Source organism: Colias eurytheme, chromosome 6 (assembly GCF_061535395.1).
Source record: "Colias eurytheme isolate Ceu_HAF_F1 chromosome 6, ilColEury1 Martin Lab GWU primary, whole genome shotgun sequence".
Lineage (NCBI taxonomy): Eukaryota > Metazoa > Arthropoda > Insecta > Lepidoptera > Pieridae > Colias > Colias eurytheme.
Genome location: NC_142985.1, coordinates 3,216,050 through 3,288,138, shown reverse-complemented (window position 1 = coordinate 3,288,138; position 72,089 = coordinate 3,216,050). Strand labels below are relative to the sequence as shown.

General features: G+C 36.6%; 4 protein-coding genes across 4 annotated transcripts in view; 3 read left to right on the top strand and 1 right to left on the bottom strand.

The window, feature by feature from the left end:
• Window positions 1-37,199: 37,199 nt before the first annotated feature.
• LOC149907532 (uncharacterized) lies at window positions 37,200-40,295 on the top strand. The gene has a single exon (XM_090102496.1). It carries the CDS (start codon window positions 37,200-37,202, stop codon window positions 40,293-40,295), a length of 3,096 nt encoding a protein of 1,031 aa, XP_089958622.1.
• A 96-nt stretch (window positions 40,296-40,391) lies between these two features.
• On the bottom strand, window positions 40,392-42,716 carry LOC149907531 (uncharacterized). The gene has a single exon (XM_090102495.1). It carries the CDS (start codon window positions 42,714-42,716, stop codon window positions 40,392-40,394), a length of 2,325 nt encoding a protein of 774 aa, XP_089958621.1.
• Window positions 42,717-64,516: 21,800 nt separating this feature from the next.
• Window positions 64,517-65,736, top strand: LOC149907530 (uncharacterized). The gene has a single exon (XM_090102494.1). The coding sequence runs from the start codon at window positions 64,756-64,758 to the stop codon at window positions 65,734-65,736; it is 981 nt and encodes a 326-aa protein (XP_089958620.1). The 5' UTR covers window positions 64,517-64,755.
• A 4,065-nt stretch (window positions 65,737-69,801) lies between these two features.
• The window catches only part of LOC149907529 (uncharacterized), a 3,979-nt gene continuing 1,691 nt past the window's right edge, over window positions 69,802-72,089 (top strand). The window contains exons 1-3 of the mRNA XM_090102493.1: window positions 69,802-69,855; window positions 70,178-70,541; window positions 70,752-72,089. The exon at window positions 70,752-72,089 is cut by the window's right edge and continues 1,691 nt beyond it. Coding sequence (XP_089958619.1) covers window positions 69,802-69,855; window positions 70,178-70,541; window positions 70,752-72,089 — 1,756 coding nt within the window. The remainder of the gene's footprint in view (window positions 69,856-70,177; window positions 70,542-70,751) is intronic.

The window sequence follows — 72,089 nt, the reverse complement described above, 5'->3', positions numbered from 1 at the left end:
ACGAACAGCGAACAGCGAACAGCGAACAGCGAACAGCGAACAGCGAACAGCGAACAGCGAACAGCGAACAGCGAACAGCGAACAGCGAACAGCGAACAGCGAACAGCGAACAGCGAACAGCGAACAGCGAACAGCGAACACGAACAGCGAACAGCGAACAGCGAACAGCGAACAGCGAACAGCGAACAGCGAACAGCGAACAGCGAACAGCGAACAGCGTACAGCGAACAGCGAACAGCGAACAGCGAACAGCGAACAGCGAACACGAACAGCGAACAGCGAACAGCGAACAGCGAACAGCGAACAGCGAACAGCGAACAGCGAACACGAACAAATTCAAATTCAAGTTCAAATTCAAATTCAAATTCAAATTTGAACACGAACACGAACAAATTCAAATTCAAATTCAAATTTGAACACGAACACGAACAAATTCAAATTCAAATTGAAATCACAAACACGAACACGAACAGCGAACAGCGAACAGCGAACAGCGAACAGCGAACAGCGAACAGCGAACAGCGAACAGCGAACAGCGAACAGCGAACAGCGAACAGCGAACAGCGAACAGCGAACAGCGAACAGCGAACACGAACACAAACTCTCAAATTAAAATTAAAATTCAAATTCAAATTCAAATTCAAATTTGAACACGAACACGAACAAATTCAAATTCAAATTGATTTCACAAACACGAACACGAACAGCGAACAGCGAACAGCGAACAGCGAACAGCGAACAGCGAACAGCGAACAGCGAACAGCGAACAGCGAACACGAACAAATTCAAATTCAAATTCAAACTCAAATTCAAATTCAAATTCAAATTCAAATTCAAATTCAAATTTGAACACGAACACGAACAAATTCAAATTCAAATTCAAATTTGAACAAGAACACGAACAAATTCAAATTCAAATTACAAACACGAACACGAACAGCGAACAGCGAACAGCGAACAGTGAACAGCGAACAGCGAACAGCGAACAGCGAACAGCGAACACGAACACAAACTCTCAAATTAAAATTAAAATTCAAATTCAAATTCAAATTCAAATTTGAACACGAACAAGAACAAATTCAAATTCAAATTCAAATTCAAATTCAAATTTGAACACGAACACGAACAAATTCAAATTCAAATTGAAATCACAAACACGAACACGAACAGCGAACAGCGATCAGCGAACAGCGAACAGCGAACAGCGAACAGCGAACAGCGAACAGCGAACAGCGAACAGCGAACAGCGAACAGCGAACAGCGAACAGCGAACAGCGAACAGCGAACAGCGAACAGCGAACAGCGAACAGCGAACAGCGAACACGAACACAAACTCTCAAATTAAAATTCAAATTCAAATTCAAATTTGAACACGAACAAGAACAAATTCAAATTCAAATTCAAATTTGAACACGAACACGAACAAATTCAAATTCAAATTCAAATTGAAATCACAAACACGAACACGAACAGCGAACAGCGATCAGCGAACAGCGAACAGTGAACAGCGAACAAATTCAAATTCAAATTCAAATTCAAATTCAAATTCAAATTCAAATTCAAATTCAAATTCAAATTCAAATTCAAATTCAAATTCAAATTCAAATTCAAATTCAAATTCAAATTCAAATTCAAATTCAAATTCAAATTCAAATTCAAATTCAAATTCAAATTCAAATTCAAATTCAAATTCAAATTCAAATTCAAATTCAAATTCAAATTCAAATTCAAATTAAAATTAAAATTAAAATTAAAATTAAAATTAAAATTTAAATTTAAATTCAAATTCAAATTCAAATTCAAATTCAAATTCAAATTCAAATTCAAATTCAAATTCAAATTCAAATTCAAATTCAAATTCAAATTTGAACACGAACACGAACAAATTCAAATTCAAATTCAAATTTGAACACGAACACGAACAATTTCAAATTCAAATTAAAATCACAAACACGAACACGAACAGCAAACAGCGAACAGCGAACAGCGAACAGCGAACAGTGAACAGCGAACAGCGAACAGCGAACAGCGAACAGCGAACAGCGAACAGCGAACAGCGAACAGCGAACAGCGAACAGCGAACACGAACACAAACTCTCAAATTAAAATTAAAATTAAAATTCAAATTCAAATTCAAATTTGAACACGAACAAGAACAAATTCAAATTCAAATTCAAATTCAAATTTGAACACGAACACGAACAGCGAACAGCGAACAGCGAACACGAACACAAACTCTCAAATTAAAATTAAAATTTAAATTCAAATTCAAATTCAAATTTGAACACGAACAAGAACAAATTCAAATTCAATTTCAAATTCAAATTTGAACACGAACACGAACAAATTCAAATTCAAATTGAAATCACAAACACGAACACGAACAGCGAACAGCGATCAGCGAACAGCGAACAGCGAACAGCGAACAGCGAACAGCCAACAGCGAACAGCGAACAGCGAACAGCCAACAGCCAACAGCGAACAGCGAACAGCGAACAGCGAACAGCGAACAGCGAACAGCGAACAGCGAACAGCGAACAGCGAACAGCGAACAGCGAACAGCGAACAGCGAACAGCGAACAGCGAACAGCGAACAGCGAACAGCGAACAGCGAACAGCGAACAGCGAACAGCGAACAGCGAACAGCGAACAGCGAACAGCGAACAGCGAACAGCGAACAGCGAACAGCGAACAGCGAACAGCGAACAGCGAACAGCGAACAGCGAACAGCGAACAGCGAACAGCGAACACGAACAAATTCAAATTCAAATTCAAATTCAAATTCAAATTCAAATTCAAATTCAAATTTGAACACGAACACGAACAAATTCAAATTCAAATTCAAATTCAAATTTGAACACGAACACGAACAAATTCAAATTCAAATTGAAATCACAAACACGAACACGAACAGCGAACAGCGAACAGCGAACAGCGAACAGCGAACAGCGAACAGCGAACAGCGAACAGCGAACAGCGAACAGCGAACAGCGAACAGCGAACAGCGAACAGCGAACAGCGAACAGCGAACAGCGAACAGCGAACAGCGAACAGCGAACAGCGAACAGCGAACAGCGAACAGCGAACAGCGAACAGCGAACAGCGAACAGCGAACAGCGAACAGCGAACAGCGAACAGCGAACAGCGAACAGCGAACAGCGAACACGAACAGCGAACAGCGAACAGCGAACATTGAACAGCGAACAGCGAACAGCGAACAGCGAACAGCGAACAGCGAACAGCGAACAGCGAACAGCGAACAGCGAACAGCAAACATCGAACAGCGAACAGCGAACAGCGAACAAATTCAAATTCAAATTCAAATTCAAATTTGAACACGAACACGAACAAATTCAAATTCAAATTCAAATTTGAACACGAACACGAACAAATTCAAATTCAAATTGAAATCACAAACACGAACAGCGAACAGCGAACAGCGAACAGCGAACAGCGAACAGCGAACAGCGAACAGCGAACAGCGAACAGCGAACAGCGAACAGCGAACAGCGAACAGCGAACAGCGAACAGCGAACAGCGAACAGCGAACAGCGAACAGCGAACAGCGAACAGCGAACAGCGAACAGCGAACAGCGAACAGCGAACACGAACAGCGAACAGCGAACAGCGAACAGCGAACAGCGAACAGCGAACAGCGAACAGCGAACAGCGAACAGCGAACAGCGAACAGCGAACAGCGAACAGCGAACAGCGAACAGCGAACAGCGAATAGCGAACAGCGAACACGAACAGCGAACAGCGAACAGCGAACAGCGAACAACGAACAGCGAACACGAACAAATTCAAATTCAAGTTCAAATTCAAATTCAAATTCAAATTTGAACACGAACACGAACAAATTCAAATTCAAATTCAAATTTGAACACGAACACGAACAAATTCAAATTCAAATTGAAATCACAAACACGAACACGAACAGCGAAGCGTCTTTCCAAACTATACAAGGCCAGTACGCAACAAATTCAAATTCAAATTCAAATTCAAATTCAAATTCAAATTCAAATTTGAACACGAACACGAACAAATTCAAATTCAAATTTGAACACGAACACGAACAAATTCAAATTCAAATTGAAATCACAAACACGAACACGAACAGCGAACAGCGAACAGCGAACAGCGAACAAATTCAAATTCAAATTCAAATTCAAATTCAAATTCAAATTCAAATTCAAATTCAAATTCAAATTCAAATTCAAATTCAAATTCAAATTCAAATTCAAATTCAAATTCAAATTCAAATTCAAATTCAAATTCAAATTCAAATTCAAATTCAAATTCAAATTCAAATTCAAATTCAAATTCAAATTCAAATTCAAATTCAAATTCAAATTCAAATTCAAATTAAAATTAAAATTAAAATTAAAATTAAAATTAAAATTAAAATTAAAATTAAAATTAAAATTAAAATTCAAATTCAAATTCAAAATCAAATTCAAATTCAAATTCAAATTCAAATTCAAATTCAAATTCAAATTCAAATTTGAACACGAACACGAACAAATTCAAATTCAAATTCAAATTTGAACACGAACACGAACAATTTCAAATTCAAATTAAAATCACAAACACGAACACGAACAGCAAACAGCGAACAGCGAACAGCGAACAGCGAACAGTGAACAGCGAACAGCGAACAGCGAACAGCGAACAGCGAACAGCGAACAGCGAACAGCGAACAGCGAACAGCGAACAGCGAACACGAACACAAACTCTCAAATTAAAATTAAAATTAAAATTCAAATTCAAATTCAAATTTGAACACGAACAAGAACAAATTCAAATTCAAATTCAAATTCAAATTTGAACACGAACACGAACAGCGAACAGCGAACAGCGAACACGAACACAAACTCTCAAATTAAAATTAAAATTTAAATTCAAATTCAAATTCAAATTTGAACACGAACAAGAACAAATTCAAATTCAATTTCAAATTCAAATTTGAACACGAACACGAACAAATTCAAATTCAAATTGAAATCACAAACACGAACACGAACAGCGAACAGCGATCAGCGAACAGCGAACAGCGAACAGCGAACAGCGAACAGCCAACAGCGAACAGCGAACACGAACAGCGAACAGCGAACAGCGAACAGCGAACAGCGAACAGCGAACAGCGAACAGCGAACAGCGAACAGCGAACAGCGAACAGCGAACAGCGAACAGCGAACAGCGAACAGCGAACAGCGAACAGCGAACAGCGAACAGCGAACAGCGAACAGCGAACAGCGAACAGCGAACAGCGAACAGCGAACAGCGAACAGCGAACAGCGAACAGCGAACAGCGAACAGCGAACAGCGAACAGCGAACAGCGAACAGCGAACAGCGAACAGCGAACACGAACAAATTCAAATTCAAATTCAAATTCAAATTCAAATTTGAACACGAACACGAACAAATTCAAATTCAAATTCAAATTCAAATTTGAACACGAACACGAACAAATTCAAATTCAAATTGAAATCACAAACACGAACACGAACAGCGAACAGCGAACAGCGAACAGCGAACAGCGAACAGCGAACAGCGAACAGCGAACAGCGAACAGCGAACAGCGAACAGCGAACAGCGAACAGCGAACAGCGAACAGCGAACAGCGAACAGCGAACAGCGAACAGCGAACAGCGAACAGCGAACAGCGAACAGCGAACAGCGAACAGCGAACAGCGAACAGCGAACAGCGAACAGCGAACAGCGAACAGCGAACACGAACAGCGAACAGCGAACAGCGAACATTGAACAGCGAACAGCGAACAGCGAACAGCGAACAGCGAACAGCGAACAGCGAACAGCGAACAGCGAACAGCGAACAGCAAACATCGAACAGCGAACAGCGAACAGCGAACACGAACAAATTCAAATTCAAATTCAAACTCAAATTCAAATTCAAATTCAAATTCAAATTCAAATTCAAATTTGAACACGAACACGAACAAATTCAAATTCAAATTCAAATTTGAACACGAACACGAACAAATTCAAATTCAAATTACAAACACGAACACGAACAGCGAACAGCGAACAGCGAACAGTGAACAGCGAACAGCGAACAGCGAACAGCGAACAGCGAACACGAACACAAACTCTCAAATTAAAATTAAAATTAAAATTCAAATTCAAATTCAAATTTGAACACGAACAAGAACAAATTCAAATTCAAATTCAAATTCAAATTTGAACACGAACACGAACAGCGAACAGCGAACAGCGAACACGAACACAAACTCTCAAATTAAAATTAAAATTTAAATTCAAATTCAAATTCAAATTTGAACACGAACAAGAACAAATTCAAATTCAATTTCAAATTCAAATTTGAACACGAACACGAACAAATTCAAATTCAAATTGAAATCACAAACACGAACACGAACAGCGAACAGCGATCAGCGAACAGCGAACAGCGAACAGCGAACAGCGAACAGCCAACAGCGAACAGCGAACAGCGAACAGCCAACAGCCAACAGCGAACAGCGAACAGCGAACAGCGAACAGCGAACAGCGAACAGCGAACAGCGAACAGCGAACAGCGAACAGCGAACAGCGAACAGCGAACAGCGAACAGCGAACAGCGAACAGCGAACAGCGAACAGCGAACAGCGAACAGCGAACAGCGAACAGCGAACAGCGAACAGCGAACAGCGAACAGCGAACAGCGAACAGCGAACAGCGAACAGCGAACAGCGAACAGCGAACAGCGAACACGAACAAATTCAAATTCAAATTCAAATTCAAATTCAAATTCAAATTCAAATTCAAATTTGAACACGAACACGAACAAATTCAAATTCAAATTCAAATTCAAATTTGAACACGAACACGAACAAATTCAAATTCAAATTGAAATCACAAACACGAACACGAACAGCGAACAGCGAACAGCGAACAGCGAACAGCGAACAGCGAACAGCGAACAGCGAACAGCGAACAGCGAACAGCGAACAGCGAACAGCGAACAGCGAACAGCGAACAGCGAACAGCGAACAGCGAACAGCGAACAGCGAACAGCGAACAGCGAACAGCGAACAGCGAACAGCGAACAGCGAACAGCGAACAGCGAACAGCGAACAGCGAACAGCGAACAGCGAACAGCGAACAGCGAACAGCGAACAGCGAACAGCGAACAGCGAACACGAACAGCGAACAGCGAACAGCGAACATTGAACAGCGAACAGCGAACAGCGAACAGCGAACAGCGAACAGCGAACAGCGAACAGCGAACAGCGAACAGCGAACAGCGAACAGCAAACATCGAACAGCGAACAGCGAACAGCGAACAAATTCAAATTCAAATTCAAATTCAAATTTGAACACGAACACGAACAAATTCAAATTCAAATTCAAATTTGAACACGAACACGAACAAATTCAAATTCAAATTGAAATCACAAACACGAACAGCGAACAGCGAACAGCGAACAGCGAACAGCGAACAGCGAACAGCGAACAGCGAACAGCGAACAGCGAACAGCGAACAGCGAACAGCGAACAGCGAACAGCGAACAGCGAACAGCGAACAGCGAACAGCGAACAGCGAACAGCGAACAGCGAACAGCGAACAGCGAACAGCGAACAGCGAACAGCGAACAGCGAACACGAACAGCGAACAGCGAACAGCGAACAGCGAACAGCGAACAGCGAACAGCGAACAGCGAACAGCGAACAGCGAACAGCGAACAGCGAACAGCGAACAGCGAACAGCGAACAGCGAACAGCGAACAGCGAACAGCGAATAGCGAACAGCGAACACGAACAGCGAACAGCGAACAGCGAACAGCGAACAACGAACAGCGAACACGAACAAATTCAAATTCAAGTTCAAATTCAAATTCAAATTCAAATTTGAACACGAACACGAACAAATTCAAATTCAAATTCAAATTTGAACACGAACACGAACAAATTCAAATTCAAATTGAAATCACAAACACGAACACGAACAGCGAAGCGTCTTTCCAAACTATACAAGGCCAGTACGCAACAAATTCAAATTCAAATTCAAATTCAAATTCAAATTCAAATTCAAATTTGAACACGAACACGAACAAATTCAAATTCAAATTTGAACACGAACACGAACAAATTCAAATTCAAATTGAAATCACAAACACGAACACGAACAGCGAACAGCGAACAGCGAACAGCGAACAAATTCAAATTCAAATTCAAATTCAAATTCAAATTCAAATTCAAATTCAAATTCAAATTCAAATTCAAATTCAAATTCAAATTCAAATTCAAATTCAAATTCAAATTCAAATTCAAATTCAAATTCAAATTCAAATTCAAATTCAAATTCAAATTCAAATTCAAATTCAAATTCAAATTCAAATTCAAATTCAAATTCAAATTCAAATTCAAATTCAAATTAAAATTAAAATTAAAATTAAAATTAAAATTAAAATTAAAATTAAAATTAAAATTAAAATTAAAATTCAAATTCAAATTCAAATTCAAATTCAAATTCAAATTCAAATTCAAATTCAAATTCAAATTCAAATTTGAACACGAACACGAACAAATTCAAATTCAAATTCAAATTTGAACACGAACACGAACAATTTCAAATTCAAATTAAAATCACAAACACGAACACGAACAGCAAACAGCGAACAGCGAACAGCGAACAGCGAACAGTGAACAGCGAACAGCGAACAGCGAACAGCGAACAGCGAACAGCGAACAGCGAACAGCGAACAGCGAACAGCGAACAGCGAACACGAACACAAACTCTCAAATTAAAATTAAAATTAAAATTCAAATTCAAATTCAAATTTGAACACGAACAAGAACAAATTCAAATTCAAATTCAAATTCAAATTTGAACACGAACACGAACAGCGAACAGCGAACACGAACACAAACTCTCAAATTAAAATTAAAATTTAAATTCAAATTCAAATTCAAATTTGAACACGAACAAGAACAAATTCAAATTCAATTTCAAATTCAAATTTGAACACGAACACGAACAAATTCAAATTCAAATTGAAATCACAAACACGAACACGAACAGCGAACAGCGATCAGCGAACAGCGAACAGCGAACAGCGAACAGCGAACAGCCAACAGCGAACAGCGAACACGAACAGCGAACAGCGAACAGCGAACAGCGAACAGCGAACAGCGAACAGCGAACAGCGAACAGCGAACAGCGAACAGCGAACAGCGAACAGCGAACAGCGAACAGCGAACAGCGAACAGCGAACAGCGAACAGCGAACAGCGAACAGCGAACAGCGAACAGCGAACAGCGAACAGCGAACAGCGAACAGCGAACAGCGAACAGCGAACAGCGAACAGCGAACAGCGAACAGCGAACAGCGAACAGCGAACAGCGAACAGCGAACAGCGAACAGCGAACACGAACAAATTCAAATTCAAATTCAAATTCAAATTCAAATTCAAATTCAAATTCAAATTTGAACACGAACACGAACAAATTCAAATTCAAATTCAAATTCAAATTTGAACACGAACACGAACAAATTCAAATTCAAATTGAAATCACAAACACGAACACGAACAGCGAACAGCGAACAGCGAACAGCGAACAGCGAACAGCGAACAGCGAACAGCGAACAGCGAACAGCGAACAGCGAACAGCGAACAGCGAACAGCGAACAGCGAACAGCGAACAGCGAACAGCGAACAGCGAACAGCGAACAGCGAACAGCGAACAGCGAACAGCGAACAGCGAACAGCGAACAGCGAACAGCGAACAGCGAACAGCGAACAGCGAACAGCGAACAGCGAACAGCGAACACGAACAGCGAACAGCGAACAGCGAACATTGAACAGCGAACAGCGAACAGCGAACAGCGAACAGCGAACAGCGAACAGCGAACAGCGAACAGCGAACAGCGAACAGCAAACATCGAACAGCGAACAGCGAACAGCGAACAAATTCAAATTCAAATTCAAATTCAAATTTGAACACGAACACGAACAAATTCAAATTCAAATTCAAATTTGAACACGAACACGAACAAATTCAAATTCAAATTGAAATCACAAACACGAACAGCGAACAGCGAACAGCGAACAGCGAACAGCGAACAGCGAACAGCGAACAGCGAACAGCGAACAGCGAACAGCGAACAGCGAACAGCGAACAGCGAACAGCGAACAGCGAACAGCGAACAGCGAACAGCGAACAGCGAACAGCGAACAGCGAACAGCGAACAGCGAACAGCGAACAGCGAACAGCGAACACGAACAGCGAACAGCGAACAGCGAACAGCGAACAGCGAACAGCGAACAGCGAACAGCGAACAGCGAACAGCGAACAGCGAACAGCGAACAGCGAACAGCGAACAGCGAACAGCGAACAGCGAACAGCGAATAGCGAACAGCGAACACGAACAGCGAACAGCGAACAGCGAACAGCGAACAACGAACAGCGAACACGAACAAATTCAAATTCAAGTTCAAATTCAAATTCAAATTCAAATTTGAACACGAACACGAACAAATTCAAATTCAAATTCAAATTCAAATTCAAATTCAAATTCAAATTCAAATTCAAATTCAAATTCAAATTCAAATTCAAATTCAAATTCAAATTCAAATTCAAATTCAAATTCAAATTCAAATTCAAATTCAAATTCAAATTCAAATTCAAATTCAAATTCAAATTCAAATTCAAATTCAAATTCAAATTCAAATTAAAATTAAAATTAAAATTAAAATTAAAATTAAAATTAAAATTAAAATTAAAATTAAAATTAAAATTAAAATTAAAATTAAAATTAAAATTAAAATTCAAATTCAAATTCAAATTCAAATTCAAATTCAAATTCAAATTCAAATTCAAATTCAAATTCAAATTCAAATTCAAATTTGAACACGAACACGAACAAATTCAAATTCAAATTCAAATTTGAACACGAACACGAACAATTTCAAATTCAAATTAAAATCACAAACACGAACACGAACAGCAAACAGCGAACAGCGAACAGCGAACAGCGAACAGTGAACAGCGAACAGCGAACAGCGAACAGCGAACAGCGAACAGCGAACAGCGAACAGCGAACAGCGAACAGCGAACAGCGAACACGAACACAAACTCTCAAATTAAAATTAAAATTAAAATTCAAATTCAAATTCAAATTTGAACACGAACAAGAACAAATTCAAATTCAAATTCAAATTCAAATTTGAACACGAACACGAACAGCGAACAGCGAACAGCGAACACGAACACAAACTCTCAAATTAAAATTAAAATTTAAATTCAAATTCAAATTCAAATTTGAACACGAACAAGAACAAATTCAAATTCAATTTCAAATTCAAATTTGAACACGAACACGAACAAATTCAAATTCAAATTGAAATCACAAACACGAACACGAACAGCGAACAGCGATCAGCGAACAGCGAACAGCGAACAGCGAACAGCGAACAGCCAACAGCGAACAGCGAACACGAACAGCGAACAGCGAACAGCGAACAGCGAACAGCGAACAGCGAACAGCGAACAGCGAACAGCGAACAGCGAACAGCGAACAGCGAACAGCGAACAGCGAACAGCGAACAGCGAACAGCGAACAGCGAACAGCGAACAGCGAACAGCGAACAGCGAACAGCGAACAGCGAACAGCGAACAGCGAACAGCGAACAGCGAACAGCGAACAGCGAACAGCGAACAGCGAACAGCGAACAGCGAACAGCGAACAGCGAACAGCGAACAGCGAACAGCGAACAGCGAACACGAACAAATTCAAATTCAAATTCAAATTCAAATTCAAATTCAAATTCAAATTTGAACACGAACACGAACAAATTCAAATTCAAATTCAAATTCAAATTTGAACACGAACACGAACAAATTCAAATTCAAATTGAAATCACAAACACGAACACGAACAGCGAACAGCGAACAGCGAACAGCGAACAGCGAACAGCGAACAGCGAACAGCGAACAGCGAACAGCGAACAGCGAACAGCGAACAGCGAACAGCGAACAGCGAACAGCGAACAGCGAACAGCGAACAGCGAACAGCGAACAGCGAACAGCGAACAGCGAACAGCGAACAGCGAACAGCGAACAGCGAACAGCGAACAGCGAACAGCGAACAGCGAACAGCGAACAGCGAACACGAACAGCGAACAGCGAACAGCGAACATTGAACAGCGAACAGCGAACAGCGAACAGCGAACAGCGAACAGCGAACAGCGAACAGCGAACAGCGAACAGCGAACAGCAAACATCGAACAGCGAACAGCGAACAGCGAACACGAACAAATTCAAATTCAAATTCAAACTCAAATTCAAATTCAAATTCAAATTCAAATTCAAATTCAAATTTGAACACGAACACGAACAAATTCAAATTCAAATTCAAATTTGAACACGAACACGAACAAATTCAAATTCAAATTACAAACACGAACACGAACAGCGAACAGCGAACAGCGAACAGTGAACAGCGAACAGCGAACAGCGAACAGCGAACAGCGAACACGAACACAAACTCTCAAATTAAAATTAAAATTCAAATTCAAATTCAAATTCAAATTTGAACACGAACAAGAACAAATTCAAATTCAAATTCAAATTCAAATTCAAATTTGAACACGAACACGAACAAATTCAAATTCAAATTGAAATCACAAACACGAACACGAACAGCGAACAGCGATCAGCGAACAGCGAACAGCGAACAGCGAACAGCGAACAGCGAACAGCGAACAGCGAACAGCGAACAGCGAACAGCGAACAGCGAACAGCGAACAGCGAACAGCGAACAGCGAACAGCGAACAGCGAACAGCGAACAGCGAACAGCGAACAGCGAACAGCGAACACGAACACAAACTCTCAAATTAAAATTCAAATTCAAATTCAAATTTGAACACGAACAAGAACAAATTCAAATTCAAATTCAAATTTGAACACGAACACGAACAAATTCAAATTCAAATTCAAATTGAAATCACAAACACGAACACGAACAGCGAACAGCGATCAGCGAACAGCGAACAGTGAACAGCGAACAAATTCAAATTCAAATTCAAATTCAAATTCAAATTCAAATTCAAATTCAAATTCAAATTCAAATTCAAATTCAAATTCAAATTCAAATTCAAATTCAAATTCAAATTCAAATTCAAATTCAAATTCAAATTCAAATTCAAATTCAAATTCAAATTCAAATTCAAATTCAAATTCAAATTCAAATTCAAATTCAAATTCAAATTCAAATTCAAATTCAAATTCAAATTAAAATTAAAATTAAAATTAAAATTAAAATTAAAATTAAAATTAAAATTAAAATTAAAATTCAAATTCAAATTCAAATTCAAATTCAAATTCAAATTCAAATTCAAATTCAAATTTGAACACGAACACGAACAAATTCAAATTCAAATTCAAATTTGAACACGAACACGAACAATTTCAAATTCAAATTAAAATCACAAACACGAACACGAACAGCAAACAGCGAACAGCGAACAGCGAAAAGCGAACAGTGAACAGCGAACAGCGAACAGCGAACAGCGAACAGCGAACAGCGAACAGCGAACAGCGAACAGCGAACACGAACACAAACTCTCAAATTAAAATTAAAATTAAAATTCAAATTCAAATTCAAATTTGAACACGAACAAGAACAAATTCAAATTCAAATTCAAATTCAAATTTGAACACGAACACGAACAAATTCAAATTCAAATTCAAATTTGAACACGAACACGAACAAATTCAAATTCAAATTACAAACACGAACACGAACAGCGAACAGCGAACAGCGAACAGTGAACAGCGAACAGCGAACAGCGAACAGCGAACAGCGAACACGAACACAAACTCTCAAATTAAAATTAAAATTCAAATTCAAATTCAAATTCAAATTTGAACACGAACAAGAACAAATTCAAATTCAAATTCAAATTCAAATTCAAATTTGAACACGAACACGAACAAATTCAAATTCAAATTGAAATCACAAACACGAACACGAACAGCGAACAGCGATCAGCGAACAGCGAACAGCGAACAGCGAACAGCGAACAGCGAACAGCGAACAGCGAACAGCGAACAGCGAACAGCGAACAGCGAACAGCGAACAGCGAACAGCGAACAGCGAACAGCGAACAGCGAACAGCGAACAGCGAACACGAACACAAACTCTCAAATTAAAATTCAAATTCAAATTCAAATTTGAACACGAACAAGAACAAATTCAAATTCAAATTCAAATTTGAACACGAACACGAACAAATTCAAATTCAAATTCAAATTGAAATCACAAACACGAACACGAACAGCGAACAGCGATCAGCGAACAGCGAACAGTGAACAGCGAACAAATTCAAATTCAAATTCAAATTCAAATTCAAATTCAAATTCAAATTCAAATTCAAATTCAAATTCAAATTCAAATTCAAATTCAAATTCAAATTCAAATTCAAATTCAAATTCAAATTCAAATTCAAATTCAAATTCAAATTCAAATTCAAATTCAAATTCAAATTCAAATTCAAATTCAAATTCAAATTCAAATTCAAATTCAAATTCAAATTCAAATTAAAATTAAAATTAAAATTAAAATTAAAATTAAAATTAAAATTAAAATTAAAATTAAAATTCAAATTCAAATTCAAATTCAAATTCAAATTCAAATTCAAATTCAAATTCAAATTCAAATTTGAACACGAACACGAACAAATTCAAATTCAAATTCAAATTTGAACACGAACACGAACAATTTCAAATTCAAATTAAAATCACAAACACGAACACGAACAGCAAACAGCGAACAGCGAACAGCGAACAGCGAACAGTGAACAGCGAACAGCGAACAGCGAACAGCGAACAGCGAACAGCGAACAGCGAACAGCGAACAGCGAACAGCGAACAGCGAACACGAACACAAACTCTCAAATTAAAATTAAAATTAAAATTCAAATTCAAATTCAAATTTGAACACGAACAAGAACAAATTCAAATTCAAATTCAAATTCAAATTTGAACACGAACACGAACAGCGAACAGCGAACAGCGAACACGAACACAAACTCTCAAATTAAAATTAAAATTTAAATTCAAATTCAAATTCAAATTTGAACACGAACAAGAACAAATTCAAATTCAATTTCAAATTCAAATTTGAACACGAACACGAACAAATTCAAATTCAAATTGAAATCACAAACACGAACACGAACAGCGAACAGCGATCAGCGAACAGCGAACAGCGAACAGCGAACAGCGAACAGCCAACAGCGAACAGCGAACAGCGAACAGCCAACAGCCAACAGCGAACAGCGAACAGCGAACAGCGAACAGCGAACAGCGAACAGCGATCAGCGAACAGCGAACAGCGAACAGCGAACAGCGAACAGCGAACAGCGAACAGCGAACAGCGAACACGAACAAATTCAAATTCAAATTCAAATTCAAATTCAAATTCAAATTCAAATTCAAATTCAAATTCAAATTCAAATTCAAATTCAAATTCAAATTCAAATTCAAATTCAAATTCAAATTCAAATTCAAATTCAAATTCAAATTCAAATTCAAATTCAAATTCAAATTCAAATTCAAATTCAAATTCAAATTCAAATTCAAATTCAAATTCAAATTCAAATTCAAATTCAAATTCAAATTCAAATTCAAATTCAAATTCAAATTCAAATTCAAATTCAAATTCAAATTAAAATTCAAATTCAAATTCAAATTCAAATTCAAATTCAAATTCAAATTCAAATTCAAATTTGAACACGAACACGAACAAATTCAAATTCAAATTCAAATTTGAACACGAACACGAACAATTTCAAATTCAAATTAAAATCACAAACACGAACACGAACAGCAAACAGCGAACAGCGAACAGCGAACAGCGAACAGTGAACAGCGAACAGCGAACAGCGAACAGCGAACAGCGAACACGAACACAAACTCTCAAATTAAAATTCAAATTCAAATTCAAATTTGAACACGAACAAGAACAAATTCAAATTCAAATTCAAATTCAAATTTGAACACGAACACGAACAAATTGAAATTCAAATTGAAATCACAAACACGAACACGAACAGCGAACAGCGATCAGCGAACAGCGAACAGCGAACAGCGAACAGCGAACAGCGAACAGCGAACAGCGAACAGCGAACAGCGAACAGCGAACAGCGAACACGAACACAAACTCTCAAATTAAAATTAAAATTCAAATTCAAATTCATAGTTCAAATTTGAACACGAACAAGAACAAATTCAAATTCAAATTCAAATTTAAATTTGAACACGAACACGAACAAATTCAAATTCAAATTGAAATCACAAACACGAACACGAACAGCGAACAGCGAACAGCGAACAGCGAACAGCGAACAGCGAACAGCGAACAGCGAACAGCGAACACGAACAAATTCAAATTCAAGTTCAAATTCAAATTCAAATTCAAATTTGAACACGAACACGAACAAATTCAAATTCAAATTGAAATCACAAACACGAACACGAACAGCGAACAGCGATCAGCGAACAGCGAACAGCGAACAGCGAACAGCGAACAGCGAACAGCGAACAGCGAACAGCGAACAGCGAACAGCGAACAGCGAACACGAACACAAACTCTCAAATTAAAATTAAAATTCAAATTCAAATTCAAATTCAAATTTGAACACGAACACGAACAAATTCAAATTCAAATTGATTTCACAAACACGAACACGAACAGCGAACAGCGATCAGCGAACAGCGAACAGCGAACAGCGAACAGCGAACAGCGAACAGCGAACAGCGAACAGCGAACAGCGAACAGCGAACACGAACAAATTCAAATTCAAGTTCAAATTCAAATTCAAATTTGAACACGAACACGAACAAATTCAAATTCAAATTGAAATCACAAACACGAACACGAACAGCGAACAGCGATCAGCGAACAGCGAACAGCGAACAGCGAACAGCGAACAGCGAACAGCGAACAGCGAACAGCGAACAGCGAACAGCGAACAGCGAACAGCGAACAGCGAACAGCGAACAGCGAACAGCGAACAGCGAACAGCGAACAGCGAACAGCGAACAGCGAACAGCGAACAGCGTACAGCGAACAGCGAACAGCGAACAGCGAACAGCGAACAGCGAACACGAACAGCGAACAGCGAACAGCGAACAGCGAACAGCGAACAGCGAACAGCGAACAGCGAACAGCGAACAGCGAACACGAACAAATTCAAATTCAAGTTCAAATTCAAATTCAAATTCAAATTTGAACACGAACACGAACAAATTCAAATTCAAATTGAAATCACAAACACGAACACGAACAGCGAACAGCGATCAGCGAACAGCGAACAGCGAACAGCGAACAGCGAACAGCGAACAGCGAACAGCGAACAGCGAACAGCGAACAGCGAACAGCGAACAGCGAACAGCGAACAGCGAACAGCGAACAGCGAACAGCGAACAGCGAACACGAACAAATTCAAATTCAAATTCAAATTCAAACTCAAATTCAAATTCAAATTCAAATTCAAATTCAAATTCAAATTCAAATTCAAATTCAAATTCAAATTCAAATTCAAATTCAAATTTGAACACGAACAAATTCAAATTCAAATTCAAATTTGAACACGAACACGAACAAATTCAAATTCAAATTACAAACACGAACACGAACAGCGAACAGCGAACAGCGAACAGTGAACAGCGAACAGCGAACAGCGAACAGCGAACAGCGAACAGCGAACACGAACACAAACTCTCAAATTAAAATTCAAATTCAAATTCAAATTCAAATTCAAATTTGAACACGAACAAGAACAAATTCAAATTCAAATTCAAATTCAAATTTGAACACGAACACGAACAAATTCAAATTCAAATTGAAATCACAAACACGAACACGAACAGCGAACAGCGATCAGCGAACAGCGAACAGCGAACAGCGAACAGCGAACAGCGAACAGCGAACAGCGAACAGCGAACAGCGAACAGCGAACAGCGAACAGCGAACAGCGAACAGCGAACAGCGAACAGCGAACAGCGAACACGAACACAAACTCTCAAATTAAAATTCAAATTCAAATTCAAATTTGAACACGAACAAGAACAAATTCAAATTCAAATTCAAATTTGAACACGAACACGAACAAATTCAAATTCAAATTCAAATTGAAATCACAAACACGAACACGAACAGCGAACAGCGATCAGCGAACAGCGAACAGTGAACAGCGAACAAATTCAAATTCAAATTCAAATTCAAATTCAAATTCAAATTCAAATTCAAATTCAAATTCAAATTCATATTCAAATTCAAATTCAAATTCAAATTCAAATTCAAATTCAAATTCAAATTCAAATTCAAATTCAAATTCAAATTAAAATTAAAATTAAAATTAAAATTAAAATTAAAATTAAAATTCAAATTCAAATTCAAATTCAAATTCAAATTCAAATTCAAATTCAAATTCAAATTCAAATTCAAATTTGAACACGAACACGAACAAATTCAAATTCAAATTCAAATTTGAACACGAACACGAACAATTTCAAATTCAAATTAAAATCACAAACACGAACACGAACAGCAAACAGCGAACAGCGAACAGCGAACAGCGAACAGTGAACAGCGAACAGCGAACAGCGAACAGCGAACAGCGAACAGCGAACAGCGAACAGCGAACAGCGAACAGCGAACAGCGAACACGAACACAAACTCTCAAATTAAAATTAAAATTCAAATTCAAATTCAAATTCAAATTTGAACACGAACAAGAACAAATTCAAATTCAAATTCAAATTCAAATTTGAACACGAACACGAACAGCGAACAGCGAACAGCGAACACGAACACAAACTCTCAAATTAAAATTAAAATTTAAATTCAAATTCAAATTCAAATTTGAACACGAACAAGAACAAATTCAAATTCAATTTCAAATTCAAATTTGAACACGAACACGAACAAATTCAAATTCAAATTTGAACACGAACACGAACAAATTCAAATTCAAATTGAAATCACAAACACGAACACGAACAGCGAACAGCGAACAGCGAACAGCGAACAGCGAACAGCGAACAGCGAACAGCGAACAGCGAACAGCGAACAGCGAACAGCGAACAGCGAACAGCGAACAGCGAACAGCGAACAGCGAACAGCGAACAGCGAACAGCGAACAGCGAACAGCGAACAGCGAACAGCGAACAGCGAACAGCGAACAGCGAACAGCGAACAGCGAACAGCGAACAGCGAACACGAACAGCGAACAGCGAACAGCGAACATTGAACAGCGAACAGCGAACAGCGAACAGCGAACAGCGAACAGCGAACAGCGAACAGCGAACAGCGAACAGCGAACAGCGAACAGCAAACATCGAACAGCGAACAGCGAACAGCGAACAGCGAACAGCGAACAGCGAACAGCGAACAGCGAACAGCGAACAGCGAACAGCGAACAGCGAACAGCGAACAGCGAACAGCGAACAGCGAACAGCGAACAGCGAACAGCGAACAGCGAACAGCGAACAGCGAACAGCGAACAGCGAACACGAACAGCGAACAGCGAACAGCGAACATTGAACAGCGAACAGCGAACAGCGAACAGCGAACAGCGAACAGCGAACAGCGAACAGCGAACAGCGAACAGCGAACAGCGAACAGCAAACATCGAACAGCGAACAGCGAACAGCGAACAAATTCAAATTCAAATTCAAATTCAAATTTGAACACGAACACGAACAAATTCAAATTCAAATTCAAATTTGAACACGAACACGAACAAATTCAAATTCAAATTGAAATCACAAACACGAACAGCGAACAGCGAACAGCGAACAGCGAACAGCGAACAGCGAACAGCGAACAGCGAACAGCGAACAGCGAACAGCGAACAGCGAACAGCGAACAGCGAACAGCGAACAGCGAACAGCGAACAGCGAACAGCGAACACGAACAGCGAACAGCGAACAGCGAACAGCGAACAGCGAACAGAGAACAGCGAACAGCGAACAGCGAACAGCGAACAGCGAACAGCGAACAGCGAACAGCGAACAGCGAACAGCGAACAGCGAACAGCGAACAGCGAACAGCGAACACGAACAGCGAACAGCGAACAGCGAACAGCGAACAGCGAACAGCGAACAGCGAACAACGAACAGCGAACACGAACAAATTCAAATTTGAACACGAACACGAACAAATTCAAATTCAAATTCAAATTTGAACACGAACACGAACAAATTCAAATTCAAATTGAAATCACAAACACGAACACGAACAGCGAAGCGTCTTTCCAAACTATACAAGGCCAGTACGCAACAAATTCAAATTCAAATTCAAATTCAAATTCAAATTCAAATTCAAATTTGAACACGAACACGAACAAATTCAAATTCAAATTTGAACACGAACACGAACAAATTCAAATTCAAATTGAAATCACAAACACGAACACGAACAGCGAACAGCGAACAGCGAACAGCGAACAGCGAACAGCGAACAGCGAACAGCGAACAGCGAACAGCGAACAGCGAACAGCGAACACGAACACAAACTCTCAAATTAAAATTAAAATTCAAATTCAAATTCAAATTCAAATTTGAACACGAACAAGAACAAATTCAAATTCAAATTCAAATTCAAATTTGAACACGAACACGAACAAATTCAAATTCAAATTACAAACACGAACACGAACAGCGAACAGCGAACAGCGAACAGTGAACAGCGAACAGCGAACAGCGAACACGAACACAAACTCTCAAATTAAAATTAAAATTCAAATTCAAATTCAAATTCAAATTTGAACACGAACAAGAACAAATTCAAATTCAAATTCAAATTCAAATTTGAACACGAACACGAACAAATTCAAATTCAAATTGAAATCACAAACACGAACACGAACAGCGAACAGCGATCAGCGAACAGCGAACAGCGAACAGCGAACAGCGAACAGCGAACAGCGAACAGCGAACAGCGAACAGCGAACAGCGAACAGCGAACAGCGAACAGCGAACAGCGAACAGCGAACACGAACACAAACTCTCAAATTAAAATTCAAATTCAAATTCAAATTCAAATTCAAATTCAAATTTGAACACGAACACGAACAAATTCAAATTCAAATTCAAATTTGAACACGAACACGAACAATTTCAAATTCAAATTAAAATCACAAACACGAACACGAACAGCAAACAGCGAACAGCGAACAGCGAACAGCGAACAGTGAACAGCGAACAGCGAACAGCGAACAGCGAACAGCGAACAGCGAACAGCGAACAGCGAACAGCGAACAGCGAACACGAACACAAACTCTCAAATTAAAATTAAAATTCAAATTCAAATTCAAATTCAAATTTGAACACGAACAAGAACAAATTCAAATTCAAATTCAAATTCAAATTTGAACACGAACACGAACAGCGAACAGCGAACAGCGAACACGAACACAAACTCTCAAATTAAAATTAAAATTTAAATTCAAATTCAAATTCAAATTTGAACACGAACAAGAACAAATTCAAATTCAATTTCAAATTCAAATTTGAACACGAACACGAACAAATTCAAATTCAAATTCAAATTCAAATTTGAACACGAACACGAACAAATTCAAATTCAAATTGAAATCACAAACACGAACACGAACAGCGAACAGCGAACAGCGAACAGCGAACAGCGAACAGCGAACAGCGAACAGCGAACAGCGAACAGCGAACAGCGAACAGCGAAAAGCGAACAGCGAACAGCGAACAGCGAACAGCGAACAGCGAACAGCGAACAGCGAACAGCGAACAGCGAACAGCGAACAGCGAACAGCGAACAGCGAACAGCGAACAGCGAACAGCGAACAGCGAACAGCGAACAGCGAACAGCGAACACGAACAGCGAACAGCGAACAGCGAACATTGAACAGCGAACAGCGAACAGCGAACAGCGAACAGCGAACAGCGAACAGCGAACAGCGAACAGCGAACAGCGAACAGCAAACATCGAACAGCGAACAGCGAACAGCGAACAAATTCAAATTCAAATTCAAATTCAAATTTGAACACGAACACGAACAAATTCAAATTCAAATTCAAATTTGAACACGAACACGAACAAATTCAAATTCAAATTGAAATCACAAACACGAACAGCGAACAGCGAACAGCGAACAGCGAACAGCGAACAGCGAACAGCGAACAGCGAACAGCGAACAGCGAACAGCGAACAGCGAACAGCTTTTCTAATTCAAATTCAAATTCAAATTCAAATTCAAATTCAAATTCAAATTCAAATTCAAATTCAAATTCAAATTCAAATTCAAATTCAAATTAAAATTAAAATTAAAATTAAAATTAAAATTCAAATTCAAATTCAAATTCAAATTCAAATTCAAATTCAAATTCAAATTTGAACACGAACACGAACAAATTCAAATTCAAATTCAAATTTGAACACGAACACGAACAATTTCAAATTCAAATTAAAATCACAAACACGAACACGAACAGCAAACAGCGAACAGCGAACAGCGAACAGCGAACAGTGAACAGCGAACAGCGAACAGCGAACAGCGAACAGCGAACACGAACACAAACTCTCAAATTAAAATTCAAATTCAAATTCAAATTTGAACACGAACACGAACAAATTCAAATTCAAATTCAAATTCAAATTTGAACACGAACACGAACAAATTCAAATTCAAATTGAAATCACAAACACGAACACGAACAGCGAACAGCGAACAGCGAACAGCGAACAGCGAATAGCGAACAGCGAACAACGAACAGCGAACAGCGAACAGCGAACAGCGAACAGCGAACAGCGAACAGCGAACAGCGAACAGCGAACAGCGAACACGAACAGCGAACAGCGAACAGCGAACAGCGAACAGCGAACAGCGAACAGCGAACAGCGAACAGCGAACAGCGAACAGCGAACAGCGAACAGCGAACAGCGAACAGCGAACAGCGAACAGCGAACAGCGAACACGAACAGCGAACAGCGAACAGCGAACAGCGAACAGCGAACAGCGAACAGCGAACAGCGAACAGCGAACACGAACAGCGAACAGCGAACAGCGAACAGCGAACAGCGAACACGAACAAATTCAAATTCAAGTTCAAATTCAAATTCAAATTCAAATTTGAACACGAACACGAACAAATTCAAATTCAAATTTGAACACGAACACGAACAAATTCAAATTCAAATTGAAATCACAAACACGAACACGAACAGCGAACAGCGATCAGCGAACAGCGAACAGCGAACAGCGAACAGCGAACAGCGAACAGCGAACAGCGAACAGCGAACAGCGAACAGCGAACAGCGAACAGCGAACACGAACACAAACTCTCAAATTAAAATTCAAATTCAAATTCAAATTCAAATTCAAATTTGAACACGAACACGAACAAATTCAAATTCAAATTGATTTCACAAACACGAACACGAACAGCGAACAGCGAACAGCGAACAGCGAACAGCGAACAGCGAACAGCGAACAGCGAACAGCGAACACGAACAAATTCAAATTCAAATTCAAACTCAAATTCAAATTCAAATTCAAATTCAAATTCAAATTCAAATTCAAATTCAAATTCAAATTCAAATTCAAATTCAAATTCAAATTCAAATTCAAATTCAAATTCAAATTCAAATTCAAATTCAAATTCAAATTTGAACACGAACACGAACAAATTCAAATTCAAATTCAAATTTGAACACGAACACGAACAAATTCAAATTCAAATTACAAACACGAACACGAACAGCGAACAGCGAACAGCGAACAGTGAACAGCGAACAGCGAACAGCGAACAGCGAACAGCGAACAGCGAACACGAACACAAACTCTCAAATTAAAATTAAAATTCAAATTCAAATTCAAATTCAAATTTGAACACGAACAAGAACAAATTCAAATTCAAATTCAAATTCAAATTTGAACACGAACACGAACAAATTCAAATTCAAATTGAAATCACAAACACGAACACGAACAGCGAACAGCGATCAGCGAACAGCGAACAGCGAACAGCGAACAGCGAACAGCGAACAGCGAACAGCGAACAGCGAACAGCGAACAGCGAACAGCGAACAGCGAACAGCGAACAGCGAACACGAACACAAACTCTCAAATTAAAATTCAAATTCAAATTCAAATTTGAACACGAACAAGAACAAATTCAAATTCAAATTCAAATTTGAACACGAACACGAACAAATTCAAATTCAAATTCAAATTGAAATCACAAACACGAACACGAACAGCGAACAGCGATCAGCGAACAGCGAACAGTGAACAGCGAACAAATTCAAATTCAAATTCAAATTCAAATTCAAATTCAAATTCAAATTCAAATTCAAATTCAAATTCAAATTCAAATTCAAATTCAAATTCAAATTCAAATTCAAATTCAAATTCAAATTCAAATTCAAATTCAAATTCAAATTCAAATTCAAATTCAAATTCAAATTCAAATTCAAATTCAAATTCAAATTCAAATTCAAATTAAAATTAAAATTAAAATTAAAATTAAAATTAAAATTAAAATTAAAATTAAAATTAAAATTAAAATTAAAATTCAAATTCAAATTCAAATTCAAATTCAAATTCAAATTCAAATTCAAATTTGAACACGAACACGAACAAATTCAAATTCAAATTCAAATTTGAACACGAACACGAACAATTTCAAATTCAAATTAAAATCACAAACACGAACACGAACAGCAAACAGCGAACAGCGAACAGCGAACAGCGAACAGTGAACAGCGAACAGCGAACAGCGAACAGCGAACAGCGAACACGAACACAAACTCTCAAATTAAAATTCAAATTCAAATTCAAATTTGAACACGAACAAGAACAAATTCAAATTCAAATTCAAATTTGAACACGAACACGAACAAATTGAAATAAATTGAAATCACAAACACGAACACGAACAGCGAACAGCGATCAGCGAACAGCGAACAGCGAACAGCGAACAGCGAACAGCGAACAGCGAACAGCGAACAGCGAACAGCGAACAGCGAACAGCGAACAGCGAACAGCGAACAGCGAACAGCGAACAGCGAACAGCGAACACGAACAAATTCAAATTCAAATTCAAATTCAAATTCAAATTCAAATTCAAATTCAAATTTGAACACGAACACGAACAAATTCAAATTCAAATTCAAATTCAAATTTGAACACGAACACGAACAAATTCAAATTCAAATTGAAATCACAAACACGAACACGAACAGCGAACAGCGAACAGCGAACAGCGAACAGCGAACAGCGAACAGCGAACAGCGAACAGCGAACAGCGAACAGCGAACAGCGAACAGCGAACAGCGAACAGCGAACAGCGAACAGCGAACAGCGAACAGCGAACAGCGAACAGCGAACAGCGAACAGCGAACAGCGAACAGCGAACAGCGAACAGCGAACAGCGAACACGAACAGCGAACACGAACAGCGAACAGCGAACATTGAACAGCGAACAGCGAACAGCGAACAGCGAACAGCGAACAGCGAACATCGAACAGCGAACAGCGAACAGCGAACAAATTCAAATTCAAATTCAAATTCAAATTTGAACACGAACACGAACAAATTCAAATTCAAATTCAAATTTGAACACGAACACGAACAAATTCAAATTCAAATTGAAATCACAAACACGAACAGCGAACAGCGAACAGCGAACAGCGAACAGCGAACAGCGAACAGCGAACAGCGAACAGCGAACATTTGAACACGAACACGAACAATTTCAAATTCAAATTAAAATCACAAACACGAACACGAACAGCGAACAGCGAACAGCGATCAGCGATCAGCGAACAGCGAACAGCGAACAGCGAACAGCGAACAGCGAACAGCGAACAGCGAACAGCGAACAGCGAACAGCGAACAGCCAACAGCCAACAGCGAACACCGAACAGCGAACAGCGAACAGCGAACAGCGAACAGCGAACAGCGAACAGCGAACAGCGAACAGCGAACAGCGAACAGCGAACAGCGAACAGCGAACAGCGAACAGCGAACACGAACACAAACTCTCAAATTAAAATTCAAATTCAAATTCAAATTCAAATTCAAATTCAAATTCAAATTCAAATTCAAATTCAAATTCAAATTCAAATTCAAATTCAAATTCAAATTCAAATTCAAATTCAAATTCAAATTCAAGTTCAAATTCAAATTCAAATTCAAATTTGAACACGAACACGAACAAATTCAAATTCAAATTCAAATTCAAATTCAAATTCAAATTCAAATTCAAATTCAAATTCAAATTCAAATTCAAATTCAAATTCAAATTCAAATTCAAATTCAAATTCAAATTCAAATTCAAATTCAAATTCAAATTCAAATTCAAATTCAAATTCAAATTCAAATTCAAATTCAAATTTGAACACGAACACGCCAAATTCAAATTCAAATTTGAACACGAACACGAACAAATTCAAATTCAAATTGAAATCACAAACACGAACACGAACAGCGAACAGCGAACAGCGAACAGCGAACAGCGAACAGCGAACAGCGAACAGCGAACAGCGAACAGCGAACAGCGAACACGAACACAAACTCTCAAATTAAAATTAAAATTCAAATTCAAATTTGAACACGAACAAGAACAAATTCAAATTCAAATTCAAATTCAAATTTGAACACGAACACGAACAGCGAACAGCGAACAGCGAACACGAACACAAACTCTCAAATTAAAATTAAAATTAAAATTCAAATTCAAATTCAAATTTGAACACGAACAAGAACAAATTCAAATTCAAATTCAAATTCAAATTTGAACACGAACACGAACAAATTCAAATTCAAATTGAAATCACAAACACGAACACGAACAGCGAACAGCGATCAGCGAACAGCGAACAGCGAACAGCGAACAGCGAACAGCGAACAGCGAACAGCGAACAGCCAACAGCGAACAGCGAACAGCGAACAGCCAACAGCCAACAGCCAACAGCGAACAGCGAACAGCGAACAGCGAACAGCGAACAGCGAACAGCGAACAGCGAACAGCGAACAGCGAACAGCGAACAGCGAACAGCGAACAGCGAACAGCGAACAGCGAACAGCGAACAGCGAACAGCGAACAGCGAACACGAACAAATTCAAATTCAAATTCAAATTCAAATTCAAATTCAAATTCAAATTAAAATTCAAATTCAAATTCAAATTCAAATTTGAACACGAACACGAACAAATTCAAATTCAAATTCAAATTCAAATTTGAACACGAACACGAACAAATTCAAATTCAAATTGAAATCACAAACACGAACACGAACAGCAAACAGCGAACAGCGAACAGCGAACAGCGAACAGCGAACAGCGAACAGCGAACAGCGAACAGCGAACAGCGAACAGCGAACAGCGAACAGCGAACAGCGAACAGCGAACAGCGAACAGCGAACAGCGAACAGCGAACAGCGAACAGCGAACAGCGAACAGCGAACAGCGAACAGCGAACAGCGAACAGCGAACAGCGAACAGCGAACAGCGAACAGCGAACAGCGAACAGCGAACACGAACAGCGAACAGCGAACAGCGAACAGCGAACATTGAACAGCGAACAGCGAACAGCGAACAGCGAACAGCGAACAGCGAACAGCGAACAGCGAACAGCGAACAGCGAACAGCGAACAGCGAACATCGAACAGCGAACAGCGAACAGCGAACAAATTCAAATTCAAATTCAAATTCAAATTCAAATTTGAACACGAACACGAACAAATTCAAATTCAAATTCAAATTTGAACACGAACACGAACAAATTCAAATTCAAATTGAAATCACAAACACGAACAGCGAACAGCGAACAGCGAACAGCGAACAGCGAACAGCGAACAGCGAACAGCGAACAGCGAACAGCGAACAGCGAACAGCGAACAGCGAACATTTGAACACGAACACGAACAATTTCAAATTCAAATTAAAATCACAAACACGAACACGAACAGCGAACAGCGAACAGCGATCAGCGATCAGCGAACAGCGAACAGCGAACAGCGAACAGCGAACAGCGAACAGCGAACAGCGAACAGCGAACAGCGAACAGCCAACAGCGAACAGCGAACAGCGAACAGCGAACAGCGAACAGCGAACAGCGAACAGCGAACAGCGAACAGCGAACAGCGAATAGCGAACACGAACACAAACTCTCAAATTAAAATTCAAATTCAAATTCAAATTCAAATTCAAATTCAAATTCAAATTCAAATTCAAATTCAAATTCAAATTCAAATTCAAATTCAAATTCAAATTCAAATTCAAATTCAAATTCAAATTCAAATTCAAATTCAAATTCAAATTCAAATTCAAATTCAAATTCAAATTCAAATTCAAATTCAAATTCAAATTCAAATTTGAACACGAACACGAACAAATTCAAATTCAAATTTGAACACGAACACGAACAAATTCAAATTCAAATTGAAATCACAAACACGAACACGAACAGCGAACAGCGAACAGCGAACAGCGAACAGCGAACAGCGAACAGCGAACAGCGAACAGCGAACACGAACACAAACTCTCAAATTAAAATTAAAATTCAAATTCAAATTCAAATTCAAATTTGAACACGAACAAGAACAAATTCAAATTCAAATTCAAATTCAAATTTGAACACGAACACGAACAGCGAACAGCGAACAGCGAACACGAACACAAACTCTCAAATTAAAATTAAAATTACACGAACACAAACTCTCAAATTAAAATTCAAATTCAAATTCAAATTCAAATTCAAATTTGAACACGAACAAGAACAAATTCAAATTCAAATTCAAATTCAAATTTGAACACGAACACGAACAGCGAACAGCGAACAGCGAACACGAACACAAACTCTCAAATTAAAATTAAAATTAAAATTCAAATTCAAATTCAAATTCAAATTTGAACACGAACACGAACAAATTCAAATTCAAATTGAAATCACAAACACGAACACGAACAGCGAACAGCGAACAGCGAACAGCGAACAGCGAACAGCGAACAGCGAACAGCGAACAGCGAACAGCGAACAGCGAACAGCGAACAGCGAACAGCGAACAGCGAACAGCGAACAGCGAACAGCGAACATTTGAACACGAACACGAACAATTTCAAATTCAAATTAAAATCACAAACACGAACACGAACAGCGAACAGCGAACAGCGATCAGCGATCAGCGAACAGCGAACAGCGAACAGCGAACAGCGAACAGCGAACAGCGAACAGCGAACAGCGAACAGCGAACAGCGAACAGCCAACAGCGAACAGCGAACAGCGAACAGCGAACAGCGAACAGCGAACAGCGAACAGCGAACAGCGAACAGCGAACAGCGAATAGCGAACACGAACACAAACTCTCAAATTAAAATTCAAATTCAAATTCAAATTCAAATTCAAATTCAAATTCAAATTCAAATTCAAATTCAAATTCAAATTCAAATTCAAATTCAAATTCAAATTCAAATTCAAATTCAAATTCAAATTCAAATTCAAATTCAAATTCAAATTCAAATTCAAATTCAAATTCAAATTCAAATTCAAATTCAAATTCAAATTCAAATTCAAATTCAAATTCAAATTTGAACACGAACACGAACAAATTCAAATTCAAATTTGAACACGAACACGAACAAATTCAAATTCAAATTGAAATCACAAACACGAACACGAACAGCGAACAGCGAACAGCGAACAGCGAACAGCGAACAGCGAACAGCGAACAGCGAACAGCGAACAGCGAACAGCGAACACGAACACAAACTCTCAAATTAAAATTAAAATTCAAATTCAAATTCAAATTCAAATTTGAACACGAACAAGAACAAATTCAAATTCAAATTCAAATTCAAATTTGAACACGAACACGAACAGCGAACAGCGAACAGCGAACACGAACACAAACTCTCAAATTAAAATTAAAATTACACGAACACAAACTCTCAAATTAAAATTAAAATTCAAATTCAAATTCAAATTCAAATTTGAACACGAACAAGAACAAATTCAAATTCAAATTCAAATTCAAATTTGAACACGAACACGAACAGCGAACAGCGAACAGCGAACACGAACACAAACTCTCAAATTAAAATTAAAATTAAAATTCAAATTCAAATTCAAATTCAAATTTGAACACGAACACGAACAAATTCAAATTCAAATTGAAATCACAAACACGAACACGAACAGCGAACAGCGAACAGCGAACAGCGAACAGCGAACAGCGAACAGCGAACAGCGAACAGCGAACAGCGAACAGCGAACAGCGAACAGCGAACAGCGAACAGCGAACAGCGAACAGCGAACAGCGAACACGAACAAATTCAAATTCAAATTCAAATTTGAACACGAACACGAACAAATTCAAATTCAAATTCAAATTCAAATTTGAACACGAACACGAACAAATTCAAATTCAAATTGAAATCACAAACACGAACACGAACAGCGAACAGCGAACAGCAAACAGCGAACAGCGAACAGCGAACAGCGAACAGCGAACAGCGAACAGCGAACAGCGAACAGCGAACAGCGAACAGCGAACAGCGAACAGCGAACAGCGAACAGCGAACAGCGAACAGCGAACAGCGAACAGCGAACAGCGAACAGCGAACAGCGAACAGCGAACAGCGAACATTGAACAGCGAACAGCGAACAGCGAACAGCGAACAGCGAACAGCGAACAGCGAACAGCGAACAGCGAACAGCGAACAGCGAACAGCGAACAGCGAACAGCGAACAGCGAACAGCGAACAGCGAACAAATTCAAATTCAAATTCAAATTCAAATTCAAATTTGAACACGAACACGAACAAATTCAAATTCAAATTCAAATTTGAACACGAACACGAACAAATTCAAATTCAAATTGAAATCACAAACACGAACAGCGAACAGCGAACAGCGAACAGCGAACAGCGAACAGCGAACAGCGAACAGCGAACAGCGAACAGCGAACAGCGAACAGCGAACAGCGAACAGCGAACAGCGAACAGCGAACAGCGAACAGCGAACAGCGAATACGAACAGCGAACAGCGAACAGCGAACAGCGAACAGCGAACAGCGAACAGCGAACAGCGAACAGCGAACAGCGAACAGCGAACAGCGAACAGCGAACAGCGAACAGCGAACAGCGAACAGCGAACAGCGAACAGCGAACAGCGAACAGCGAACAGCGAACAGCGAACAGCGAACAGCGAACAGCGAACAGCGAACAGCGAACAAATTCAAATTCAAATTCAAATTTGAACACGAACACGAACAAATTCAAATTCAAATTCAAATTTGAACACGAACACGAACAAATTCAAATTCAAATTGAAATCACAAACACGAACAGCGAACAGCGAACAGCGAACAGCGAACAGCGAACAGCGAACAGCGAACAGCGAACAGCGAACAGCGAACAGCGAACAGCGAACAGCGAACAGCGAACAGCGAACAGCGAACAGCGAACAGCGAACAGCGAACAGCGAACACGAACAGCGAACAGCGAACAGCGAACAGCGAACAGTGAACAGCGAACAGCGAACAGCGAACAGCGAACAGCGAACAGCGAACAGCGAACAGCGAACAGCGAACAGCGAACAGCGAACAGCGAACAGCGAACACGAACAAATTCAAATTCAAATTCAAATTTGAACACGAACACGAACAAATTCAAATTCAAATTCAAATTCAAATTTGAACACGAACACGAACAAATTCAAATTCAAATTGAAATCACAAACACGAACACGAACAGCGAACAGCGAACAGCGAACAGCGAACAGCGAACAGCGAACAGCGAACAGCGAACAGCGAACAGCGAACAGCGAACAGCGAACAGCGAACAGCGAACAGCGAACAGCGAACAGCGAACAGCGAACAGCGAACAGCGAACAGCGAACAGCGAACACGAACAGCGAACAGCGAACAGCGAACAGCGAACATTGAACAGCGAACAGCGAACAGCGAACAGCGAACAGCGAACAGCGAACAGCGAACAGCGAACAGCGAACAGCGAACAGCGAACAGCGAACAGCGAACAGCGAACAGCGAACAGCGAACATCGAACAGCGAACAGCGAACAGCGAACAAATTCAAATTCAAATTCAAATTCAAATTCAAATTTGAACACGAACACGAACAAATTCAAATTCAAATTCAAATTTGAACACGAACACGAACAAATTCAAATTCAAATTGAAATCACAAACACGAACAGCGAACAGCGAACAGCGAACAGCGAACAGCGAACAGCGAACAGCGAACAGCGAACAGCGAACAGCGAACAGCGAACAGCGAACAGCGAACAGCGAACAGCGAACAGCGAACAGCGAACAGCGAACAGCGAACAGCGAACAGCGAACAGCGAACACGAACAGCGAACAGCGAACAGCGAACAGCGAACAGCGAACAGCGAACAGCGAACAGCGAACAGCGAACAGCGAACAGCGAACAGCGAACAGCGAACAGCGAACAGCGAACAGCGAACAGCGAACAGCGAACACGAACAGCGAACAGCGAACAGCGAACAGCGAACAGCGAATAGCGAACAGCGAACAGCGAACAGCGAACAGCGAACAGCGAACAGCGAACAGCGAACAGCGAACAGCGAACAGCGAACAGCGAACAGCGAACAGCGAACAGCGAACAGCGAACAGCGAACAGCGAACAGCGAACAGCGAACACGAACAGCGAACAGCGAACAGCGAACAGCGAACAGCGAACAGCGAACAGCGAACAGCGAACAGCGAACAGCGAACACGAACAGCGAACAGCGAACAGCGAACAGCGAACAGCGAACAGCGAACAGCGAACAGCGAACAGCGAACACGAACAAATTCAAATTCAAGTTCAAATTCAAATTCAAATTCAAATTTGAACACGAACACGAACAAATTCAAATTCAAATTCAAATTTGAACACGAACACGAACAAATTCAAATTCAAATTGAAATCACAAACACGAACACGAACAGCGAACAGCGATCAGCGAACAGCGAACAGCGAACAGCGAACAGCGAACAGCGAACAGCGAACAGCGAACAGCGAACAGCGAACAGCGAACAGCGAACAGCGAACAGCGAACAGCGAACAGCGAACAGCGAACAGCGAACAGCGAACAGCGAACAGCGAACAGCGAACAGCGAACAGCGAACAGCGAACAGCGAACAGCGAACAGCGAACAGCGAACAGCGAACAGCGAACACGAACACAAACTCTCAAATTAAAATTAAAATTCAAATTCAAATTCAAATTCAAATTTGAACACGAACACGAACAAATTCAAATTCAAATTGATTTCACAAACACGAACACGAACAGCGAACAGCGAACAGCGAACAGCGAACAGCGAACAGCGAACAGCGAACAGCGAACAGCGAACAGCGAACAAGCGAACAGCGAACAGCGAACAGCGAACAGCGAACAGCGAACAGCGAACACGAACACAAACTCTCAAATTAAAATTAAAATTCAAATTCAAATTCAAATTCAAATTTGAACACGAACACGAACAAATTCAAATTCAAATTGATTTTACAAACACAAACACAAACACGAACAACGAACATCGAACAACGAACAACGAACAACGAACAACGAACAACGAACAACGAACAACGAATAACGAACAACGAACAACGAACAACGAACAACGAACAACGAACAACGAACAACGAACAACGAACAACGAACAACGAACAACGAACAACGAACAACGAACAACGAACAACGAACAACGAACACGAACATGAAAACTAACAGCGAACAGCGAACAGTGAACAGCGAACAGCGAACAGCGAACAGCGAACAGCGAACAGCGAACAGTGAACAGCGAACAGCGTTGTTCGTTGTTCGTTGTTCGTTGTTCGTTGTTCGTTGTTCGTTGTTCGTTGTTCGTTGTTCGTTGTTCGTTGTTCGATGTTCGTTGTTCGTTGTTCGTGTTTGTGTTTGTGTTTGTGTTTGAATTAAAATTCGTTTTCGTGTTCGTGTTCGTGTTCGTGTTTGTGTTTGTGTTTGTGTTTACGGCCCTGCCTTCATACGAAACTGCTGAATACGCCGTTCGCGGATTGTAAGAACCGTTAGGGTCGCGAATACGATGTATTAAGGACCCGTTGGCGTAACTAACACAAACACAAACAAACACAAACACAAACAGCCATCCACATGCTTGGCGAACGTTCATAATGCACATCCACACGCTGGCTGTTTGTCACAAACACCGCAAACAGCAAACGAAGTCTCAAACACCAACCACAATCACCCAACACAAACAGCCATCCACATGCTTGGCGAACGTTCATAATGCACATCCACACGCTGGCTGTTTGGCACAAACACCGCAAACAGCAAACGAAGTCCCAAACACCAACCACAATCACCCAACACAAACAGCCATCCACATGCTTGGCGAACGTTCATAATGCTTCATCCACACGCGACAAACACAAACACAAACAGAAACACAAACACAAACATAAACACAAACAAGTTATGGGACAACCCTACGCTACGGGCGATATTATATCAATCTGCAGTTTTATGGTAAACTCGCAAACATTTTGCACATAACTTTAACCAAGATAGATTGAGATTATTTCTTTCTTATTTATACTTAACTAGCTGTGCCCGCGACTTCGTCCGCGTGGAATAGTGACTGCATAGTAAACTACTTAACACACAATTATTGAGTAAACACGTACTACTATAAACAATTAAATAATAAGCACTTGCAGATTATTTTACAGTTAAGAAATAAAATAAATTAAATAAAAAATAACACAAAAGAACGGTTAGTAAAATTTATTACTAAACTGAGCTAAAAAACTTAGGTACAAAGAGTTCAAAATTTCCTGGGTATGGCTATCTTCCCACTCCCATATCCTTCTACTTTCACAGACTTTCAACTTTTCCCTTTCACCCCTAGTAAATGGCAGAACCGATTTTGATGTAAACCATGTCTAATCATCATCATCATCATCAATACATATAATAAAATTGTAGAAAAGTAGTGTCTGTACAATTGAAATATGTAAAAAAAAATTAGCAGGTGTTATTATTGAATCGTGCCCGAATCCAAAACTGTTGTTGAAAAAATTTTTGTCTGTTTGTCTGTTTGTCTGTATGTTTGAACACGCTAATCTCAGAAACGGCTTATCCGATTTAGCTGCGGTTTTCACAAATATATTGTGGTAAGCTTCATTTAACATTTAGTGTTTATTTCATGTTAATCGGTTAATAAATAAAAAAGTTATGACCATTTAAGTAATCACGGCGAACATTTGCTAAGGCATTCTATTGATACACTGTACAGTGTACGTTAATAACACATAAATAAATTTATTACGTAAGTTATACGCTACAGTGATTGTCATATCGAAAGTCCCCAAGTGGGGGCGGGGTAAGCTGAGGGTGCAGTAGGGGGGATGAGTTCAAAGGACCTTTATTTAGATTTTTGCACAAATTGCATTATAGTTACTTCTAGGTAAATTTTCTACATAAAATTTCCTTTAAATTATGTCGTAGGTATTATATTTCTGTGCCTCCAGTGAATAAGGGAGTAAGACGAGTTATTCCCTTTGGTTTTTATTGCACCATTGGATTCAGCTCGTCAAAATACACAACATATCAAAAGGTCATATCTCTAGCTGCGTCCTAACCCATTTTTTCGAATGACCCAAACGGTATAAGTAGGGTGTGATTAACGGTATAAGTTACCTTATCCATCATTTTAGGCAATCGCAAAGGAACTATTCGTCTCGAGTCAAAAGTACCCACGAACACAAAGACGTATGTGTAGTTATACTTTTTGAATAAAGACTTAATTCATTTTGTTCCATCAGTCCTAACAAACAAACAAACAAAAATACTTTATTGTGCACCAATAAATAGAAATTACAAAAGTAAATATATAAAATAAATAGACACAGTTGAGCACAACAGGCGGTCTTATCGCTAAGACAGCGATCTCTTCCATTCCAGACAACCTGGTGGTCAAGGAAAAACAGTGTAAGTATTAGTTTATGGGCAAGAGGTGCATTTATAGTTTAAAATACATAAATAAAATAGTATAAACACAGCGAACATATATACATCCATAATATACCTACATACATATACTTACATAAACCTACATACACATACATACATACATAAAATTAGTATACGTAGATAAAATAATATAAATACAAAGTACATATATACATCCCTATTATATACATACATATATACACATACATACATATACATATATACATACACATAGAAATGAGCTACTTACTAGTTGAAAAACAGACACATACGGTGACAGCACCAATACAACAATATTTAACTTAAATTAAACAGGTAGATCAGAGTTCATGACTTGGACAGGTAAAATCGCTTCAGCAGTGTTTTGAATGTGAGTAGAGATTGAGCTTCTCTTATGTCTAATGGTAGATCATTCCATAGCCATGGGCGTAGCCACGGTGGGGCAGGGTGGGGCACTTGCCCCACCCTGGCTCTGACCTGGAAGGTACCTAACCAAATCTAAAAAACGTAATTATCTAGGTACTGACTACAAAACTTAATATCCGTTAAAAAATTCTCACTCGAAAGTTGTCAGGCGACACAAAAAAAATGCGATCTAAACAAAAAGCTTGCGCTTCTATGTTACATGATTTAAACCACTTTTGGTGCCAGAAAAAGTAGTGTAGTATAACTGTTACCCCATTCAAAGCCGTTTTTATTTAGCCAAATTCGCACTAAATTTCCCATCCAATTTCACTTTTGTTTTAGGATAAGTTACTGACCATAAAAGCACAAAATGCTGACAGATCCAGGTGGAGCTACGCTCGCAATCTTACATAAAAGTTTCTGGCCGATATCTCGGAAACTATCCATTTTAAGGCAAAAAATATTGGGAATTTTTTTTAGGAAGTAAAATTTTACATCTTTTACACCTTGTAAACTTTTTGTAAAACTTTCCGTTTACGATTTATGGCCTATTTAATGAGCCGGTTAATCATATTTGGCAAGTAACTCTTTAAATATTGGATTAATCAATGAAATGCATAGGCAATAATATATTATACATATTATGCATTATCAATTTATTAAGATTACTTTATTTGAAACTTTTTTTTCTAATGCTTTTTGAGTTATTTAACGTTTGCATTAAAAACCTTGGTGTTGATACAAGCACGTGGGACCCGATGATCGTTCATATATTAGCGCTGAAATTAGATACCGACACTCATAACGATTACATCGAGTCGTTGAAGAATCCTAGAGAGCTACCGACACTGCAAGAATTTCTAAGTTTCCTCGAGATGAAATTTACTGCATTAGAATCATCTAAGCGCAAACAAGATCCACCTAAAACATTCCAGCACCCTCAAAAACCAACACCAGCAGCATATCCTAAAGCATTCCATAAAACGAATAATATATTTAAATCATTCACTAGCAACCATAATTCATCGCAAAACGGAAAAGGTATCAATTACACAATGCAAAATTGTCCAATATGCAACAATAATCATGCAATAATATATTGCAATAAATTCGCGGAATCTCAACCTAAACTGCAATTACAAACAATTACGAGGTTACAGCTATGTCAAAATTGTCTATATAATCATAATGGTAATAAGTGTTTTTCCACTAAAAGATGCCGAGTATGCAATGAGAACCATCATACTTTGGTTCATGAAGCGTTCGCACAGCGGACATCCCAAAATACAGCCAGCACATCAAGCCCCGAAAAACAACCGAATAACGGCTCTCACGTGTCTCTGGATGATACGCAGGAAATTTTATTAGCAACAGCTCAAGTTACCGTTCAAGCTGCAGATGGTACATCATTAATCATGCGTGCTCTCATAGATCAAGGATCACAGACTTCCCTTATAACCGAAAATGCAGCCCAGAGACTTGGTCTGCCGCGTCAGCATTGTAAGGGAGTGATTTTAGGTTTAGGCGCGAAAGAGAACACGTGTAAAGGCTTTATGAACATAAAAATATTTTCTCAATACAGCGATTATTCATTAAATACAGGAGTTTTTATAATGAATCATGCGGTGAACAATCTACCAAACAAATCATTCAGCAAACCAGCGTGGTCATTTATTAACGACATACAGCTAGCCGATCCAGAGTTTTATCGACGCCGACCAGTCGACTTATTGTTAGGTGCAGATGTCTATTCATCGATTATCATGGAGGGAATTATTAAGCAAAGCGAATCTATTCCTGTAGCGCAGCAAACACGCCTTGGGTGGATTTTATGCGGCAACGTAAAGTCATACCAATGTAACGTTGTCATGGTCGACGTGGATAGCCTTCAAAAATTTTGGTCAATCGAAGACATTAACGAAAACATAGATATATCACAAGAGGATTATCAATGTATTCAGCAATATCAATCAACAACAACTCGTCAGTCAGATGGAAAATACGTTGTTCGTCTCCCTTTACATCCAGACGCAGATGAAAAGCTAGGATTATCAAAAACAAAGGCATGCGCTCAATTTTATCAATTAGAACGAAAGCTACAAAAAGACGACAATTTATTCAATAAATATAAATCATTCATAAACGAATACAAAGAATTGGGTCACATGCACTTAACAATAGCGCGTAACATGAAACCTGCCTACTACATGCCGCACCACGGTGTACATCGAGCCGATTCGAGTACTACGTCATTACGAGTTGTGTTTAATGCATCCGAAAAAACATCAACGGGTGTAAGCCTTAATGACGTCATGTATAGAGGTCCGAATTTACAGCAGGATATCTTATTATTAATTCTAAATTGGAGACAATATCCTTACGCATTTATAGCAGATATCGAAAAAATGTTTCGACAGATTTTAATTTCAAAGCAAGATCAACGTTATCAGCAAATAGTTTGGCGCGAAAATCCGAATCAACCACTCAGAGAATATACTTTGTCCACTGTTACGTATGGTACAAAAGCAGCGCCCTTTTTAGCAATGATGACGCTCAAGCAGTTAGCCAAGGACGAATGCAACCGTTACCCGATAGCAGCGAGGGTGTTAGAAGAACAATTCTACATGGATGATCTTCTTAGCGGTGCATTTGACATCATATCAGCGAAGCAATTGCAAAGAGATCTCATCGATTTACTCAAATCGGGAGGATTTAATCTCCGCAAATGGTCAGCGAATGAGTCATCATTATTAGAAGACGTTGATAAAGCAGAAAACCTAGCAAGCGATACGTACAATTTTAAGCATCAGGAATCAACGAAAGCACTCGGTCTTAGTTGGAATGCGCAAAAAGACAATTTTAAGTTTATATGCAAACTGAATCCGCAATCCGATTTACAGCCTACGAAGCGAGAACTACTAGGAGAAATATCAAAGATATTCGATCCTCTTGGTTGGTTGGCACCAGCAGTAGTTCAACTAAAACTATTATTTCAAAGCGTATGGTTAACTAATTTAAATTGGGATAACGTCATACCAGACAAGATTAACCTTGAATGGCGAAAATTAAGAGCAGACATAGAGAATATTGGAAATATCGAAATCCCGAGATGGATTTGTAGCGGGAGAGACGATTGCATTGAATTACACGGTTTTTGCGATGCGTCGTTGAAGGCATATGCATGCGTAGTATATGCACGGATAGTGCGTAACGATCAAACGCACATAACACTGTTAGCCGCTAAAACGAAACTTGTCCCCGTCAGCAAAACTAGCCCTTCGTCAAAGACCGACGTATCGTTACCGAGACTAGAGTTAAGCGGTGCAGTCTTGCTCTCGAAACTTATGATAAAGGTCAAGCAAAGTTTAAGCGATCGCGATGTAAAAACGTTTGCCTGGTGTGACTCAACAGCTGTACTTGGATGGCTACAGGGCGAGCCCAGCCGCTGGAAGCCTTTCGTCGCAAACAGAGTGATTAAAATAACAACAACTTTACCACCACAGACTTGGCGTTATGTTAAGTCCAGCGATAATCCCGCAGATTGTGCTAGCCGTGGCATGAGCATCGCGCTTTTAGAAAAACATGACCTATGGTGGAAAGGGCCCACCTGGCTACTCAGTGATATTAAACATCAGCAACAATTAACGTATGATACTAAATTAGAAGCAAAGAAAATGTTATCAAACGTAGTTACGAAGAATAATAATATTTCAGCGAACTTTATTAGCGATTTTATAGACAAATACAGCAGTTTTACATATGCGTCACGAGTACTAGCATTGTACGGTGCAACCGCACAGAGTGCAAAATCATCATTTTTGTATATCACAGCATTTTCATTTACATACTTATAGCGTTAGTTCACATTAAAACGTCGCGAGCCGCGTACGTGTGCAACTCTAGCATTACAGCATAGCAATAAAATCATATTATTTAGCAGCTTAGTTTCATTAGTAGCAGCAGCATCCCAGGTGTACGAACCATAGTCGATGTACACCGTGGTGCGGCATGTAGTAGGCAGGTTTCATGTTACGCGCTATTGTTAAGTGCATGTGACCCAATTCTTTGTATTCGTTTATGAATGATTTATATTTATTGAATAAATTGTCGTCTTTTTGTAGCTTACGTTCTAATTGATAAAATTGAGCGCATGCTTTTGCTTTCGATAAACCTAGCTTTTCATTTGCGTCTGGATGTAAAGGGAGACGAACAACGTATTTTCCATCTGATTGACGAGTTGTTGTTGATTTATATTGCTGAATACATTGATAATCCTCTTGTGATATATCTACGTTTTCGTTAATGTCTTCGATTGACCAAAATTTTTGAAAGCTATCCACGTCGACCATTACAACGTTACATTGGAACGACTTTACGTTGCCGCATAAAATCCACCCAAGGCGTGTTTGCTGAGCTACAGGAATAGATTCGCTTTGCTTAATAATTCCCTCCATGATAATAGATGAATAGACATCGGCACCTAACAATAAGTCGACTGGTCGGCGTCGATAAAACTCTGGATCGGCTAGCTGTATGACGTTAATAAATGACCACGCTGGTTTGCTGAATGATTTGTTTGGTAGATTGTTCACCGCATGATTCATTATAAAAACTCCTGTATTTAATGAATAATCGCTGTATTGAGAAAATATTTGTATGTTCATAAAGCCTTTACACGTGTTCTCTTTCGCGCCTAAACCTAAAATCACTCCCTTACAATGCTGACGCGGCAGACCGAGTCTCTGGGCTGCATTTTCGGTTATAAGGGAGGTCTGTGATCCTTGATCTATGAGAGCACGCATGATTAATGATGAACCATCTGCAGCTTGAACTGAAACTTGAGCTGTTGCTAGTAAAATTTCCTGTGTATCATCCAGGGATACGTGAGAGCTATTTTTCAGTTGATTTTCGGGGCTTTTTGTGCTGGCTGTATTTTGGGATGTCCGCTGTGCGAACGCTTCATGAACCAAAGTATGATGGTTCTCATTGCATACTCGACATCTTTTAGTGGAAAAACACTTATTACCATTATGATTATACAGGCAGTTTTGACATAACTGTAACCTGGTAATTGTTTGTAATTGCAGTTTAGGTTGAGATTCCGCGAATTTATTGCAATATATTATTGCATGATTATTGTTGCATATTGGACAATTTTGCGTTGTGTAATTGATACCTTTTCCGTTTTGCGATGAATTATTATAGTTGCTAGCGAATGATTTAAATAAATGCGATTTCTGGAATGCTTTAGGATATGCTGCTGGTGTTGGTTTTTGAGGGTGCTGGAATGTTTTAGGTGGATCTTGCTTGCGCTTAGATGATTCTAATGCAGTAAATTTCATCTCGAGGAAACTTAGAAATTCTTGCAGTGTTGGTAGCTCTCTAGGATTTTTCAATGACTCGATGTAATCGTTATGAGTGTCGGTATCTAATTTAAGCGCTAAGATATGAACGATCATCGGGTCCCACGTGCTTGTATCAACACCAAGGTTTTTAATGGCATTCAGGCATTCCTTTGTCGCGTCGTGCATGTTTTTAATTTGTGTTAGCGATTGCTGCTGCATGTTGGGTAGGCCTAAAATAATATTAATATGAGATGTAAAAATAAGCTTTTTATTCTCGTACCTGTGATTTAATATTTCCCAACAGGAAGTATAATTTTGTGAGCTTATAGATAAATGCTGTATGAGGCGTTCTGCCTCGCCTTTGAACTTACTTTTCAGATACTGCATTTTTTGTGAATTTGATAAGGAAGGATTAAGATGAACAGCTTCATTGAATAGATTTTTAAAAGATACCCATTGCTGATAGTTTCCATTGAAAATCGGAATGTCAACCTTCGGTGTAATATTTTCTCTGTGAGAGACTGACCAGAGCTTTGTGTTTATCGCTTCTTTAAGGTTGTTGAAAATGCTTTCGTGGCGAGTGAAAGAATTCTCATATTCAACGTCTTCCCCGTCCAAAATGCTGTCGATTTCCCAATGAAGGGAGTCAATAACGCTCCATCGGGAATTTAACTGTTGAAGGGCATCCTCGAATTTCCACTTAGTGCATATTTTTTCGACATCAATACTTGTTACAGTTCTTGTAAAAGCTTTAAAGTTAATTGCTTGTTTATGGAATAATTCATCAAGTTTGCTCGATATACCTTGCGATTTAAATGATGGCTGAGGATTTAAATCCTGTTGCTGCTTGCTTGTTCCCGGCTGAGACAATAAGCCAGGTGTTGCAGGTGTTATAGGGCTTTCCTTGCTTTCCGCTGGCAAGTGCCGCATAATGTAAGAACGCGTTTCATAATAAAAATCGGCCGTTCGCTTATAAATGTTATTGCTAAAATATTCATGCGATTTATCGTCATATTCACATATTTTAATATGATTGCATTGAAATTCTTGCCAGTAAGAATCTAACACACTTAATCGCTTATTAATATGAGCCGGGGTCTTGCGTTCGACACCGTCTTTCTTAAAATTGATTTGAAGTTTTTCCATCGCTCCGATGATCATGTTTTGGTTAGCTACTAGATCTTCCATGATGAAAATGCTACTTCGCTTCGATAGACAGTATAGGTAAAAAGCTGTGGACTCACCGCTGCTGCTGGAACTTACGTGGCAGTTCCCACTACACGAGGTATGATTTATCACACGCGAATGGGTCCTGCTTACGTTTAAGCTCGAAGGACCATTAAGATGTACGGACTATGGTTCGTACACCTGGGATGCTGCTGCTACTAATGAAACTAAGCTGCTAAATAATATGATTTTATTGCTATGCTGTAATGCTAGAGTTGCACACGTACGCGGCTCGCGACGTTTTAATGTGAACTAATGCTATATGTAAATGAAAATGCTGTGATATACAAAAATGATGATTTTGCACTCTGTGCGGTTGCACCGTACAGCGATAAATAGTAAATTTCAAGTTACCTATGTATGTTTCGTATATATTTCGTACAACTAAATAATATTGAGTAGTTTTTTTATATTCGGATGCAAAAATAAAATTAAGGAAAATATTTTTAAAAAATGTATTAAAAATTTTCTATAAGTAAAAAAAAAATCGGTGAAAACGAAAACGGTGAAAATCCACTTGCATTGGAAATTTCTTCTTCGTTTTTATTACATCCGTAAAAAAATCTTTTGGCCTGCCACGTCACCCGCCGAGCGGTGGCATTTCTACATTATACGTGGAACAACTCAAAAAATATGGGCACTAGAAAAAAAATTTCAAACAAAACTTGTATAGAATAAAGTGACCTAAAAATATTATGTACATACATGCATTTTATTCATTAATCCAATATTTTAACGATCAACCGATTCATCAAATAGGCCATAAACCGTAAATAGTAAGTTTTACAAAAAAATTTACATGGTATAAAATATGCGAAATTTTACTTTCTACAATAAAGTCTAAGCAACTTTTGCCCTAAAGTGGATAGTTTTCGAGATATCGGTCAAAAACTATAAGATTGCGAGCAAAGCTCCACTTGGATCTGTCTGCATTTTGTGTTTTTATGGTCAATAAGTGACCATTAACCTAAAACAAACATGTAATCGGAAGTGCAAGGTTTTGCTTTATTTACTGAGTTATTTAATTAAAATGGTTTCTATTTACATAGACCTATATTTTATGGTAAAAAGGAATCATATTATTGTATTAGACAGTTGATAAACTATATAATATAGGGATGAAATTTGCAACATAAACGGCTGTAGGTATCTTTTGTTTGTTTTGATTTATTCATAATTATTTCAGCTTGATACCGCCATGCGTTCTTGAAAAAAAAGGTATTTTTAGACAGACAGACAGACGCACAACAAAGTCTGCCTGTTGGTGTCAACACACTTTTTCTCAGGAACGCGTAGAGTTATCAAGCTGAAATTTATATGTCTATACGGTCTCTTAAAGCTGTGAAAAAATCAAACTTATAAGCCAACGCAATCAAAAGATACAGCCATTTTATGCTGTAAATTATCGCACCTACATTGTACTTCCCGTGAACACAGAGTCTTGAAATTTGGTTAAAAGCAATGTCTTATAGCACAGATAAAGGAAAAATTGCTAAAACATACATTTTAGAGTTACAACATAATAAAAAGTAGGTTCGTTCGGAGCCCTCGGTGCACGACCCCGACTCGCACTTGGCCGGTTTTTTTTGCCCCACCCTGTGCCCATGGCTAGCTACGCCCATGTCCATAGCCTGATGGCACGCACAGTAAAGGAAGAATTAAAAATATGATTTACATGCCCCGGTACGACCAGACGAGACTTATTTGATGATCGAATTGGGTGTAAATTAGACACAAGGAACTCAAATCTCTCTTTTAAATATTGCGGTGTTTGCTAACACTATTTTAGTATAAACGCATTTGTGTCATTTTTCTAACATGAGCATAAAGGAACAACTCTTTTAGTGTCATTGGTTCAAGTGACGACATGAGACAGTTTGGCATTAATGCCGTGTTGCTATTGGTCTATTAATTGAATACTGCACGGAAACAACACACACTATTCCTTATTATTTTTAAATCGTTTTTTCAATAACTGCAACAACAAATCTTTATATTTTTTAAAAAAGGTATTTATCATTTAACTTGGGATACTAATATATTTCTATGGAAATTAACTATTTTTTTGCAATAGATATTAAAAATACAGTTAACACATTAAGTGCATTTAATGATATTATACTCTTTGTTTATATAAATACAGAACGATAATTGAATCATCTAAAAAAAACCAACAAAAATGTTAAACTTATATTTTCTTCTTATAATTGGGTAAGTTTTTAAAAAATAACTCGTTTTTAATCTTTTTTGACGTGACAACGTCTTAAATTAGGTTGCGACTGGGAGTCACTTATGAAAAAGTGTAACGCTCGGTAACGTTACGATGAGTCACCGAACGAGAGAGAGGCCCGCGGTCTGCCGCGCGCGCAGCACATAAATATTCTACCGAGAAAAAGACGTTGTCACGTAAAATCTTCGCCCGTAAAACCGACTTTACAGGCAACCATTTTTTTTTAAATTATCTAACTACAATAATCAAGACAATAATACTATAGTCTATAATAGTCGCATAAAAAAAAGTATTTATAACCAGTCTTGACAATTATGAATATCGTTTTCTCCGCATATAGCGTTTTAGCCACTGTGCTTTGGTAATTTGCCTTTTTTATAGGAAAAAAATCCGCAATATCGATACTTCTTTGGTCCTGCATTTTCGTAAACATTTTATGGATACTCTGGTACCACATATTTTGAAAAAATTGGGCTTTTGTCACGTAGAGTCTCTTCAAAGTGCGTGCCATAAGTCGTATTTGCATCCAAGGCACCTTCAAATCTGTGCTTAATTTTTTCATACAATCTTTGCGGCTCATTGTATTTTCTTTATTTATCTACATTATTTTAATATCATATGATATAGAAATTGTTAAAATTCTATATCATGCCGTAAAATATCGCCACTGACCACCTATAACTTTTCCTGTATTAACTGAACATACAGGAATATGGTTTTCGGGCTTCTCTTATCTCTACTTATACATCAGATATCATTGTATCCTCAATGTATACCACCATGACATTGTGGCGTTGCCACTTTTATTATCTATATTTTATTATCTGTGGCTTTCCGAAACGGAACGCACTTGATCGAATTTTAAATTGATTCGACGATTAATTTTCACTAGGACAATAGTTAATACGCAAAACGCAATACGCAGTTGATACGTATTTAATACCAATACTCAATGATTGTCTCCTGCTAACCTGTACAGACTAGACTCATTGTGGTGACTGGTGAAACACTGTATAGCATTAACAACATAGTACTGTATTATTGAAAGATCGATTAAAGGTTTATTTTACAATCTACGACTTTCATTATACATGGGTAACAAAACCCCATAACATATTCGGTTTTACTCCGGACAACATCTTCAGCCACCCAATCCCCTTGCTTGAAGTCCAAATCCAGCGGAGGACAATAATCGTCATTTACTAAAATTGAAGGTTTTTCGTCCTAGTATAAAAGTTGTCTGGATCCCATTTTATACTCAATCTATAGTATAATACTATAGATATCATGTGAAACGTGACTTGGAAAAAAATTATTCAAATAAATCACAAAATAAAAATTTGAAACAATCTTAAAAGTTACGAAAAGCCTAATTATACGTCAAAATGACGCACAACATCCTCTTTACAACCAAATTGCGGAATTTACCTGGATGAGCCAACTATGTACTGCTAGGTCTAGACGGCTAATAAGTTGGTTCTGGATTTTGCAGCGATTCGATGGTAAATATAGAAGAGTTCATACGTCAAATTTACGTAGATTGGACTTCTAGGGTTAAATGCATAAATACCTAAATTTTGTTTTGTTTTTATTATCTAGTAACGATAAAAAAACCCGTTGATTTCATTAAATTTTCAAGCTACGTGCATAGTTTTTCCACTAAAATGCCTCAATTGAGTCATAAAGTACACAAATTTCAAGCATAATAAGTCACATCATTTCTATAAAACCAAAACTGGCAATAATATAAGTCGTGTTGTGCGATTATATGAACATAGTGCATAAGGGCATAAGTCGTTATATTGCAGAGTAAAAAAAAAAGTATGTGAATACATTGAGTTATTCCATGAAGTACTCGTTCATAAGGCCACAACTACAAAAAAACACGAAAAAAGTATATTTATGGGGTTGTTACAATATGTGTTCATATGTAAAAATATAGTCTAACATCATATCTTACACATACAAGCTTAAAATTTTGAATTAATAAAGATTTAGTATTGATATATAGTTTTTTGTCTCTCCTGAAAAGTGCTGTTTTTGAGTTATTCCCTTATTCATTGGAGGCACAGATTTTTAACCCCCGACGCAAAACGAGGGGACGTGTTATGACCGCTATGTGTGTTTGTGTGTCTGTCTGTGCCACCGTAGCCCGCTAACGAGTAATAAGAATTAGATGCGGTATTTGTGAAGGGGAATATTTTCCGACGCTGGTTCTTAGATATAGTTTATCAAAATCTGTTCATCCATTTTTTATTATACAGGGTGTCCCAAAAAGTAGTGATATACTGAAGCTGGGAGGTAGAGGACCTAGAGGGCTATCCGAATCACCCCCATGTATGTTATGCGATTTTTCGTATTTTCGGAGTTATGACGTTTTTTTCAATTTTTCACCTATCGCCGAGTATGATGAGATTTTCACTCATGGTGACGTCAAATATTGCGGAAGATGCTTGATTTTTTTTTGTGTGCTAAGCTAAAAGATAGGCCAATTCAGTATGGTAACATTTACTATCGTTAGATCTTTGAATGGAATAAAAAAAAGAATTAAATGCCAAGAAAGATAACATTACCCAGTATGTTCACCACTTCAAGGGCCCGTAAAAAAATAAAATCACATAAAAAAAAGTTTTCCGTTTGGCTTTTAAAAACTTGCTCTATCTATCAGGTAGCTACCCTAAAAATTTCATTTTATTATTCACAAGGCTTCAATCGAAAAATTGAAATCTAAATGTGGTAAATGCAAAAATTTTATTAACATGATGATCATTAAAACCAATAAATAGGTGTTTAATTACCAGAAATTTTTTAAAATAACCCCGCTGTTGCTCAAAGCAATTGCGACATCACCGTAAAAAGTTGTCTTTTAAATGTCTGAAAGCCCTTTTATCATTTTTAATGGTTTCTTCTGCTACTATGAATTACCGGGTTATTTCGTCCAAATTGTGGCAGTCTAAGTCCAAGTGACAAATCAAATGAAAGTACACGACCTGTCAGAACAATTAGTCAAATTTATCAAAATCGGTTCATCCATTTATTTGATATAGGGGTAAAAATGAGAATTAAAAAATGAATTTTATCAAATTTACCCAAGTGACATATCTAATGAAAGGCATGACGTGTTAAGTACAATTAGGTATATTTTATCAAAATCTGTTCATCCATTTTTTATTATATAGTATAGGGGTAAAAGTGGGAATGAAAAAAACGTATGTTGTAATTTATACCCAAGTGACAAATCAAATGAAAGTACACGACCTGTCAGAACAATTAGTCAAATTTATCAAAATCGGTTCATCCATTTATTTGATATAGGGGTAAAAATTGAATTTAAAAATGAATTTTATCAAATTTATCCAAGTGACATATCTAATGAAAGGCATGGCGTGTAAAGTACAATTAGGTGTATTTTATCAAAATTGGTTCATCCATTTATTGGATATAGGTATAAAAGTGTGAATAAAAATATGCATTTTGTCAAATATACATAAGTGACATATCAAATGAAAGGGCATGACGTGTGAAGTCATGAAGACGTGTGAAGGCATATTTAATCAAAATGGGTTCATCCATTTATTATATATAGTGTTAGACGTAACTTTTGATTTAATATTTTTGTGGATGAATAGTTGTCAATGTAGTTGTCATTATTTCATATCTGAACATGCTTAGCTGTCGAATCACTATTCCACGCGGACGAAGTCGCGGGCACAGCTAGTTGTACCTATATGTACACGTCATATCCTTTGATGCTTCATTTGGTTTATTTATTTCCACTATCACCCCTTAGGTGCACTATATGTAATAAACGGATGAACCGATTTTGATAAAACCAGACTAATTGTAATTCACACGTCATGCCCTTTCATTTGATATGCCGCTTGAGTGTATTATTTGACCACATTCGATTATTCATTCCCACTTTTACTGCTATAATCCAATAAATGGATAAACCGAATTGGATAAAAATATGACTAATTGTACTTTTACACGTTATGCACTTTCATTTGATATGTCACTTGGGTATATTTGACAACATTCGTTTTTTAAATTCCCACTTTTAACCCTATTGTGAGAAATTACACGCGAGGCCGGGTTAAATATTAGTTTGAATGTAATAAGAATGTACTGCGATTCTACACAGCTACCTAATTGATGTAGGTAGTTGATAACAAATCGCAGCAAGTCAACCACTATTAGCAAAGTGGGGGTAGTTGGGTCGAACGTCGTATAATCAACGTCCCAGCCCCTATGCACGATTCGTACGAATGCACCACGAGCCAAAGGAAAGCGGCTTTTTATAGTATTCGACAGCTAAGCATGTTCAGATATGAAATAATGACAACTACATTGACAACTATTCATCCACAAAAATATTAAATCAAAAGTTACGTCTAACACTATATATAATAAATGGATGAACCCATTTTGATTAAATATGCCTTCACACGTCTTCATGACTTCACACGTCATGCCCTTTCATTTGATATGTCACTTATGTATATTTGACAAAATGCATTTTTTTATTCACACTTTTATACCTATATCCAATAAATGGATGAACCAATTTTGATAAAATACACCTAATTGTACTTTACACGCCATGCCTTTCATTAGATATGTCACTTGGGTAAATTTGATAAAATTCATTTTTAAATTCTCATTTTTACCCCTATATCAAATAAATGGATGAACCGATTTTGATAAATTTGACTAATTGTTCTGACAGGTCGTGTACTTTCATTTGATTTGTCACTTGGGTATAAATTACAACATTCGTTTTTTTCATTCCCACTTTTACCCCTATACTATATAATAAAAAATGGATGAACAGATTTTGATAAAATATACCTAATTGTACTTAACACGTCATGCCTTTCATTAGATATGTCACTTGGGTAAATTTGATAAAATTCATTTTTTAATTCTCATTTTTACCCCTATATCAAATAAATGGATGAACCGATTTTGATAAATTTGACTAATTGTTCTGACAGGTCGTATACTTTCATTTGATTTGTCACTTGGGTATAAATTACAACATTCGTTTTTTTCATTCCCACTTTTACCCCTATACTATATAATAAAAAATGGATGAACATATTTTGATAAAATATACCTAATTGTACTTAACACGTCATGCCTTTCATTAGATATGTCACTTGGGTAAATTTGATAAAATTCATTTTTTAATTCTCATTTTTACCCCTATATCAAATAAATGGATGAACCGATTTTGATAAATTTGACTAATTGTTCTGACAGGTCGTGTACTTTCATTTGATTTGTCACTTGGGTATAAATTACAACATTCGTTTTTTTCATTCCCACTTTTACCCCTATACTATATAATAAAAAATGGATGAACAGATTTTGATAAACTATATCTAAGAACCAGCGTCGGAAAATATTCCCCTTCACAAATACCGCATCTAATTCTTATTACTCGTTAGCGGGCTACGGTGGCTCAGACAGACACACAAACACACATAGCGGTCATAACACGTCCCCTCGTTTTGCGTCGGGGGTTAAAAATATAATACCTACGACATAATTTAAAGGAAATTTATGTAGAAAATTTACCTAGAAGTAACTATAATGCAATTTGTGCAAAAATCTAAATAAAGGTCCTTTGAACTCATCCCCCCTACTGCACCCTCAGCTTACCCCGCCCCCACTTGGGGACTTTCGATATGACAATCACTGTAGCGTATAACTTACGTAATAAATTTTATTTATGTGTTATTATCGTACACTGTACAGTGTATCAATAGAATGCCTTAGCAAATGTTCGCAGTGATTACTGAAATGGTCATAACTTTTTTATTTATTAACCGATTAACATGAAATAAACACTAAATGTTAAATGAAGCTTACCACAATATATTTGTGAAAACCGCACCTAAATCGGATTAGCCGTTTCTGAGATTAGCGTGTTCAAACATACAGACAAACAGACAAAAATTTTTTCAACAACAGTTTTGGATTCGGGCACGATTCAATAATAACACCTGCTAATTTTTTTTTACATATTTCAATTGTACAGACACTACTTTTCTACAATTTTATTATATGTATTGATGATGATTATATGTATTGATGATTGATGATGATGACTTGACAATAATTGAACTTTACACAAAACAATAATCTCAATTTTTCAAATACAATCAACTTTTAACAAATTGCTTTCAAAGTCGTACCCATAGTACATAATATCGTACATTTACAAACTTGTTATAAACCTCATATAGTTGTACAATTCTACAATTTCAAGAAAATTTTAATATAAACAAAACAATGAAAATACAATATCTATAATTAAAAAATAACATTAGTACGTAACACAAATCATCACTAAATAGGTGAGCGGTTTCCAATGTTTAATTACTGCAGCATAATGTTCATAAAAATTATTGTTAAACTAAGACAACGAACGCTAAATTAAATAACATTACTAATTATGATCTACACTAACATTTTTACTGAACATATTTACAACGAAGCAACGTCGATCGCTAACATCTACTATCCTAATTTATAAATAATAGAAAAAATTCGATCACGAGGCGGGACTCGAACCCGCATCCTTTCGCGCCATTCCGGGGCGGATGCCTGACCAATTCAGCCACTCGTGACCCGCCAGAGCAATCGAATTTATTCTATTCTTTTATATTTATAAAGCACTAGCTTTCCGCCCGCGGCTTAGCCCGCGTTTTCAAAGAATAACCCGTTCCCGTAGAATTTCCGGAATAAAATAGGTTTTATCCCGTATATATAGGGATAGGTAGGATAGGTCCTATGTCCTTTCTCGGGTATCAAAATATCTCTATACCAAATTTCATGCAAATTGGTTCAGTAGTTAATATCTTAAAACGTCATAAACGATATCGAAAAAAGTTTTAAACGAACAATTCGTAACTTCGGCTTAACCGCACAAATCACAAATTTCGAGTAACTCTTAAAAAGTGGTAAAAGATTATTCTCAAACTTAATGATTTCTTACCATAAAATTAAACAAATAATATGTTAACATATCTGCATACAAAAAAAATCGTGAAAAACACTTCAAACTTTTTTTATCGGCAAATTTGTAAGTGGCCAAGATTCCGTGCCGGTGAGTGTACATACATAAAACTACATAAAGTATATAAAATATATTCTATAATACTAATAAATGTAAATACATATACAGTAGCACCTCGTTAAGTCGAACCTCGATAAGTCAAAAACCTCCAAATCTCGAAAAAATGTTCTGTTCCCTTCCCTTCAAACCCGAAAACCTCCGTTACTTGAAATCTTGACCCTCTGTTAGTCGAAATTATCACCGAGTCCCTTCAAGCCATTTTGGTACATATTTTCACTCTATAACTCGAACTATAGTATGGATTTGAATGCCATAAAATCAAAAATATCAATTTCAGAGTAGTACTTAAATTAAATATTTATATGTCTATTATCTATTTCATTGTAAGTATTGTAAAACTACTAGGTTTCCGCCCGCGGCTTCGCCCGCTCAGTCAAAGAAAAACCCGCATAGTTCCCGTTCCCGTGGGATTTCCGGGATTGCGTCATTTTGTCGAGATAAAAAGTAGCCTATGTCCTTTCTCGGGTATCAAGATATCTCCATACCAAATTTCATGAAAATTGGTTCAGTAGTTTAGGCGTGATTGTGTAACAGACAGACAGACAGAGTTACTTTCGCATTTATAATATTTGGATGGAATTTAATTTTCTTTTTACGTCTCCAAACCTTAATACTAACTGCATTAATCATAATGATATTTTTGAAACACTTCAAAAAGGTTTTCTGTGAATTTCATTAACTTTTGTGCTATAAAACTAAAAAAAAAACTTTTAACGTCAGCGCATAATATTTTAGGACGAAATATCGTAAAAAAGAGGTATGTGTGAGCAAGCCAGGCCGGATTTCCACCCAGAACCATGAGGCTATACAAAAAATAGACTATTGGCTTTCACGAAAGATATATCTATACATTGACTTTGGAATTTTCTATTGTGATATTATATCTTCTTCACAAGCAGTTTGTGGTGGCTTTGCTCTTTCTAGCAAAACAGCTATATAAAAATTCAGTACAGAAATATTTTCCTACATGCGCCACTTTTTACCGAGTTCACGCGAGTAATACTGCAAGTTCCAGCTAGTTAAGAACATTTCTTTTAATTTTCAGCGGGAATCAAAATATATTATAGGTACCTAAGTGAAAAATGGTAAGTCGTAGCACAAAATTACATAATTGTACTCATAATGGACTTCAAGTACTGTTACAAGTAATGTACTTCAAGGAATATAATAAAAAAAAATTAACGAAATCGGTTCAGCCGTTCTCAAGTTATGCGCTTACCAACACATTTTGGGATTCATTTTTATATTATATATTTAACACTAGAGGTCCGCCCCGGCTTCGCCCGTGGCGGCCCGTATTTCGCAATAAAAGGTAGCCTATGTCCTTTCTCGGGTATCAAAATATCTCCATACCAAATTTCATGCAAATTGGTTCAGTAGTTAAGGCGTAATTGAGTAACAGACAGACAGACAGAGTAACTTTCGCATTTATAATATTAAGTATGGATTTAATAAGACCCACAGCGTAATGCATTAACGCAATACACAGATTATAATATTGAAATTGGAGATAACTTGATTGCCTCTCATTTAAATCGGATTACCTGGAGTGCATGTAACTCGTGATTCCGAATTGATTACGTAGCCTAGAAACTATAATAATATATTGTGTGATAATAATAACATTATGTTATGAATTAATATTATTATTCTTACATATTTTCTAATGTAACATGATTTTATTGTTACATTTTTGGTAGTCTGAAGATAGAATAAACAATGCTTATAAGTATGTAATGTGGCTGTTCTCTGGTAAATCCAATTCTAATATTACAAGAAAATCAGGCAGGCAATAAAACATACCTACCTACCTAACCAAAATAAACCTACAAGTCCACCAGTTTTAAATATAAAAAGGGGGATGCAGAAATCGAAACATTTCATTGTATTATGTATTTGATAAAACGCATTAAGTTGAAGAGTGAGTGAAGTGGCTAAAACCTCAGTCTGAGTGCTGTTGTAGGTTGACCATAATGATATTTACCCAGAACATCCACTTTGTAACCTAAAGTCTTATGTACAGCATTACCAATCAATCAAAACTCATCCCTATCGTTAACGGAATAGAACTCAAAATGTATCGGAGATTTACGCTAAGATGCCATTTCCCTCTTGAAATCTTCCTTGCAGGAAAACTCAACGATTTATGTTTAAAATTCATTTTGTCGGTCGGTGAGGATGCAAAAAGTACGTTCTACATTAATAAAGTCACGTATGTACCTAATTAAGAAATTAAGGTTTATTTTTGATTCACATACAATTTTTTTAAACATGAAATGTTAAAATATAGGATTACTGCAAAGCTTTCCATGGAGTTGTAATGTAGTATTTTTAGTCAAAAGTGAGTTAATTACAGCACTATATTAAGATAGGTACTTAATGCAAAATATCATAATTATTTCAAGTATCTCACCCTCGATTCTTTATTATCTTCTGTTTGATTATAAAATGATTTTTATTGCACGCCTCATAAGCGAAGCGTTGAGGTGGGTACTACTGTCACTTCGCGCAAAACATCTGATTTTTCAAACTTAAAATGTCTTTATGTATCATACATTGCACTTGTAAGATAATACATACACACACATATTAAGAAAAAACACTATTTTTAACGTTCATGATATTTTTAATGTCATTTTTGTTATTTAAACTAGTTAAAAAACAGTTTAAAAAAGTTCTGTCTTGGACGTCCGTGTGTCTGTATGTGCGGATCCTTTTTCTTGTTAACACGATAGCGACCGAAATACTTTACTAATCGAGTCTTTTTTTTTTCTCTTACGCTTGAGTATGCTCAGGAATAGAACCCTTTCATTTTTCAGGGTCTGATTCGATGTGGTTTAATTGTTATTAAATAAACAAAAATAATAATTAATAAATATTTATAAAAAAAAAATTATGAGGCGTGCACTTTTGGATTTTCCAAATTATTTTATTTTACCCTAACATAACATTAAAAATAAATGCAAGGAACATGATAAATTCAATTCAATTCATTTCAAAATGCTAAACTAAAAATTATTAATTTTCCTACAAAAAAAGAAAAAACAACTGCTATCAATCAACACACACACCTATCAAAGCTACAAAGCAAGTATCAATAAAAACCAATACTCGGCCCATTTCTCAAGAAACGAAAAAGCCTAATAACATACAGTTTATCGTATGAAAAGTGTTACTATATGTAATTTTCAGTGTCGCTCGCGTCAACGGAAGTCGTTAACTTGCTACCGCCCACACTTCCGACGTTTGACAGCATAATTATATATGCAATATGAATTTTTATGAATAATTCAGCGTAATCATAATAATGTTATTTGGAGGCGACATATTTGAAACTTGATACGCTTGGAAAGTTTATTTGCGACTTTTCGGAGTTTTTGTAAAACTAGGACACGTTTTTAGACTGAATGTAAAATATAGATTATGTTATAAATTAACATGAGTCGTCATTAAGGATATCATGAACAACTTTTTGATTGTATCTTGTTTAATGGAATTGTGGGTATGGTATAATTAACGTACGTAATTAATATAACAAAATCATTGTTAACTAGCGGTCCGCCCCGGCTTCGCCCGTGGTACATGTTTACGTTTTCTCTACATAAAAACCATCCTCGTACTTCAAGGAATATAATAAAAAAAGAATTATCGAAATCGGTTCAGCCGTTCTCGAGTTATGCGCTTACCAACACATTTTGCGATTCATTTTTATATATATAAGATGGAACCGATATTTTTCTTTTACCTCACGAAACAAATCAAAAAGGGTAATGTATTTGTTGTATTTGGCAATAAATTTATATAATTAATTAAAAATTATATAAAAATTAGCATTATTGAAATACTGAATATCAGTTACAAGTCACAAAAAATTAAATCCCTATCCTGTAAACATACAATAATATAATCAAACAAAGTAGATACGTAATTATTTTGTAGGCTGAGCCAAAGTTATATATAGCATTTTATAAAACATAGATACTGAGTTACTGATAAACGTTTTTCATCATCCGTGATCGATTTGTTTCTATTCCTTTAAAACTTATATTTATATATGTATTTGAATGCTATAAAAAACTTAATATCAAATTGAACTTTCTTTATTTAGAAACCATCAGTTCTTTTATACCTACGCAATACGACTTTTTATATTCTCTATAAGTGATGCATACACGTGCTGCCTTAAATGTTTTCTTTACAACTTTTCGAATACTAATGTCGGGATAAGCCTTTCACGAAGTTTCCGCCTCAACTTGTTTTTGATAACCTCAAACCTTGAAATAATATTATCCATGTAATAAAACATTATTTACCATGTTCGAATAATAATTTGGATACATTTTGCGGATGAAAAACTCGTTAAATGTTATTTCTTTTTTATCATATAAGATTTTTTAAATTGAAACAGCGTAAACCCAGATACGTAAATCATTATATTATTTCTAGTAACTATGTATAAATAAATAACTATGGGGATGTACAATCCGTCCAATTCACTCTTAATCACTTTTTCATAATGTGTATTATTTATCAGTAACCTGTAGAAAGTGCGTTAAATCAACCTTACTTCAATGATTGTATGAAATCATTTTGCGTAATCTGTAGTATTTGTATACGTAGTATATTATTATTAGTCTGTGGTAGTATTCACAAACCTTATACCACAGACTAATAATAATATACTACGTATACAACTTATACGATTATTTACTACACGATCTTTTCGATAAACATTGCTTAATTCGAAACCCGATAGAGCATGATGTTCATCCAATACAAATTAGAATACAAGCCCTGACAGACATTCAAAGTGTATCTCAACAAATACAATTTTATTATGCGGTCTCTTTTAACGCAATATTGAGTATTACAAGTGGAGTCCTTTGAAATTTTTTCAAGTGTAAAATTCCCGTTCATTCCATTTACTTTCAGCTTAATGAAATTTTCGATACAGTCCGTTTGTACAATGAACGATTCAGAGTCGGGGAATATTAAAAAAATATTAATAAATTTTAATTTATTCGATTGCGATTCGAACATTATGAAAATGCTTTATGTTGATTAACTTTTGGTATTAATGTTAAGTTTATTTTCAGACTTTGTTATTTATTATGATACTGGCTTGATTAAATTAAACCTCCATTAGGCAAAAGGATTGTGAAAAACAATCTTTATATTATTTTACATAACAATAATTAACTGAAATATTCATTTGTAGATTTAACCAAGCGTATATTCCTCGTCAATCGTAACTTACTTATTTCAACTGATTATTACCTATTATCCATACTTTAATATTATAAATGCGAAAGTAACTCTGTCTGTCTTTTTGTTACTCAATCACGCCTTAACTACTGAACCAATTTGCGTGAAATTTGGTATAGAGATATTTTGATACCCGAGAAAGGACATAGGCTACTTTTTACCCCGGGAAATAGGATAGGTTTTATCCCAGAAATCCCACGGGAACGGGAACTATGCGGGTTTTTCTTTGACTGCGCGGGCGAAGGTGCGGGTGGAAAGCTAGTTCACAATATAAATTAACATGTGTGGCGATAAATGTATTTGAATGCAACTTCTTTAACGTCTTTTCCATCAAGATACTTCTTTAACAACTCAAGACAAAAGTATAGTCAATTTTGTTGTTTACACTACTTACTTACTTAACTGAAGTTTTATTTGAACTGCAAACAATAATCAACCACTACCAAATCTTGTTTCATAGACAAACTGTGTGGCAAGAAGTGTATTTATTATTCCCTCACCTTCAATCAAAGTTACAATAATGCATATTTATCTATTTCCTCATCGCCTTAAGCTTTCGTTTATTAAAAATGGGGGACCTAGCACCCTTAGTAATCTTAACAGACCCTGAGGCTATCGATTTCAGCTTCAAGATTGAAATTGAAAACAAAGATATTGCCAATTTCGCTATTACTCCTATTACGAGGTGATCTGAAGTGTAATATTCGAGAACATTGAATGCGTTCCATGATGTTAATATTTTTGACGAAAATGTGGAAGATTTCAAGGAATTGGTTTTGGACACGTCGTAGGTACGAGAATAACGTGTTTGTTATTGGCATAAATTTTGTTCTGAGTGTCTTTGAAATCTAGGAATTTTGTAAAATTATTTAACGATATATTACAGAAACAAAAATGTGTGAAAATAATGTTATGGAGTGTTCTTATTTAATGTACGCAATTAGAACATGAAACTTCAGAAAAATAAATTAAAATTGTGCTTGAATATACATTTTAGATTCTTGTAATTACAATTTTAATTACTTTGTGAAACATCGAAATAGAAGAAAATTTATTCATATATATTCTGTCCTAGACTTAGTTCTCACTAGGTTCCAACTAAAGTTAATACCCTAGGGCAACAAACTTTTCAAAAAGATCTTGATAATTCATAATAACTAAACAAGCTTTCTGAACGTTCGATTCTATCAATTCTGTATCGATAAAAAACAACAGAAACACAAACAATGTTTTGATTCAATAATGTCCCCTACCACGCTAAACATTAAGACGCAAATTAAGTACATCCTGCAATTTTCTCACAAATAAGACGAATGGGAAGCAATCCGGCGACTAAACAGCGGAACCAATTCTGAGCTCATCCGTGTTTGTCAAAGTGCTTCCTTTGATATTTACTTTCGGTTCTCGAATTAGGTATAAATATGACTTTGTGTTTCAATTTTTGCTGTCTGCTGCTGTTTACATTTAAGTAGCATGTATATTGTTTATGAAGATGTGTTGATTCGGTTTGCATATGTTTTTTGTGGTAAGTAAAAGTTATTTCAAACTTGAGAACGACTGGATATTCTTTTTTATTTTGTACACATGAATTTTCGAGAGAAAGAAAATAATTAAAAAATCATGGGTTCAATATCAAAATGTACATAGAATTATGTAATTTCACCTACTCTCTAAGTTGTGCTGTGCTAGTACTATTTATTACCTTCTCTATCTATACAGGGTGTAATCGTAAAGTGTGCACAGGCGATTATTCCGTAACTATTGCAGATATCAAAAAAAAATATACTGATATCGAAAGCCTAATGAGTAAAATGACAACAATAACTTTTTTTAAATACAACGGGAAATATCCAAAAATTTTACACCAAACACATACATCCATCCCCTGTTTACACATATTAAAATACTTTACCCCATATTTAAATTAATATATCGATAGTACAATTATGTTCGAATCGCAGACACAGAGTTACTAACAGGCATGTCTTTGAAACTAAAAACCGGAAATTGCTTCGCGTCTTGTCTCCAATGCCTAGACATGCAGCGTCTTCATTAGCGGCATAAATTAAAATGCTTTTAGAAAGATAATAGGTTTTCTCTTAGACAACACAGTGGAGTAACGAGGTGTGAACGGTTTGAAGGAGGGCTGCTTTGTAGCAATATTTATTTATTTAACAATTTAATGTACCACACCAACTTATTTAAATATTCACAACTATAGCTGTTGTGAATATTTAGCTGCTATACAATATCCGTTTTTTTGAGTAACAGAAAAAACTCGCATAGTTTCCGTTCCCGTAGGATATCCGGGATAAACCTATACTATATGTTAATCCAGTTTACCCTCTATATGTGTGCTAAATTTCATATCAATCGGTTCAGAAGTATTTGTGTGAAAGAGTAACAAACATACATACATACACATACATCCACGCTCACAAACTTTCGCTTTTATAATATTAATTAGGATTCGTAAAAAACTAATCAGTTAATTAGTTCCCAGCAAATACAAATAACGTTCTAGAAAAACGCATTAGATTAATGGAAAAGTCATAAAGAGCGATGGTAAATAAGTCTTGTGGAATAAATTTACGTTGAGCAAGCAAATTTCTATCGGTTCTGGACAAACATGCATTTATCGTGAAGTTGGATTGAAATCCACTTGCCTTTATTAAATAACTATGTCAATGAACCTTGCTTGAAGGCTGAATGTGATAGATGTGTGTTTGTTACTCGATCACTACTATAAATAGGTTAATGGACCTTACTGAAGGTTGGTTTACAACTTTTAACATACCTACACATTTAATGTAGGAGGAACTACTACTCTACTACTGTATTACTCTTTTCATGGTAATAAATGAATTAAATAAGAATATCACAGACTTTTTTTAATTATTTCATCTGTAAAGCCTACATTAGTAGAAGTGTTAAATATATTTTGAACGCGGGGTAAAAATTATTATACGTAAAGAATCTTATACTTAAAAATATATATCTATCAAAGTTATGTCGTTTTATGTTGTTTTATGCAATAGGTGAAACAAAATTATACACATATTATCACTGTTTTTTTAACGTAGCTGACTGTCTCGTAGCCCGTAGGCATATATAGTGCTACGAAAAGCTGTACAGTAGTATATTACCTAAATTATATTATGATTTACTTTATTGCGCATACATTTCAAAAATATAACATAAAAAACTATTTATATTATGAAAGAATAACAGTATTTACTTGTAAATACATAAATTCTTCCTTATAGGTACCTACTCTATACGATGTCACACGCGAAGAAAAAACATTCTTATTTTAACACGTTATCCCTACCTATATTTAACTAACGGCAAAGATTTTTACAAAATACCATACTAACCATAAATTCCAAGCCCACGTTTTCTTTGAAAGCACACGAAACGTACCTCGAATGCAGTTATGAAACCCAAATTGCATCGGCCATTCAAATAAAACGCGACGTTACGTTTCCTTGAATACTCCATTAAAACCTAACCTTAATACCGAAATCCGTCGCTAAGAAACTCTTTAGTTCACTGCAGTGTAAAATAATGCAGGGGAAACTCTTATAGAAGCGAGTTAAATCAACATGAAACATAAAAAGGACTTCATTTCAACCGTCTGTTTAAGATTTGAAGTGCAGTTCATGAATTATTGAATTGTTTGCATTATTTATCATTTATTACTTTTACAATAAGACTATTAAGTTTAAGAAGGTATTGTGGTAGTTTGAATTAAATAATTAACTCTATATGTATATAATTTTCATACCATTCTGTGATAGATGCATTTTTATTTTCGTAATTGGCTTGGGTTTTGCCTCCTTGGTACAGTGGTTCGATTCCCAGTGGAGACGAAAAAAAAAAATGTCTCAGTCTAGCAGGACACAGAAGGCTGATCACCTATTTGTCCCTAAAGAAAATCGATCAGTGAAACAGATGTATAATGCATCTGCCCCTTACCCCACTTGGGGACATGGGACTTCACTTTGGCTTGTCTTGGCTTTATCAGAATGCGAAAAAAACGACCATATTTATATTAAAAACATTAATCAACAATAATAATATCAAAAATACAATTTATCACTAGTTACTGCACGTTCGCAATTTTTTCTCAACTTCATTAACTAATGCCGATTGCATAATTTATATCAGAATTTCATTAGTTCACTGAAATAACACTTATTTTAATTTGTCGGAAACGTTGTTTGCATTAACGTTCTGATCCAATATGAATTTAATTCCACGAATTGTTATTAAAATTCTCTTAGTTTGCAAAGTTTTTCCACTAAAAGGATTGAGCTTTCGAGATTGTATGATGGATTAATGATATTTTATAGATAAGGCTCTTAAATAACAGCATCCAACGGTTATTAACTTTAATCCGAAATATTTATGAATTAAATATGATGTTGAAATTTTATTAAGGTTTATTTTTAGTAACTTCTCATGAGGGATTTTGTGTTACCTTACTTGTCTGGATCAAATTAAGTCATTGATTATATTATTATAAATGGATCAAAAAGTTTTTCTACAATGCTCAAATGAAGAAAAAGTATTTGTTAAAATAAAATTGTGCCCGATAAAATCAGAGAGCAATACATAACTTCAATGTTAAACCATTTAGGTACAGTTGTATGTGTATGATATTCAGAGAAGTAATTTGGATGTATTCTGCAAAATACTGTAAAATAAAAAAAAATGTTGTGTGGTTTTATGAAACCACGGTAAAAGTGAAACTGTTCGAACGGTTCCGAACACTGCTTTGTGTAGCGCATGTCGCGTGACGGTCGGCTGCCGAGTAGGTATACCTACTCGGCAGCCGCGATACACGCGACATGCGCTACACAGACCAAAAAGTTTGAGACGATGTAATAAAAGTTTCACTTTAAAAAGCAATGTCTAGTAAATTTTTCATATCATAATATGTACCTACAGTAAAATCAGGCCTTTTTATCGAGAAACAACGTAACACTCCCATGAGTACGTTATGACGTCATCACCGAAGCGTGATAGTAGTTTGTGCCATATAACCTAACCGACTCAAGTCATATAGCATAAATATTAGTACAAAAATTACTAACATTATAACTCCATTTAGGCAATTAATAATTCCGCTAATTAAGGTCCGCTCAGCTTACGACCTGTTAAATGCCAACACTTAATAATCATGTTAACAAGGGTCACATTAACGATATCCATGTAATTCTATTGTTACTTGACATGTGTGGGAAGTGTACATGATTTGAGTGAGTTAATTAGCTTTTAAATTCAAAATACAATGAAATAATTGCAAATTCTAGACCTCTCTATATTTGTATCTTCTCTACGTCAAAATAATCCGTCCAACTGTAAAGTTAACTTTCTGGATTTAAATTAAAAGTAAAATATAGAATTGACAAAATAAACTTATTTTAACACAATATTACGTAGTTTATAATATTAACTTGTAAAAAGTGTTAGGCGAAACAAGCAGTGATCTATATTGTCTTAACTCTGTGGTCTTAACAATATACATGAAATAAAAAAGAAAGTAGTCTTCATGCGTAGAGTGACCGGGTACCTTCTAGGGAAGCGCGCACCTACAATCTTAGACCACAGTCACAATGCACATCTTAGGTTAAACATCAGGCGAGATTGTGATCGAGCGCTTTCCTATTAATCCATCAGGCCCCGGAAGACACGATAGAAAATCTATTGTGTCGTGGCCCGATCGGGCCGCTCGGTGGTCAATGGGTTAATAATAAAAAAATAAGAACAAAATCGTAACTTGTATTTGTCAAGAACGGATAGTCAATAAATTATACCCCTAACCTTGGGATCTTCACCTTCACAATTCATAAAATGTATTGCCTAATCTCCAGAAATTTGTAAATGCAAATTAAACGACATAAGAACAGTTTCACAGCATCACGTTCAACTTTTATTAACTCCACCTTGACCGGAGGTGTGATAAAAAATAAATCGACTTTCAGACTTTTGCCGCTTGTCACCTTTCTACGTGTTTTACTAAGAAATGAAGTTGTAACGCGTTTTTAAGCACTTTAAAAAACTTTTAATGATTTTCTTACATCACCTGAACTTCGCTTTTTGGTATTTTTCGTACTTTTTCAGAAAAATTTTCGTTTTATCCACTTTATTTTTTCAGTAAAGTATTCTTAAGCGTTCTTAGTAATAGACGATGTGTTTATGTATAGTAATATGGTTTAAAATATTTTACTCAAAAAAAAATATACAAAAAAGCGCAGACCTACTGTTTACGACGTTTGTTTTCGACCTACCGTCACTTTATGTTATATTTTTATTGTTCACACGAATTGCGATTTGCATTGTCATTACTCATTATCAAGTGTGTCATCTTAACGTTTTGTTGGAAGGAATTAAATTGTTAGCGATACATAAAAAGGGAGTTTTTGTTCATGGTCCTTACGATTGCCGGATATAATATATAATATATAATTAATAAAATATAACGATACTGGAGAATACTGGCTTTGGAGTTACGACAATATCGATGAAATTATTATTGGTGGATTACGACTAATAGTACGTACATACAACTATAACGGTCAGCGTTACATCGAGTTGGGTGTTCTATCATCGTGTCTTCACATCTGCATCTGGAGGTTATTTTGTGTATAAGTGCTGTGAGTGAGTAAATAAGTGGACAAACCGTGAGTACATTCGAGATATCATAATACATACTTGGACTTTAATATATTGGGACTTTAAGTAAATCGTATATAAAACTTGCTAATTGCTATTGCCTATTACAAAATAAATTGATTTGTACTTTAAAGATTGACGTGTTAAATAGGTCAAGGTTACGTGTTTCGCTGAAACTTAAAACGTAATAACCTACTTATTATATTCTGTGAATGCGTATCAGTTTATGAATATTGTATTTTAAATCTTTGTCGGATTTCCTATAGTTAATAATTAATATCAAGTTAATGTATAAATTAATTTATAGGATTACGTATTTCAAATATTTAACCTATAAATTTTTATAAAGTTTTTTGTATATTCATTTTGTTTAATGTGTTTGTGTATTCATTTTGTTTGTTAGTTTTTGTATTTGAAAGATGGAATCTTATATTAAAGTGCAAAACAATATATATGATCGAATTACAAAAGCTAGATCTAATTTTAAGAAATCGCCTAAAGAACGTTTAGCGAATGATGCGTATTTATCGACAAGATTAGATGCGCTTGAAGAACTTTGGTCTCAGTTTTTGCAAACTCACACACAAATTATTCAAGTTTCGGAAAGTGATAAATTGAATGCTACTACTTATGTCAAGGCTGATACATATGGCAATTGCGAAGAACAATACATCGATTATAAGTATGAGTTGCGGGAAGCTCGAGCTAATTTAGTTAAATCAACCACTGTACATCATGCGCCAGATGGCAGCACCACAGCTTCAGATTCGAATCAACAAGGTTTTAAATTACCAAAGATTACTATTCCACATTTCTCCGGGAAATATGCAGAATGGACGAGCTTTCGAGACCTGTTTTTGTCACTGGTACATAGTAACCCTACATTGGATGACGTTCAACGTTTACATTATTTAAAATGTCAACTCACTGGAGAAGCGGAACAGTTCTTGCGACACATACCAATAACTGCAGAAAATTATAATTTATGTTGGAAACAGCTTGAAGATCGGTACAGCAACAAAAAGTATCTTGCCAATTGTATCTTAAAGAAATTTATGAATCAAAAAACTGTAACAACTGAATCAGCTACAGCGTTACGCGAAATATTAGATACTACTAATGAATGTATGTTTGCACTTAAAAATTTGTCAATAGATGTAAGTACTTGGGACACTATTGTTATTTATATTGTAAGCTTAAAATTAGATTCCGAGTCCCGTAAGCAGTGGGAACTGCAAAGTAGTAAAAATTGTAATTTATTACCAACATATAAAGAATTTATAGAATTTTTAGAAATCCGCTCACGTTCATTAGAATTTATTGATCCTAAGGTAGCTAAACAAAATAGTCAACAATATAGAACTAATGTTACTCCGAAAGCGTTTCATATTTCAAACTAGCTGTGCCCGCGACTTCGTCCGCGTGGAATAGTGACTGCATAGTAGTTACTACTTAACACACAATTATTGAGTAAACACGTCTTGAAACACGTACTATCATATACAACTAAATTATAAGTACTTACACATTATTATAAAGTTAAGAAATAAAATAAATAATAACACAAAAGAACTGTTAGTAAAATTTATTACTAAACTGAGCTAGGTATAAAACTTAGGTACAGAAGAGTTCAAAATTTCTAGGATGTGGTTATTCTCCCGCTCCCATATTCCTTCTACTTTCACAGACGTTCAACTTTTCCCTTTCACCCCTAGTAAATGGCAGAACCGATTTTGATCTAAACCATGTCTAATCATACCTATACAGGGTGTCCCACCATTGGTATACTAAGCGCGAAGGGACGTGTAGTTTTGTATACACTGATCACGTAAAAAATACATAAACAACAAAAGTACATCAAAAAATTTTTGATAAATTTTTCCTGAAAATCCATGTTTTCTTCTCTAGCTTCGCGCAGCCGTCATATACCGCTTCTCTAATGTGAGCTTTTTGTCTATGAAAACATAATCTTAAACGATAGCTCACGTGCTAGTGGCAAAAATGGGCGGGCTGCTTCTTAGGGGTGTACACATAGAGTTTTAAGAATTCATCTATTTGGAAAAAAAAATGCGTCTGGAATTTTTTAAGTAATTTTTACGTACTCAGCGTAGGCAAAACTATAACCTCCTTTGAGTTTAGTATACCAACAGTGGGACACCCTGTATATTATGTACATGTCATATCCTTTCGTTTGGTACTCCATTTGGATTATTTATCCCCACTATCACCCCTAAGGTGCCCTATATGTAATAAACAGATTAACCAATTTTGATAAAACATGACTAATTATTGTAATTCACACGTCATTTGATATGCCGCTTGATTATATTATTTGACCACATTCGATAATTCATTCCCACTTTTACCGCTATAAATCAATAAATAGATGAACCGATTTTGATTAAATATGCCTCATCATACTTCTCACGTCAGGTCATGCCCTTTCATTTGATATGCCACTTGGGTATATTATTTGACAACTTTTATTCCCACTTTTATACCTATATCCAATAAATGGATGAACCAATTTTGATAAAATATGTCTTATTGTACTTTACACGTCATGTCTTTCATTAGATAAGTCACTTGAGTATATTTGATAAAATTTATTTATTTATTCCCACTTTTACCCCTATATCAAATAAATGGATGAACCGATTTTGATAACATTGGACTACTTAATTGTTTCTGACAGGTCGTCTTTTTTCATTTGATATATCACTTGGGTAACAGACAACATTCGTTTTTTTCATTCCCACTTTTACCCCTCTATATAATAAATGGATGAACCGATTATGATTAAATACCTATGCCTCATTATATCACGTCAGGTCATGCCCTTTCATTTGATATGCCACTTAGGTATATTTTACAACTTTTATTGCCACTTTTATCCAATAAATGGATGAACCAATTTTGATAAAATATGTCTTATTGTACTTTACACGTCATGTCTTTCATTAGATACGTCACTTGAGTATATTTGATAAAATTCATTTATTTATTCCCACTTTTACCCCTATATCAAATAAATGGATGAACCGATTTTGATAAAATTTGACTAATTGTTTCTGACATGTCGTCTATTTTCATTTGATATATCATTTGGGTATAACCTACATTAACAACCTACATTAACAACTAACATTCGTTTTTTTTCATTCCCACTTACCCCTAGGGTAACGGCACCAGTGGTCAGCCAGGCACCAGTGATCAGCCTATTGCGTTGTTTATTGGCCATAAATATCGCTGTAATCAAAATAACCAAATCACGCGCACTTAAATAGAAGCTCTGTTTCGTTATTGGTTCATGCATCACGCGATAGGAGCAGCAGGGGGTCAGGGGAGAGAAGTAAACACGTTCGTACAGGTGCTGTCCGCCGACAAGAGCAAAAGTGTCATGTCTGCAATATTTTTTGTTTCACGTGGTGCTCTTTTGAAAGGTGAGAAATAACATATTTTAGTATGAAATGTGATTGTGTTTTATAGATAATAACTTTATAGATTACTTAGAGCATTTAATTTTATGAAATTTGATAAAAAATATTGTGTTTTTACTTAAAAATATGAGGGGCTGACCATTGGATACTGATTTTTTATGAAAGATCCAATGGACAGCCCCTGGGGCTGATTACTGGGATTATTCCTAATTGTTAGAAAACCCAGTGGTCAGCCGCATTTCAAAATATTTTTTTCAAGCGGCTGACCACTGGGTCTCAATATGTGGTCTCAATGATCCAGTATTCAGCCACGATGTTATTGAAATAATATTTTAAGTATAAATGCGAATGTTTGTGTTTAAATATATAAGTAATACTTCATGTTAGTTAAGTTTTACCTGAAATAATGGTATTATGTGTATTCATATCCAAAAGTTATTATTGTTCCCTTTTTTTCTAGCTAAAAATGCCGCCAAGACAACAGTATCCTCCAGAGAAATCCTCCGAAAGTTGTTGATTATAATTATATATATTGTGGATTATAGATACATCAATAATATTATAAACTAATATCGCTGATTTTATTAAAAATAATTATTGCTGTTTTTATGATAAATAATAAGAAATTCCTAGAAAATAAGAAGACACAAAGAGATTGTAATAGTATGTTTAAAATAATATTTGTATTATGTACGATATATTTTTTTTGTGCTAAGTGAATCGTTGCTATAAAAATGTGATTAATATAGTTGATTTTGATATAACATTGTTTATTTTGATCTCATAATTAGTTATACTTACTAAAGGCTGAACACTGGGTTCAACAAGGCTGTTTATTGGTTTTTAGAGGCTGTTCACTGGGACACTGGGCCATTTTTTGTTTAAAATTAATTATATATTTTACTAACAGAATTATTGTTTTTGATAAACGCTGATTCGAAACTACAATAAACAATAAATCCATACATGTTGTACGTTTTTTTATTCGACGATTGTTGTAGAAATGGCAATTGTCAAAACTTCAAAAAGCTGTTATGAGGCTGACCACTGGTGCCGTTACCCTATATAATATAATAAACAACTAATGTAACAAAAAAACGCATCTAATTCGTACTTATTACCCGTTAGCGAGCTACGGTGGCACAGACAGACACGCAATACACACATAGCGGACATAACACCCCTCTTTTTGCGTCGGGGGTTAAAAATATAATACCTACGATATAATTAAAAAAAAACCTTTTATATAGAAAATTTACCTAGAAGTAACCATAATGCTATTTGTGCAGGTTTTAGACTTATGAGCAAAAATCTAAATAAAGGTCCTTTGACCCCCCCCCCCTCCTACTACCCCCTCAGCATAACCACCCCCCCCCACGCTTGGGGACTTTCGATATGATCATCTGGACATGTCAAGGAATAACTTTAGCGTATAATTTACGTAATAAAGTAATTCATGTATAGAATGCCTTAGCAAATGTTCGCTGTGATTACTTAAATGGTCATAACTTTTTTATTTATGAACCGATTGACATGAAATAAACACTAAATGTTAAATGAAGCTTACCACAATATATTAATGAAAACCGCATCTAAATCGGATAAGCCGTTTCTGAGATTAGCGTGTTCAAACATACAGACAAACAGACAAACAGACAAACAGACAAAAATTTTTTTAACAACAGTTTTGGGTTTGGGATCGATTTAGTAATAACCCCTGCTAATTTTTTTTTACATATTTTCATTGTACAGACACCACTTTTCTAGAATTTTATTATATGTATTTCAAATTTAAAATGTATTTATTGTTCTAATGATCATCATTTAAGAAATTGTAAAAGTTTTTCAAGAGAAATGACTGACACTCGACGGAATTTTGTCCAATCACATAATCTTTGTTTTAATTGTCTTGGTGCAGGTCACAATGTATATTCGTGTCGCCAGTCTTCCAGGTGTCGTATTTGCAAGAAGAAACATCATTCTTTACTACATCCCAAAAATGTATCGCTTCCGTCGGAGCCTCAAATGAGTGAGGCAGAATCAGATGCTAAGGAAGCAACAGCATCTACATCAACACAGGTAAAAAATATTAATAATATCAGAGCCTGCTTTTCACGTTTCAGTGGACAAGTTTTACTTGCCACCGCATTAGTTAATGCCAGGTCACACACAGGCTCATTGATCACGTTAAGATGTCTCATTGATCAAGGATCACAGGCTTCATTTTTGTTCAGCTTCAGTTCAACTTCTTGGGCTAAGAAAGATTCCACACAAAAGCTCCATTATTGGTTTGGGTAGTGACCACTCAAGTTCTGTTGCCTCTAAAGCGAGGGTAGAAATTGAGATTCAATCACGCCATTGCAACTTTAAAATTTGCGTCCACGCTTTTGTGCTCAATAAGCTCACCTCAGTACTTCCGGAAAGGAATGCGGTTGTTAATCTTAGTCCTGAAGTTTCTAAATTAGTTTTAGCAGATCCTTTCTTTGCAACACCAAATAAAATTGACATGCTCCTTGGAGCAGATGTTTATGGTCAGATTTTGCTTGAAGGTCTGATCAAGGATTCACCCAGTGCATTAATAGCGCAAAATACACAGCTGGGCTGGATTCTATCGGGTCCAATTCAATCCAGATCGAGCTCCAGCACTATTTGGTGCAATCATATTCATCAAAATGATGAATACGAACTTATGAAGAAGTTTTGGGAGCTTGAATCGGATCAATTTGCCTCTGATAAATCACTTCTTACAGAGGAGGAAATTCAATGTGAGAGTATATACACATCAACTACTAGGAGAGATAGTTCAGGACGCTATATAGTTAATTTACCATTTCGAACCGATGATCCAAATTGCAAATATGGTAATTCAAAGGCTATTGCAATAAAACAATTTAATCGGCTTGAGAATAATTTATTAAAAAATCCCAAACTTAAGGCTGAGTATGCTGCTGTCATAAAAGAATATAAAAATTTAGGTCACGTGGAAACTGTGCCATCTCATGAAGAAGATTCGGCTGATGCTGTATACTTACCTCACCATGCAGTGATCCGAGAGGATAAGGATACTACCAAGGTCCGAGTTGTCTTCAACGCTTCTTGTCCAGGAACCAATGGCATCACATTGAATGACGAACTTATGGTAGGCCCATCACTACAACCTGACTTACGTCACATTATAATGCGTTGGCGTCAATATCCAATTTGTCTTGTCGCTGACATTATAAAAATGTATAGACAGGTAAAAATATCTGAATTACATACAGATTTTCAACGTTTTGTGTGGCGCGAAGATCCAGATCAAAGACTGCAGCATCTGCGCCTCTTACGAGTTACCTTTGGAACGGCTTCAGCACCTTATCTCGCTGTGAAATCATTACAGCAAGTTGCACACGACGATGGATTAAAGTATCCGCTGGCTGCGGAAAGGGTACTTCATGATTTTTACATGGATGATTTTATGTCAGGCTGTTTTTCTGTGGAAGAAGGTAAGCAAATTTATAAGGAAATAACACAACTTCTCCAAGGAGGTGGATTTGTTTTGCAAAAATGGAGCAGTAATAGCGAAGAAATACTTAAAGAGATTAATGAAGATGTTGAAGATCAATCAGAAAACCTGAAACTAAAAATAGATGAAATCATGAAAATTTTAGGACTTACCTGGAACAGAAGAAGTGATAAATTTGAATACGTAGTAAAGCTTCCACCGCTCTCTCCTCCTGTAACAAAAAGAAAAGTTATTTCAGAAATGTCTAGATTATTTGATCCTGTTGGTTGGCTTGCGCCAGTAATAATTTCAGCCAAGGTTTTTATACAAAAATTATGGCTCTCGGGAATTGAGTGGGATGATGAACTTCCTCCACAATTACTGAAGGACTGGCTCAAGTATAGAAGTGAATTAGATACACTTACCAAATTTAGTATCCCACGCTGGATTAACATCAATAATGATGATACAGTTCGCGAATTGCATGGCTTCTGCGATGCTTCAAATGTTGCATTTGCGGCAGTTGTGTACTTGCGAGTGGTTAACTCCAATGGGGAAATTAATGTTGCATTAATCGCTTCCAAAACAAAGGTAGCGCCCATTAAACAAGTTTCGATTCCGAGATTGGAGCTTTGTGGAGCTGTACTACTCACAAGACTGCTACTAGAAGTGTCTCAAGCCATGGGTGTGGAGAAATCTTCTATTCATGCGTGGACCGACTCACAAATCGTGCTCGCTTGGCTTCAAGGACAACCTAGTCGTTGGAAAACCTTTGTCGCCAACCGTGTGTCGGAGATTATTACTTCGTTGGAACCGCAGCAATGGCAAC

What these genes read in the sequence shown, in the direction of transcription:
- LOC149907532 (XM_090102496.1), top strand. Translation starts at nt 37,200, where the DNA reads ATGATCGTTCATATATTAGCGCTGAAATTAGATACCGACACTCATAAC.
- LOC149907531 (XM_090102495.1), bottom strand. Translation starts at nt 42,716, where the DNA reads ATGCGGCACTTGCCAGCGGAAAGCAAGGAAAGCCCTATAACACCTGCA.
- LOC149907530 (XM_090102494.1), top strand. Translation starts at nt 64,756, where the DNA reads ATGGAATCTTATATTAAAGTGCAAAACAATATATATGATCGAATTACA.